Source organism: Schistocerca americana, chromosome 1 (genome assembly GCF_021461395.2).
Source record: "Schistocerca americana isolate TAMUIC-IGC-003095 chromosome 1, iqSchAmer2.1, whole genome shotgun sequence".
Classification (NCBI taxonomy): Eukaryota; Metazoa; Arthropoda; class Insecta; order Orthoptera; family Acrididae; genus Schistocerca; species Schistocerca americana.
The window spans coordinates 187,084,357-187,156,445 of record NC_060119.1 but is presented as its reverse complement, the minus strand read 5'-3'; positions in this window follow the sequence as shown (position 1 = coordinate 187,156,445).

Here is a 72,089-nt window from a genome sequence, read left to right as displayed (position 1 = left end):
TGTGTACGCGCCCGATAAAAACATAAAACCATCAAATATCAATAGGACACGTCGGAGTATATCTGGAGTGGCGTATTTCAGCTATCTGAGCCTGTAATGATACGGTATAGCTTAAGAGCAACAAATGTTTGTTTCTTGCAGTATTCAACTTATCCCAAATCAGATGTTGTTCATGTTATCCAAAAGTTCAATAACTAATACGAGGGTCACTCCAAAAGAAATGCACACTATTTTCTTTAAATACATCCTTTATTCTACATGTTTAAAAGTTTTACAGTGTGTAGATACATCTTTTAGAAAGAATATTTTCATTTCTCCACATAATTTCCATCCCTCTCAACTGCCTTACGCCATCTTTGAACCAGCGCCTGTATACCCGTACGGTAAAATTCTGTACCAACCTGTTGGAACCACTGTTTGGCAGCGTGCACAAGGGAGTCATCATCTTCACACCTTGTTCCACGAAGACGGTCTTTCAGTTTCCCAAAGAGATGATAGTCACACGGAGTCAGGTCAGGACTGTAGGCCGGGTGTTTCAGTGTTGTCCATCCGAGTTTTGTGATCGCTTCCACGGTTTTTTGACTGACATGTGGCCGTGCATTGTCGTGCAACAGCAAAACATCCTGCTTTTGCCGATGTGGTCGAACACGACTCAGTCGAGCTTGACGTTTCTTCATTGTCGTCACACGTGCATCAGAATTTATGGTGGTTCCACTTGGCATGATGTCCGCAAGCAGGAGTCCTTCGGAATCGAAAAACACCGTAGCCATAACTTTGCCAGCAGAAGGTGTGGTTTTGAATTTTTTTTTCTTGGGTGAATTTGCATTATGCCACTCCAGTGATTGCCTCTTCGTCTCTGGTGAAATACGATAGAGCCATGTTTCATCACCTGTCATAGTTCTTCCAAGAAATTCACCATTCTCGTACTGTTCCAAAAGTTCGCTGCACACCGTTTTTCTTGTTTCTTTGCGAGCCACTGTCAACATCGTGGGAACCCACCTGGCACAAACCTTTTTTAACGCCAACGCTTTCAGTATTCTGCAAACACTTCCTTCCCCTATCCCAACGTAGCGTGACAATTCGTTCACTGTGATGCGTCTGTCAGCAGTCACCAATTCGTTAACTCTCTGCACATTGTCTGGAGTGTGTGCAGTACGAGGCCCGCCGCTGCGAGGACAATCCTCAATATTGCCGTGCCCGCTTTCATCACGTAACCTGCTTGCCCACCGACTAACTGTACTACGATCGACAGCAGCATCTCCATACACCTTTTTCAACCTCTTGTGCATGTTTTCCACCGTGTCGTTTTCACAGCACAGGAATTCTATGACAGCACGTTGCTTCTGACGAACGTCAAGTGTAGCAGCCATCTTGAAGACATGCTGTGACGGCGCCACTCCCGGGAAGAGGTTGAACTAAGTTTGAAAACAAGCGGGAAGGATGTATCTACGCACTGTAAAACTTTCACACATGCAGAATGCAAACTGTATTTTTAGGAAAACAGTGTGCATTTCTTTTGGAGTGACCCTCGTAGAAAGAATTTCCTGAAGAGGGGTTTCTTCAATTTAATCGGGTGACCAACATCAGATTTGGCGTGAATTGAGAGAACATTATGTAAATTTATGTTAATTCGAAATGTTAAAACGAGAATTGTCTACTTGCTCCTCCTCTCGGCAGTACTGCGACTGACAGTCGGCTAAGATTACGTGCACCGGCGCAGTCGGGCGGAGTGCCGCCTGGGAGTTGACCCAAGGCGCGCGGCTTTCGCCGCCGGCGCTGTCTCCACCAGAGATCGCAGAACGCATCCGGCTCAGAAGCAAAGTTTTAATATCCGGTCCTCTGTGTACTTTCCTCTCTTTACTAACACGCTGAACTAATCCTGCATAGTTATCAGGGCGGTCTCGCTGGAGTTAAGGAAGCCACCAGTGGGAGATTACAACTTTGCTTTGGCCCGCCGGAGCGCTTGCAGGGAAGCTGCCTCTCTCTCTCTCTCTCTCTCTCTCTCTCTCTCTCTCTCTCTCTGCCTCAACCACGCGAACTAAGCAACCGAAAACTGCGATCCAATACACTTTTTGTTGATAACTAAAAATTTCTTTTAGTTAAGGGTACGAGAGGGAACTTAGCATTAAAAAAATGCACTGACTAGAAAAAAAATTACGCCCATGAAGAATTGCATGTTTCTGAAATAAACCACTTCAAGCTCACAACTTTTACAGGAACGCCGGCCGGAGAGGCCGTGCGGTTCTAGGCGCTACAATCTGGAGCCGAGCGACCGCTACGGTCGCAGGTATTCGAACCTTCCTCGGTCATGGATATGTGTGATGTCCTTAGGTTACTTAGGTTTAATTAGTTCTAAGTTCCAGGCGACTGATGACCTCAGAAGTTAAGTCGCATAGTGCTCAGAGGCATATGAACCTTTATTTTTATTTTTATTTTTTTTTTAATACAGGAACACGACTGGTTTCATGATATCAGATCACATCTTCAGGTATACATCTACAAGACAGAAAAAGTACAATCGACATCATGATAAAAAACAGATACCTATCCTAATAATCTATGTTCTGTGACAATCAATATGAAATATCCCCACGTCAGCAAAACACTTAAGAGCTAATGCGGGATGGATGGGGACTCAACCTTGAAACGTTCCCTTAGAAAAATTAATGAATTACTGTGCTGATAAACCTCTACGTTATTTGATTTTCAAACAGCTGAGCAAAACTGAACGTACTCAGACATTACTCTCTTTACTTATTCTGATCAACACTAAACTGACACACAATATTTTCTAGCGCAACGCAATCTGACTTTCAAAAATCCCTACAAAAGAATGTCCCTGACTAACAATAACCTATACCCTTCATGAATCACTTACCTCACAAAAATCTTCGTTACTCGAACTACTGCAATATAGCGAGCGCCATTAGTGCCAGCCAAATAAAAGATTCTAACTGCTGAAGGCACTAACTACTGATAGGCATAGTTAGCAAATGAAAAATTTTGGTAGAGAACAAACAATGTATTTACCTTAATAATGTTCAAAAGTCATAATATATGTATCAGTTCATGATATACAGTATTACAGATTTACTCCTTTTGGCGGACACACGTCCAGATCGTCAGCTCTTAAAATTCTGCCATCTCCCTCCCCACATCCACCACTGCTGGCGGCTCACCTCCAACTGCGCAACGCTACGCGCTGTTCACATCCAACTGCCCAACACTACAATAGCGAATATTCCAACAATGCAAACCAGCCACAGACTGCACACAGCACAGCCAGTGATTTTCACACAGAGCGCTACGTGACCTTACCAACATAAAAACCTAAACAGCCTACTTACAACCTTTCTTTCTTTTGCTTGCGCCTTTTTTCCCGCGGATACGCAGGGTCGGCATGGTTAATCAGATGTGGCAATGTTAGAGGAAGGGGTGGCCGGATGCCCTTCCTGCCGCCACCCCATACCCCCTGGGATGGAATTAGTGTACCCCAACTGTCTGCAACTAGTGTAATCCATGGAATAGTGCGAAAGTGTTCAGATGTCTGCGAGCCGTGTAACTGAGGGGGCACGTGGGGACCAGCCCGGTATTCACCTAGGGGGATGTGGAAACCGCCTAGAAACCACATCCAGGCTGGCCGGCACACTGGCCTCGTCGTTAATCCGCCGGGCGGATTCGATCTGAGGCCGGCGCCCCTACCCGCAGCGCGTTAGCGCGCTCGGCTAACCTGTCGGGTTAGGAGGAGGGGGGAGGGGGGGGGGGGGAACCAGCCTTATTAAAATAAAATACTGCTAAAACTGATATGTTAAAATCGCGTTTACTATGATGAAAAGAGCAAAATAAGAAAATATGGAAAGGTAACAAGCCCGAGCTAGTAACACTGAAAGCCCATGGTAAAAAAACGCTCCGGGCTGAGTAGCCGAGCGGTCTAGGGCGCCTTGCCACGGTTCGCGCGGCTCCCCCAGTCGAAGGTTCGAGTCCTCCCTCGGCCATGTGTGTGTGTGTGTGTGTGTGTGTTGTCCTTAGCGTAAGTTAATTAGAGTAAGTAGTATGTAAGCCTAGGAACCGATAACCTCAGCAGTTTGGTTCCATAGGAACTTACCACAAATTTCCAAAATTTCCAAGAAAACGCACTTCACACCAGGAAGCTGAGCAGAAAAAGCCTCTAACCGCCTCGCCGTGCAGGGCCGAGGCAAGAAATTAAAAACATAAAAGGTGAAGCCCACAGAATCTTGACGAAAGACTTGTATACAAAGAAAAGGTAGCTCGTGGAGAATACGACGCTACTGGTGTATACTGCATCAGCTACAGTTATCCTATCGTGTATGTGGGACAGACAGGTGGAGAGTTTGGAATTAGGTTCCGAGAGCACCAGAGTTGAGGAATTACATATCTACTTTAAGAAGCCTCTTACGTCTTTCTGACCACACAATAACAGATGCAGCTGATAATTTAAAGACTTACACAGAGAAGTGAAGGGGCACACCTTGAACGTTCTGGAAGATATTAAAATTTTGCGGAGTCTAAAGCTATACCCCTCAAAACACCCTTAACAACTAGATGGAGTTAAGAGATTGCAATGTACTGTCGAACTCTGACTGTCTTTCCAGGACATAATGTAATAGTTGTTCGACTGCTTGATTATTGAGCCTGGCCCTGTTGTTATACGGTATATGCCATTGCGTCTGGTCTATTTGGCCCCGCAGGCGAGGCAGTGGGAGGGTTGCTGTATGCAGCTCCTTGGTATGAAGTGAGTTTTTTTAACCACCGGGTTTTCAACGCTACTAGCCGGGGCTTTTTACCTTTTCTTGCTTTATTATTTTCTTCTTGTCATTCAGACAACGCGCTTTTAAAGAAGTCAGTTTCCAACTGCACTTGGTGCAGGAAGTGGCAACTGACCCTTAACATAGACAAATGTAATGTATTGCGGATACATAGAAAGAAGGATCCTTTATTGTATGATTATATGATAGCGGAACAAACACTGGTAGCAGTTACTTCTGTAAAATATCTGGGAGCATGCGTGCGGAACAATTTGAAGTGGAATGATCATATAAAATTAATTGTTGGTAAGGCGGGTACCAGGTTGAGATTCATTGGGAGAGTGCTTAGAAAATGTAGTCCATCAACAAAGGAGGTGGCTTGCAGAACACTCGTTCGACCTATATTTGAGTATTGCTCATCAGTGTGGGATCCGTCCCAGATCGGTCTGACGGAGGAGATAGAGAAGATCCAAAGAAGAGCGGCGCGTTTCGTCACAGGATTATTTGGTAACCGTGATAGCGTTACGGAGATGTTTAATAAACTCAAGTGGCAGACTCTGCAAGAGAGGCGCTCTGCATCGCGGTGTAGCTTGCTCGCCAGGTTTCGAGAGGGTGCGTTTCTGGATGAGGTATCGAATATATTTCTTCCCCCTACTTATACCTCCCGAGGAGATCACGAATGTAAAATTAGAGAGATTAGAGCGCGCACGGAGGCTTTCAGACAGTCGTTCTTCCCGCGAACCATACGCGACTGGAACAGGAAAGGGAGATAATGACAGTGGCACGTAAAGTGCCCTCCGCCACACACCGTTGGGTGGCTTGCGGAGTATCAATGTAGATGTAGATGTAGAACTGGCCAATTTGAACTATGGCGCATTTCTTTTTGCGGGTAACAGAATTTTGTTTTGAGAAGACTGAGTCCCCTTCCTTCCAGCATCAGGGCTTAAATATTTCACTGTCTCGTTAGTATTTCATTTTTAATTTGCAAAGAGCATTGATTAGTAGGATATGTCTCTGTTCGATTGTGCCTTTCCTGTCTTGTAGATCCACACCTGAAGATGTTATTTGACATAACGAACCAGCCGCGTTCCTGTAAAAGTTCATATAGAGCTGAAAGCGGTTTATTTCAGAAATATGGATTACTTCAGCTGCGGTTACCCCCAACAGGAAACTATTTGTACCTCAAGAAATGATTCTACAGTGCGTACATAGAAAACTTAATACTGGCAGAGCACAGATGGGGATATAATATATCATTTTATTTCGAATAATTTTAAATGTTTCCCATACCTTTGATTATTGTTCTTGTTCGATTCCGGAGAAGTTCCTCGCGAAATTCAAATATCTCTCTAGTCATTTTCGTTCTACTCGATGACCATTAGAAAATAGCAGCTATTTTTTATTAATCTCGATTCTGTGCTAGAGTTTGCCTAGGCCCTACCAGAGTATCAGAGCTTATTGAATTGATTAGATAATGTGTATCTTGAGAATTATTTCAAGACAAAAACTTATCTTTGCGATGTAGCTACGCGGAACGCATTATAGGTTGACTTATGTTCTCCTGTGAATAAAACAACAGATAATTGTTATTAAATATTATTTATTCTCATGACTGAAATATTTCAGACTGTAAAGGTATAGTCTGGAAAAAGTCGAATACACATGAATTTCATGTGCAGTTTCGCAATCTTATCTGGTAGGCAGTTTTTTTCTGTGCCCTGAGGAGATGAAATAACACACGATACTCATTGTACATTTTATATCATCATAATCACAGCGTAATGCATTTACCGACAAATTGTTTTCACCAGTTTTAATATCTTGTGTTGATTTCTTTAGCGCTATGAAATCATCCACAGAGACAATGAGACAAGTCTCGAATATTTTAGGGGTAGTTTTCTGAAAAAGAGTTCGTTTCATTCATTTCATCGCCAACAATTTAGATAGTAAGACTGTTATTTATTTCTAAGCCGTATTAACATCGCTATCCATTTTGTTCAGATAAAAAGCTTTCACCTACGTGAAGTCACTTTGCGGTAAAGTCATCTTTGGCGATTTCCCGTGAGAGAGTCGGCACGCATGGTGCTAGGAATTCGTCTGCTGGGCCTTGACGAGAAGTGTAGATGAACGAGCTTTGATGTCAACAAGGTATGGCGAGTGTGTGGTGGAATACCAAAGTAGTCTTCCCATTTACATGTTTCTGATGGTTCTAGTCACTCCACTGCATTTATTCAGGTTCTTGATGGCTGTAGATTCCAGGGTGAGGCATTTCTAGAATTGCCAAACCATTTCTCGATGATATGGCTCCGAATTACATATAGTTATTTGAAGACACTTTTTAGTACAAACCGCCGAATATTTGTTTCATTTGTTGTTACAGTATATGTCATAATACCACAGTCCTCTAATGCAACAATTAAATAGAATTCTTAGATGCTAGGTACATGGTTCTGTGTGTGGGGTTGACCCTGCTGGGCAGGGCGGGTGCTGAAGGAGCGGGGTGACGCTTAAAAATCAAGGACACCACACATTGTCGCAGCTTCTTCACCCGAAAGGCAGCAGAAATGGACCAGCTCCGAGACGTATCCCGTACTCAACGGAGTGCGCCAAATAAGAACTGAACTCCAGAAGCACATACCATCTTATGTGACAATAGGTGGCTGCCGAGCCATCATTACACAGTGTGTTACAAAAAGGTACGGCCAAACTTCCAGGAAACATCCCTCACACACAAAGAAAGAAAATAAGTTATGTGGACATGTGTCCGGAAACGCTTACTTTCCATGTTAGAGCTCATTTTATTACTTCTCTTCAAATCACATTAATCATGGAATGGAAACACACAGCAACAAAACGAACCAGCGTGACTACAAACACTTCGTTACAGGAAATGTTCAAAATGTCCTCCGTTAGCGAGGATACATGCATCCACCCTCCGTCGCATGGAATCCCTGATGCGCTGATGCAGCCCTGGAGAATGGCGTATTGTATCACAGCCGTCCACAATACGAGCACGAAGAGTCTCTACATTTGGTACATGGGTTGCGTAGACAAGAGCTTTCAAATGCCCCCATAAATGAAAGTCAAGAGGGTTGAGGTCAGGAGAGCGTGGAGTCCATGGAATTAGTCCGCCTCTACCAATGCATCGGTCACCGAATCTGTTGTTGAGAAGCGTACGAACATTTCGACTGAAATGTGCAGGAGCTCCATCGTGCATGAACCACATGTTGTGTCGTACTTGTAAAGGCACATGTTCTAGCAGCACAGGTAGAGTATCCCGTATGAAGTCATGATAACGTGCTCCATTGAGCGTAGGTGGAAGAACATGGGGCCCAATCAAGACATCACCAACAATGCCTGCCCAAACGTTCACAGAAAATCTGTGTTGATGACGTGATTTCACAATCGCGTGCGGATTCTCGTCAGCCCACACATGTTGATTGTGAAAATTTGCAATTTGATCACGTTGGAATGAAGCCTCATCCGTAAAGAGAACATTTGCACTGAAATGAGGATTGACACATTGTTGGATGAACCGTTCGCAGAAGTGTACCCGTGGAGGCCAATCAGCTGCTGATAGTGCCTGCACACGCTGTACATGGTACGGAAACAACTGGTTCTCCTGTATAACTCTCCATACAGTGACGTGGTCAACGTTACCTTGTACAGCAGCAACTTCTCTGACGCTGACATTAGGGTTATCGTCAACTGCACGAAGAATTGCCTCGTCCATTGCAGGTGTCCTCGTCGTTCTAGGTCTTCCCAAGTCGCGAGTCATAGGCTGGAATATTCCGTGCTCCCTAAGACGCCGATCAGTTGCTTCGAACGTCTTCCTGTCGGGACACCTTCGTTCTGGAAATCTGTCTCGATACAAACGTACCGCGCCACGGCTATTACCCCGTGCTAATCCATACATCAAATGGGTATCTGCCAACTCCGCATTTGTAAACATTGCACTGACTTCAAAACCACGTTCGTGATGAACACTAGCCTGTTGATGCTACGTACTGATGTGCTTGATGCTAGTACTGTAGAGCAATGAAACGCATGTCAACACAAGCACCGAAGTCAATATTACCTTCCTTCAATTGGGCCAACTGGCGGTGAATCGAGTAAGTACAGTACATACTGAGCTCTAACATGGAAAGTATGCGTTTCCGGACACATGTCCACATAACATATTTTCTTTCTTTGTGTGCGTCTGCAGCTCGTGGTCGTGCGGTAGCGTTCTCGCTTCCCACGCCCGGGTTCCCGGGTTCGATTCCCGGCGGGGTCAGGGATTTTCTCTGCCTCGTGATGACTGGGTGTTGTGTGCTGTCCTTAGGTTAGGTAGGTTTAAGTAGTTCTAAGTTCGAGGGGACTGATGACCATAGATGTTAAGTCCCATAGTTCTCAGAGCCATTTCTTTGTGTGTGAGGAATGTTTCCTGAAAGTTTGACCGTACCTTTTTGTAACACCCTGTATACGATGGTCAACCGAAAACCTGTTCTGGGCAGGGAGGACGTGTCCGATCTGACTGTCTTCAGCGACGTCTAGTGCAGCTACCTCGGGACACCCAGCAACCGCCACAGCAGACGACGTCGCTGCCTATTACGTACGTGGAAGCGCTACGGAACGTCGTGAGCGACGCGCATGGCAAGCCGTTACCCGTAGACTCTGCGAGTATCGACCCCGATCCCGACAGCACAAATGGCCATTTCACACCAACAGCCAGACTCCCCACAACAGCTGTGGAGCCACGGACCTACCATGCTCCAGTCGAGCCTGTCTTCAGATATGGAAGCGGATCCGCAAGAGGATCGCACTGAACAGCATCCCTCAGCAGACGTGGAAGCTCCACCACGAAAACAGCGGTCGAAGACACAGAAGGAAGAGACGGCTGTCCACAGAAGACTAGCAACACAACCGAGGCGACGAACAATGGGAACCATCAAAATTCGCATCCACCGCCAGGCCAGGACGACGTCACATCCACATCGTCGGTGCTACAAACTGCCACATCAACGAAACGCGACGGATACAGATATGCAACAGGATGAGGTCCCACCTGCAGAAGAACGCCCGTCAAGAGCGAGAGTCCTCACCAACGCATTAGCAGATTGGGCACAAGAAATGGAACAAACTGATGAAATGCAAGAGGACGACGTTCTATCATTGTCTCCCACCGACAACGAGTCGGGAGGGAACCTTGCCCATGACGGTCAATGAGGCCGTGTCGCGTTGTCCCGGTCCAGGAAGAACGCTCCGTCGACGGCCGATCAATAGAAGCGTAAACTCCCAGCAGTACACAACCGCTAAGATGTCACACGTCTACCGTATTGGCACAGTCAAAATCAATGGTATTAGCACCTCAGTAAAGATACAAATGGTGCAAGATATGCTGCGGGTAGCGGACGTCGATATAGTTTTTCTGCAGGAGATACGAAACGATGGCCCAGTTGATTTTTACGGCTATGACGTCCATCGTTTAACAACTTACGACGGTAGTGGTGGCACAGCCATTTTGTTACGAGAAGGAATAGTGGCGGAAGATGTGGAATACTTACCATCGACCCGTGGTGTTGCCCTGACTGTAGGGGATGTACGTTTGGTGAATGTTTACGCACTGTCTGGTTCGACCAAGAGACACGAGCGCACAACCTTTTACACAGAGGAAGTGTCGCCGCTATGTCGAGGACCAACGACCACACTTCGTTCCTTGCCCGGCGCTACAGACGCTGGTTCGGCATCTAGCACTGCATGACACCTGGGAAATGACGCACGGCGACAGCCGCGGACATAAGTACTTTACGAGCCACTCAGCTAGTCCACTCGACAGGGTGTATGTGTCACGTGGGCTACGCAAGGCGACGATTGACGCCGAGGAGTGGCCTATGGCCTTTACAGACCACCAGGCTTACATCTGCACCATCGCTGTGCCACGACGGAAGACATGGCGCAGTAGGGGCCCATGGAAGCTCAACGTTACCCACCTGCGGGCTGAAAACTGTTTACAGGAAGTTGAAGTCACATAGCGACAATGTCAACGGCGTCAACGTTCGTACGATTCAACGCTTAAATGGTGGCTCTGCTGCGGTAACCATGTCCGCAGGAACTTCGAACTGAACTTCGAATACGCGTACCGTTATCACTCCGAGACCGCGAGACCGGCATGATCAACAGAAACCACACCCATGTTCCCGTCGGCGTGGCAAAAGCGGTAACCTTCGGTGGATCGACGGATAACTCCCGGGGACATAGTTTTAACACTTCGCGCGTGAAACGTTCGATTTCGTGTGCTTTTGGTCTTGTGTATTGTGCGTCGAGCGTCAACTTGATAGTCGCCTTCTGGTAAGAAAGAGCCATCGTGTTCTGTAGTAACCAATACACCGATATGCGAAGCCTCACGGATGTAAACAAAGCTCGCGTTAAACGGGGAGCGGACGGTGCGCCACAGAACAACAAGAAAAGAGAAGCGCAACTCCCGTGTTAAAAGAGGGCAACACTGACCGATAGCAGCGCCTCTAGTGGTATGGAGATGAACTAAGAAAGGATAAACATTGCGGGTTGCATCCCTCCTAGCTTATGTACGCTGTTTTTTTTTTTTTTCTTTTAATTTTCTTATCTCAGTTTTCTGGGCGTGCTATGTAATTATTTTGGCTAGCATCACAATAAAATAATTTAAACACAGCTATAGCACACTGCAATACAGCAGTGACAACCTATTATTCACGAATATTTGTAGTCCAATATAGCTGCAACAATTTTATTTAGCTTCAGCTATTTAAGCTACAAGCTTGTTTCGACTTACTGTCAGTTTCAAGTGTTGCGTCTAGTTTTTATGACGCACAAAACATCCTGGAGCTCTTATATGTTGATAGAAATCAATATAAGTGTGTCAGTTTACAAGTCTATTCTTGACATTTGCGTCTGACAGTCGCTGCTTCTATGATCTAAGCTGTGGGGTCAATGGAAGAAAAAGCGATTATTAAGAGAATAAGCGGCAGTTAAAGAGGTTCAATGAAGAAATCTTTGTCACAGTGTTAATGAATGAAGAACTCTAAAATTTGTTACAACTATGTTTCAGAACTGTAATTTCTGAGTAATTGCCCAGGAAAAGTCCACTATGACCATTAATTTCTTAGAAAAGTTCCTACATCTTAGAACTGTAAACACTTCAACACAAAAAAGAAGACATCAATATTAAGGACCAAAAATAGGAAAGGTGGATAAAAACAGTGAAATGAAAACAAAACTTACTTTTTATTTGTTAAGCACACAACAAAAATTTCACTATGAGCAACAGTTTCACCTGATTCACTACTGATATTAACAATTTCACGTGGAACATCTGCCACATGTTTTGGAAACTCACCCCTGTTTAGCCTACGCCTAGTTTTATTCAATCCTTCAAGTAGTTTTGGAAGCCTAGTGAAATGCTTGTTCCTAACTTGCTCCGTTGAACCGACGTAATGTCCAGATGAACAGCCAGGGAATTTACAGGAGTATTTTTACGTCAATTTTTTGTGTTTAATATTCTGAAAAACATAAAATTCTTCATCAAATATAATTACTACTGACATATCAAAGTTATTTAAGTAAGCGAACAGAAATCACACAGCTTCATTCACGACAGAAGAGAATACATTTCATTTATAGGCTACGAGATTATTTACTGAAAATTAAATGTCTTACCTTAGGATTAATTGCGGATACTTTTTCTGCAGGAAATCTCTTAAGTTCCACAGGGAACTTTATGAAAATTAAAGTAATAAACCTGTTTATAATGAAGATGCGTAGTATGTAAATATGAAACATATACAAAGACGACTGTAACGGTGGACTTCAGTACAGAGCAAGGCGATATAATATCAATAACCACCATTGGACAGTTCTCATTGGTCAACTGCAGCTTCCTTTGACCCATAGTGGTCTGGAACGAACTACCTGGCTTGTTGCCTCTTCACCCATATAGCTTTCACCCCCGTGCGGTGCGCTAGGCACGTTCGAGCCGCTGGAACGCCAAAGGCGGACTGTCCATCTGAGCCACCAAGGGCACAGAGGATAGTGTGACTGCAGGGACTTATCTCTGGCACGCTTTCCGTGAGATCCACATTCCCAACTTATTGTCCCACACTGTATTCATTGTAATAGAGAGAATTTTGAAGGGGATAAGGTTGTTTTTAAAGAATTTGAAAATAATATCTTTTGAAAACTAATCCCGATTCTTTTTGGGTACCCCTCCTAGTATGAACGCTGTGCTCTGAAACACTTGTGCGTGCACAATCATTGTGCTGTCTTGGCAGGGATGCCACTTATCACCATCTATCCTAGTTTACAGGGCAGACAAGCCTCCAAATTCCACGTTCTATGAAAAGTCGTGAACGTCCAACCATTTAGCACCCAGTAGTAGTTTCACTGTTCTTCTACATTTTTCCGTGTATGCTCACGACGATAGCAAGTGAACATTCTACCAGGTTCGCCGTTTTCGAGATACTCGTTCACAGGCTCTGCGTAGTAATAATCTACCCTTTGTCAAAGCTGATCTCGATGGATTACCCCATATACAGCCCATACCTTTACTAGGGTCATCCCCCGTCCGTGTCTGCTCCGCTTACAAACTTTAGTTCCCGCAACGCCGCCAGGTGGCATCCAAGGTCGAGGTGGGCACCGGTCATAATAGTTTCGGCTGATCAGTACAGTCATGGGGATAATCGAGGTGTTATTTTGTTTTTGTTTTAATTGAAATATTTTTAGAATGAGGAATAAACTTCATTTATTCAGCATCCATTTTCGTCAAAGACTTGTAGAATAACAGTTCTGTATCTTTTTGAAAACTATTCGGCGTTTTAATTTTTCATCTTTTTAATTTTTTGTCTTCCTTTGCTCAATTTTTTCGCTCTTTGATTTGAAATTAATTTTTTCCGCCCTTTGACGCCCCTAAAATTTTGTCGCCCTAGGAGGCCGCTATAAAGTTACTTTTATCTTAATCATATGACTATTTATATACGTGTTTGGAGAGAGAGAGTGAGATTGATTTTTGATTGAGATTTTTACTTTACGTCGTAACTGCCTGAATTTTGGTTGCTGCTTCCTTGAATGATCAGCTTCTGCACCAGTTGGTGACGTACTACAATTTGGAGGAAGTTATTGTTCTTTAAGGTTTAAAATACGACTCTATTAGTTACTTGGCCGTATTGCGGATAGCTTTGAGCCCAAGTTTTCGTGGCTTTACATACCTAAGGGACCAATGTTGTAAGTAAATAAGATCAAACAGCACTCTGCTTTTCGTGAGAAAAGGAGGTCACTTAGCACACAAACTTCCTTCAAACTACACGTCCTGCTGCATCAAAATTGGTCAGTGGAGTTAGGCTCCATACTATTATACGAGGGCTATCCACAAAGTACATTACGTTTTGGAATTAAAAACAAATAAAGTATTGGAAATTTTGTTTATTATATACAGATAAAATCCACACTTAAATACTACTTTTCTACATAGTTGCCATTTAAATTAAGGCACTTATCGTAGCGATGGACGAGATTGGAAATTCCTTCGTCGTAAAATTCGGCCGCCTGCGCCTTCTACCACGTGGTTACCTCTTCTTGAAGCTGTGCGTCGTCATCAAAACGCTGCATAGTCAACCACTTCTTCATTGCTGGGAATAAGTGGAAGTCGCTCGGTGCCAGGTCGGGACTGTACGGCGGATGAGGAAACAACTCCCACTTAGAAGATTCGAGAATTTCACGAGTGGCATTTGCCGTGTGGGCCCGGGCGTTGTGAATCAGCAAGATCTTTGAGCCCAACTTTCCCCTGCGCTTGTTTTGTATTGCTCTTCTGAGGTTGTGCAGAGTTTGGCAATACCTTTGAGAGTTTATTGTAGTGCCTCTTTCCAGGAAATCCACAAAAATCACACCTTTTCTGTCCCAAAAGAAGAGGTAACCACGTGGTTGAAGGCGCAGGCGGCCGAATTTTACGACGAAGGAATTTCCAAGCTCGTCCATTGCTACGATAAGTGCCTTAATTTAAATGGCAACTATGTAGAAAAGTAGTATTTAAGTGTGGCTTTCATATGTATATAATAAAAAAAATTTCAATTATTTATTTTTAATTCCAAAATGTAATGTACTTTGTGGATAGCCCTCGTACAAGAACATTGTAAGCTACCGCTTCTGTTTTGCTCTTTTCTGCTGATGGTTAAGCCTGAGAGCGGTGCGTATAAGTGAAAAATTTTGCACAACGGATTTTATAACGCTAATATGTCGCCCTGACACTTATACGCTCTCCAGAAGGGTAAGCTTATCCTTTGCTCTATATGTGACGTTAACTAGTGGTATGCAAATCTGATTAGTTTCTAACCATATCCTCAATATACGCTAGAATGTTCAGATGTGCTGACCTACAAACACTGCCTCCACCAGGTGGTTGAAAACATGAAATACACAAATAAGGACATAATAAAATGACAAAGGAAAGTACTAGCTACGAAATGATACACTCAGTTGTGTTAAATACCTTACTCTTCTGCAATTCACTCTATTCAAGATTACACAGTACGAGCAACATTATAGTTCTGCCTATTCACATTTGGTAATCGCTCTGTCTGACACTGTCCTGTGATATATAATCGCGGTCGTTAATTCAAGGGCGAAATACTGACATCAGCTATGGCAACTGCAATTACGAGGTGCATTCAAGTTCTAAGGCCTCCGATTTTTTTTTCTAATTAACTACTCACCCGAAATCGATGAAACTGGCGTTACTTCTCGACGTAATCGCCCTGCAGACGTACACATTTTTCACAACGCTGACGCCATGATTCCATGGCAGCGGCGAAGGCTTCTTTAGAAGTCTGTTTTGACCACTGGAAAATCGCTGAGGCAATAGCAGCACGACTGGTGAATATGCGGCCACGGAGAGTGTCTTTCATTGTTGGAAAAAGCCAAAAGTCACTAGGAGCCAGGTCAGGTGAGTAGGGAGTTGTTATAACGAAGAAACTGTTGCGTAACGTTAGCTCGATGTGCGGGTGCGTTGTCTTGGTGAAACAGCACACGTGCAGCCCTTCCCGGATGTTTTTGTTGCAGTGCAGGAAGGAATTTGTTCTTCAAAACATTTTCGTAGGATGCACCTGTTACCATAGTGCCCTTTGGAACGCAATGGGTAAGGATTACGCCCTCGCTGTCCCAGAACATGGACACCATCATTTTTTCACCACTGGCGGTTACCCGAAATTTTTTTTGTGGCTGTGAATCTGTGTGCTTCCATTGAGCTGACTGGCGCTTTGTTTCTGGATTGAAAAATGGCATCCACGTCTCATCCATTGTCACAACCGACGAAAAGGAAGTCCCATTCATGCTGTTGTTGCGCGTCAACATTGCTTGGCAACGTGCCACACGGGCAGCCAAGTGGTCGTCCGTCAGCATTCGTGGCACCCACCTGGATGACACTTTTCGCATTTTCAGGTCGTCATGCAGGATTGTGTGCACAGAACCCACAGAAATGCCAACTCTGGAGGCGATCTGTTCAACAGTCATTCGGCGATCCCCCAAAACAATTCTCTCCACTTTCTCGATCACGTCGTCAGACCGGCTTGTGCAAGACCGAGGTTATTTCGGTTTGTTGTCACACAATGTTCTTCCTTCATTAAACTGTTGCACCCATGAACGCACTTTCGACACATCCATAACTCCATCACCACATGTCTCCTTCAACTGTCGATGAATTTCAATTTATTTCACACCATGCAAATTCAGAAAACGAATGATTGCACGCTGTTCAAGTAAGGAAAATGTCACCATTTTAAGTACTTAAAACAGTTCTCATTCTCGCCGCTGGCGGTAAAATTCCATCTGCCGTACGGTGCTGCCATCTCTGGGACGTATTGACAATGAACGCGGCCTCATTTTAAAACAATGCGCATGTTTCTATCTCTTTTCAGTCCGGAGAAAAAAAATCGGAGGCCTTAGAACTTGAATGCACCTCGTATATTTAGAACTACACTCGCGACTAGCAACATGAAGCCTCAGCATAGAAATAAAAGACAAGTGATCAGCAATTTACTTTACTTCCCTCGCACGACCACTACAGTGATCTGACGATTATCGCTGCAAAGTTTCTCGGCTCAGCGAGATAACATAAAATCTACTTCACCAAAAGCTTCCGTGGGCACCTCCACGGCTGTCGTGGAACACCAGACGATCCTCAGGCTCTCGCTACAAATAATCTGTCCCAGTGACGAGGTCGCACACCTCGCCAGGACCAACCTCTCTCCTCGACGCTCCAGGAACAAGTGTTTCTCAGTCGCTACGCTTTTTCGTAGCTCCTGTTGTTTTTTCTTCCCCCTTTTAATGTGTGTGGCCAATCATGTTGCTGGAAGGCGTTCGTTTCCGAGCGCCGACCAATCTCATTTTTGCAACCGACAGAAGCTTCTAGAAGCTTCCAGACTGTTCCAGAAGCTTCCGCTCCGGCCGTTGGGAAAACCACCTACACGCCGCCACGCGTTTTGTGAGCGAGCCCCCGTGTCTTCTCCTTGTCCTCGGCCACGTGGCTCCCGTTAAGCCGCGGTCCACCCGCCTGGGGTTTCCAGAGTAGCTTACGGGCGCTGTTGTCTTCAGCTCTCAGGCCTGCCTGCCACGCTTGTGTCTTTCCCGTTCTCCTGCCAGCCTCCCGTCTCCGTCCGCTTCACTATCGCCCAACGTGCAGATATTCTGCTACAAATTAAGATCCCTAGCCGATGTCAGTATCGTTAATGGTTTCCTGTCTCGATGTTTATACTTCCAGAGTGGTAGTTGTAATGTCGCTCAAAATGATGCCACCTTACAACATAATCCAATCACTGCAATTAAGAAATTATGAGAGGTTGTTACGTATTGAATGAAATCTATAGAGAATACATTTCCTTTCCTGTATTTTAGTGGACTTTGTACACTTACAGTTCTGTCGATTGATAGCCGGCGACGGCAATGAAGTTCACCTCCTTTTCCAAAAGCAAGATATTTCTATCCTTCAGTTCCAGAAAACTTGTATACATACATTTTGGCAACTATTAGACATACTTTACTCAGTTTTATCACTGAAACAGCATTTTTCATTAGATGTAACAATACGTTCTGAGCAACGTCCTAGCAACATGTCCTCTTTCAACAAGATGCAGATTAACAGTCCTTTTTTTTTAATAAATGGTCTTTTTTTTTAGAGTCCATACTCAATGATTCACAACTACTATCGTTGCGGGGATTGCGCGCTAAAGAGTTTGTTGCTGTCCAGCTGCTCTTCACTTCACTTCAAGTACTTTTTGAATCAAATTTACATTTACGGTATTTATATACATTACTGAGCTTCTCAGAATAAAATCAGGCACAAATTAGTTAAAAAGAAGGGGCATCGAGACTCACATAACATTACACCACCTTGTGTTGTCCAAGATTAGAAAAGTCCCTGACTGTTTCGAAATATATCACACAAAAAAGCTTACTGAAATGTGGAAAATTTGGAAATTTGTGGTAAGGTATTTTTGGGACCAAACTGCAGTGTTGATTGGTGCTTAAGCTTACACACTAATTAATCTAACTTAAACTATGTTACGCTAAGGACAACACACACACACCCATGCCCATGCCCGAGAAAGGACTCGAACCTCCGATGGGGAGAGCCGCACGCACCGTGACAAGACGCCTTAGACTGCTCGGCTACCCCGCGCGACCTCTGAAATGTGGTTCTTGGTAACGTTATCTAGTTTTAGGAACCCCAATACTAAAGAATTTTCGAAGTACAATTTATTTTAAACTTATTTGTGGGAATGAGTACAGAAGAGCCTGCGACGATAACGACTCAACGTATCACGCGCTGCAGTGTTCAGCGCCTTACCTTCTCCAGCACTACCCTGTGGACCGTCCCGACAGCACAAAGACGCTGGCACTGTTATGACTAAATCAGAAGTGAGAGGTTTAACCTAGAGCAGACACGTGACGCGTAGACATTCTTCTTGATGCAATAATTTAACACAGTCTGTGTCGCCTGGCCACCAAGAGCTGTTGCAGGACGATTTGATTCACGGATCCAGTTATATGGCTCCTTCCGTGTATAGCGATTTTACGACTATGACAAGTGGGGCCTGAAGATGGCAACAATGTAATGCCGAAACTGGTAGCACATAGAAGTTCATAAAAATAAATTTCTATAATACGTACAGGCTGTTGTTAAATTATTGCATCAAGAAGTTCATGCATGTCGTCGTCCCACGATCCATAATGGATCAACGAAGGCGTAGACATTCTGGTCACAACAATTTGCCTCCGATCAGATTTGTTTGTCATCTACCTGGTGTCTTGATTTACAGGGGGCGCACTGACAAGGGAACCTCCCCATCGCACTCCCCTCAGATTTAGTTATAAGTTGGCACAGTGGATAGGCCTTGAAAAACTGAACACAGATCAATCGAGAAAACAGGAAGAAGCTGTGTGGAACTATGATAAAATAAGCAAAATATACAAACTGAGTAGTCCATGTGTAGCATAGACAACATTAAGGATGAACGAAGCTCAGGAGCGCCGTTGTCCCGTGGTTAGCGTGAGCAACTGCGGAGCGAGAGGTCCGTGGTTCAAGTCTCCCCTCGAGCGAAATTTTTTTCTTTATTTTCGCAAAGTTATGATCTGTTCGTTCGTTCATTGACGTCTCTGTTCACTGTAATAAGTTTAGTGTCTGTGTTTTGCGACCGCACCGCAAAACCGTGCGATTAGTAGACGAAAGGACGTGCCTCTCCAATGGGAACCGAAAACATTTGATCGCAAGGTCATAGGTCAACCGATTCCTCCACAGCAAAACACGTCTGATATATTCTATACGACACTGGTGACGGCATGTGAGTCACATGACAGGAATATGTTGTCGACCCACCTAACTTGTACACTTGGCGAATGGGTAAAAACATACTTCTACGTTGCCCGATTTAGGTTTTCTTGTGGATGTGATAATTTCTCCCAAAAAAGTGATGAAAACATAAGAGTTTGTCACATAAACTGCGACAAATGAATGCAACAGTTTCCCTGTGTTCTGTCAATACGTTTTCAAATTTTTCCGTGTGTAGACCGTCAAATCCTGCATATGTCCAAGCAAATCTGAACATGTGCTGGAATTTTGGAGAGCGAAGTGTGGAGAGTGTGTGTGTGCCTCAACTTTGATAATTGTCTGAAAATAAAAAATTAAAATTTTCACTCAAGGGAAGACTTGAACCAAGGACCTTTCGTTCCGCAGCTGCTCACGCTAACCACAGGACCACGGCGCTCAGAGGCTCACACTATCTTTGATGTTGCTGATCTTACACATAGACTACTCACTTTGTATATTTTGCTTATTTTTTCATAGTTCCACACAACTTCTTCCTGTTTTCTCGATTGATCTGTGTTCAGTTTTTCAAGGCCCATCCATTGTGGCAACTTATAACTAAATCTGAGGGGGGTGCGATGGGGAAGTTCCCTTGTGAGTCTTTTGTCACAGTTGGTTTAGCACTTTTACTATCCTCAGGTGCGCTCACTAATGTCGCAAAGTAGCATACTTGAAAGAGAGTAGTATTATGTAGGACATGCGTCGACAAGGCGGGTAAACTCTATCGGTAAACTTTGAGATCTTTGGAACTACTTCTAAACAGCGAAAACCCGACATTACGAGATGGTTCACTGAAAAAGAGGGAGTTCGAACTAAAGGCAACGTTTAAGAAGTATAAAAAAAGGTTGAGTCAACATTTTCTGCAAATATTTTGCTCTCGAGTGTTGCGACAGGCGGGGGGAGCCACACACGGAAGTTTGTGGCCCTCACAAATACGCCGGCTGGCTTGGAAGCCAGCCAGGGACGCCGCGGGGCGTTGATGTTTCACAGATGTGCGTGGCGCGGCGTGAGCAGCGGCTGCTGCTTCTGCTGAAATCACTCAACGCAGGACAAAGACAAAACGAAACACTGCGGGTGCGAAGAGTCGGCGTGGCAAACGGGGTCAATATCGCGCTTGCGTGGGTGTAGTGGAATATTCCCCATCTGAAAGAGAATGTGGGCTGCATATCGCAGTTAACAGCAGAAACTCATACGGGTGAAAATATGCAGTAATGGAAGCGAAAATGTTTCCAGGAAAAATTTCTGCTAACGAGCAATTATTTCACAAACCTCTAGTCTTTGGACCCATGTTAACTGGAACGTTTTTGCTTGTGTGGTTGCGATCCGCCACCGACTTCACTACGAAATGTTTATTTAGCACAAATGTATCTGAAGTGTAACCAAGCCCCCATGTAATTGGGCCTACATTTCACCAATGACCTACATTAAAAAGAAAGACAATACTGCTTCAACAAGTTTTATGCCAAAATTTACTGTGCCTGCGTAGCCTTTAAAGGAGGTGTCCCATGTGTCGTACTTGGATCAATACTGCACTCGTTTCTGCAGATAGGTACGAATTCTTAAAAACATCACCATAAAGCTTGACAAGACTGTAAAATTCGCTGTTCCAATTCTCCAATCGTATCAACGGTAGTGCTGAACAGTTCACTTTTGAGATGACTTCAGGCAGAAAAATGCACTGGACAGAGATAAGATGACCTTGGAGGTCAACTTACAAGCGCCCCACTACTACCCATCTATCACCTTAAACGCGCAGAGGATGTCGTAAGCCCCTACTACACGATGCGCCTAAACGGTAACCCAATGCACCAGCGTCCCAACTCTCTAACTACAGACTGGTTCAAGTCGATCTGTTACACCATCCATGCGGAATTAACTGGCGCACATGCGCAGTAGACGGTAATAACGCGCGAAACGCAAATACAACTTCTGATCTCTTGTAAACTCGTTCGTTCTACCATGTGAAACTCAAGGGAGACCGAGCGATATATGGGAACCTCACTCGTTCAAATTATTTTTGTGAGCTCAAGTTCCTATATAATAAGATTTTTTTTTTCATTTTTTATGTAGTAATTGTTATTCTTTTATGATGGTTACTTCTGTTCTGAGTTACAGATTCAACAGTTAGTTTTATATTACGACACTTGGTTACACAGGTATAAGTATACCTAAATTTACATTTATACAGCAGTTTGTGTTGTGGATTGGCAAGACAGCCAACCCACTATGAGAGGAAGCCGAAAGGCACGCGTTTTAGCTCACGCAGGCTGGCGTGAGGTCTGGAACAGGTCAAGGAAATGAGACTAACAAAAAACGTACGTAGCTGCTGGAATACTTAACTTTAATCCATAATTGGTGAACATCGCTCTTGAGGGTACATGTTTTACAGCATCAATAGTAACTGGTAATGGCGCTTTACTAGGTCGTAGCAAATGACGTAGCTGTAGGCTATGCTAACTATCGTCTCGGCAAATAAGAGCGTATTTTGTCAGTGAACCATCGCTAGCAAAGTCGGCTGTACAACTGGGGCGAGTGCTAGGAAGACTCTCTAGACCTACCGTGTGGCGGCGCTCGGTCTGCAATCAGTGATAGTGGCGACACGCGGGTCCGACGTATACTGACGGACCGCGGCCGATTTAAATGCTACCACCTAGCAAGTGTGGTGTCTGGCGGTGACACCACAGTTTGCACATGGAGGGCCCACTTGTTTCTGGAAGTAATGCTCTGGCGGTGGCAGTAAATCTTCGGATTAGGGCACATCGATGACGAAAACGAAAAGCCACACGTTGTTGAGTTCGACCCCGGCTGAGAAGAAGGAACGAAGGTCGGGGATTATATTCACTGCTTATAAAATAACAGAGGCCCGAAGATCCGCAAGAATTTCGTAAATTTGTGTGGATGGACATGGCCGCCTCGAGAAGCTGCTGTTTATGATAGATGGATTTAGCAAGTGTGACACAGTCATGAGGGACTCTGTCTCACATTCTCTAAAGTAAGAATTAAATAATATGTTTATGCGTTTTGTGAGCATACCAGCGTAGATCACTTATAAAATACCGGTAAACGCCTGTTATGTTGCAGGCTGGTTGTAACATTACGTTTACTGGCGATTGGGGAATCTTTCTTTTAGCCACAGAATAGCACAGCCCACCATTTCAAAAGTTGTTTTGGATGTATGCACTGCAATTTGCAGCACTTTAAAGGACAAATACTTAAAGGTGTACTTGTGTTAATTTTCCAAGGTTTGAATATACCAGGTTTGGAACTTAAATAGTGGCAACTATTTATTCACAAACTATAAAAAAAGAGTTACATATTTGCATCTGTTCCTGCCCTTGAAAGTAGTCACCAGCGTTGTGTAGAACCCTTTGCCAGCGATGTGGAAGGCTTTGTATATCGTTAGCAGAGCCTGTTCTGTTGATGGTGCGAATGAGCGGTCTACTGCCTGTCGAATCTCGAACAGTTCTGAAGCGTACGCCACGAAGTGGTTCCTTCATCTTCAGAATCAAATCAAAGTCACAAGGACTTAAGTCCGGGGAGTATGGCGGATGGCACAGTACTTCCTAGTCCCATTGACCGAACAGAGCAGCACAGCTTGCGCTGTATGCGCCCGCGCAATGTCTGGCAAAATGACGGGTAGGTTGCGCAGAAAGTGTTGCCGATTCTTTCGCAAATGTGGGTCAGGTGACGCTCCAAAAACGAACAGTAATACTTTGCAGTGACGGTCTGCCATGGAGGAACGTAATGCGTTAGGATAACACCATCACAGTCGTACACGAGAATCCTCATAACTTTCACCATAATGGGGCTCTGACGCACTTTCGACTTTCGCGGCGACCCATAATGGCGCCATTCGTTCGATTGGCGTTTCAGTTTTGACTCGTGCGATGTGGCCCGTGTCTCATCCAGTCTCATGATACGGCGTAAGAAAGCCTCTCCTTCGCGCTCATAGCGCTCCAAGTGCGTCTGAGCAGCGTCGTAACGCATCTATTTATGCATTTCCGTCAAATCATGCGGAACGCATCGTGATGCAATTTTTCGCATTCCCAGGCGTTCCTTCAGGATGCGAACCGCAATCGAATGTGCTAATCTGGTTTCGTGAGCGAGCTCACGAATCGTATGGCGTCAATCACTGTCCACTAACGCGGCAACAGCGTGCATTTCTTCTTCAGAGACGCTAGGACGACCTGCCCGATGCATGTCTCCCACAGTTTGCCGACCTTCGTTGAAGGCTTTTACCCAACGTGCCACTGTTCTGTACGGCAATGCCGATTCCCCGCACGCCTCTTGAAGACCTCTGGCACATTCAATCTTCATACAACTCCGTTGTTCCTGTTTCGAAAACATAGTGACATCGTCACGTTAGACCGACTGTGTGCGCGCCGGTGACGTGGGACGGGCGAGTCCATTTGCACGGAGTTGAGGTAGGTATGTCAAAAACGTGTGCTATCAGCGACAATAGTAGATTCCATTGCATACCGTCTCCACAGCAGTGTTGCCACTATTTAAGCTCCAACCTACGAATATATGTGCTACTCAGAGTTTTACAGTCCTCGTCTATCGAACTGGGCGAAGCTGCAGGGACTTTGTCGCCTATCACTGCCAGTTTCTCTTTTCAGGAATGCTGAAATAAACAAGAGATACAATCAAAGCAAACACGAACTTTCATAAGCTAAGGCATTATGATACAAATCGAAAATCACCGTGTGGCGCTATATGCACATTACTTAGAATGAAACGATTGTCGACGTATAGTACTATGTGGAAGCACATTTACTGGAAAAGAACAGAATACGCAACAGCATACACAAAATTTCAGATTTCTTCAATCACGGGAGAGAAGACTGAATGGGCTCTTTCCGATGTTGTTTACTGTTGTAACACCGTAGCGGACAATGAACGAACAGGTGCAGTATCTATTACCGCTAACGTAGCTTCTTCGTCACTGCATATAACTGTATCAATTACTGAGGTTTACATCTAGGTTATTGATGAGTGAGCACAGTCTTTTGGGACGGAGCACAAGCTCGGGTTGGGGAAGAACAGGGATCGAAATAGGCCCTGCCCTTACAAAATAAACTACCCCAAGATTAGCCTTAAGCGACTTACAGAAATCACAGAACACGTAAATTTGGATAGCCGAACGGCGAACTGAAGCCTCGCCCTGTCTAATACGAGTCCTGTATACTGTGACAGCGTCACTTTGCTCGATTTAATATGAGCAGTCAGGCTCCTGGGTGTGAAGCTATACCTCATGCACTAAAGCTACAATGTGCCTGGCGCTATTAAATGTTCTTTACGTGATGCCATCCATGGCGAGAGTCTATGGCCGTATGCTAAAAAAGAGGATAGAAGAAGAAATAACTGAATCTGAAGAACAAAATGAATTCAGATCTGGTCGCTCCTGTACTGGTGGCGTATTTTCCCTCAAAAACCTAGTGGAGAAAAGGACAGCAAGGGGCCTTACGACCCACCTTGTCTTTGTAGACCTCCTGAAAGCTTATGACACAGTTCCACAGAACAAGCTATGGACAAGTCTCATTGATAATGGCGTGTCACCGAGCTATGTGAAAGCTGTCAGACTCCTCTACCAAGGTTGCACGGCAATGGTTAAAGCGAGAAATCAACTATCTCAAGAGTTTGAGGTGACAAAGAGATTACGCCAGGGATGCACACTCGCCCCTGCACTCTTTAAGATCTGCCTAGAGGAGGCACTAAAATCTTGGAAAATGCGGAGGAATGGGTGTCCCCAAAGACGATGAGATCTTGTTCACTTTATTTTTTGCTGACGACCAAGTGTTAGTATATGGAGATGAGGAAGATGCAAATTACGTGTTCCGTAAATTAAAAGAAGAATATGAAAACTGGGGTCTTGTCATAAACGTAACTAAAACAGAATATCTGAAAGTGGGAGAAAATGTTGTTAACGACTTACAACTCGGTGCTGATACTGTTAAAGGGTGTCATAATTTTAAGTACCTGGGAGTGACACTGTCGTCCAATGGTAGAAGTGTGGATGATACAAACAATAAAATTGGCCAGGGCAAGCGAGCCATAAAACAACTAAGTGGTATCCTCTGGAAGAAAACCATAACGTGCAGAACAAAACATACCATCTACCACACAATTATTGAAAGTATTACAACATATGGTGCAGAGTTGCTGGAACGAACTCAGAGGCAGAAAGATCGCCTGCTGGATGTCGAGATGGATTTCTGGAGACGGAGTTGTGGATATTCCAGGCTTGATCATATTAGAAACGATAGAATCAGAGAGGTTATGAATGTCGGTAGCACAATCCTAGACTACATAGACAGGAAGCGTCTACTGTGGTACGGTCACTTACAGCGTATGCAAGACGCAAGATGGCCAAAGCGTGTATGGCAATGGACTCCACATCAAAGAAGAAAGCGCGGCAGATCTTCGAGATGCTGGAAAGATGACGTCAGCACAGCAATGGCGGAGAGAGGTCTTAATGAAGGAGACTGGAATGACCGTGATGCTGGAAAGACGACGTCAACGAAGCAATGGCAGCGAGAAGTCTTAATGAAGAGACTGGAATGACCGTGATGCTGGAAAGACGACGTCAACGAAGCAATGGCAGCGAGAAGTCTTAATGAAGAGACTGGAATGACCGTGATGCTGGAAAGACGACGTCAACGAAGCAATGGCAGCGAGAAGTCTTAATGAAGAGACTGGAATGACCGTGATGCTGGAAAGACGACGTCAACGAAGCAATGGCAGCGAGAAGTCTTAATGAAGAGACTGGAATGACCGTGATGCTGGAAAGACGACGTCAACGAAGCAATGGCAGCGAGAGGTCTTAATGAAGGAGACTGGAATTACCGTGATGCTGGAAAGACGACGTCAACGAAGCAATGGCAGCGAGAAGTCTTAATGAAGAGACTGGAATGACCGTGATGCTGGAAAGACGACGTCAACGAAGCAATGCCAGCGAGAAGTCTTAATGAAGAGACTGGAATGACCGTGATGCTGGAAAGACGACGTCAACGAAGCAATGGCAGCGAGAAGTCTTAATGAAGAGACTGGAATGACCGTGATGCTGGAAAGACGACGTCAACGAAGCAATTGGAGCGAGAAGTCTTAATGAAGAGACTGGAATGACCGTGATGCTGGAAAGACGACGTCAACGAAGCAATGGCAGCGAGAAGTCTTAATGAAGGAGACTGGAATGACCGTGATGCTGGAAAGACGACGTCAACGAAGCAATGGCAGCGAGAAGTCTTAATGAAGGAGACTGGAATGACCGTGATGCTGGAAAGACGACGTCAACGAAGCAATGGCAGCGAGAAGTCTTAATGAAGGAGACTGGAATGACCGTGATGCTGGAAAGACGACGTCAACGAAGCAATGGCAGCGAGAAGTCTTAATGAAGAGACTGGAATGGCCGTGATGCTGGAAAGACGACGTCAACGAAGCAATGGCAGCGAGAAGTCTTAATGAAGAGACTGGAATGACCGTGATGCTGGAAAGACGACGTCAACGAAGCAATGGCAGCGAGAAGTCTTAATGAAGAGACTGGAATGACCGTGATGCTGGAAAGACGACGTCAACGAAGCAATGGTAGCGAGAAGTCTTAATGAAGAGACTGGAATGACCGTGATGCTGGAAAGACGACGTCAACGAAGCAATAGCAGCGAGAGGTCTTAATGAAGAGACTGGAATGACCGTGATGCTGGAAAGACGACGTCAACGAAGCAATGGCAGCGAGAGGTCTTAATGAAGGAGACTGGAATGACCGTGATGCTGGAAAGACGACGTCAACGAAGCAATGGCAGCGAGAAGTCTTAATGAAGAGACTGGAATGACCGTGATGCTGGAAAGACGACGTCAACGAAGCAATGGCAGCGAGAAGGCTTAATGAAGAGACTGGAATGACCATGATGCTGGAAAGACGACGTCAACGAAGCAATGGCAGCGAGAAGTCTTAATGAAGAGACTGGAATGACCATGATGCTGGAAAGACGACGTCAACGAAGCAATGGCAGCGAGAAGTCTTAATGAAGAGACTGGAATGACCGTGATGCTGGAAAGACGACGTCAACGAAGCCATGGCAGCGAGAAGTCTTAATGAAGAGACTGGAATGACCGTGATGCTGGAAAGACGACGTCAACGAAGCAATGGCAGCGAGAAGTCTTAATGAAGGAGACTGGAATGGCCGTGATGCTGGAAAGACGACGTCAACGAAGCAATAGTGACGAGAGGTCAAAATGAAGGGGACTGGAATGACCGTGAACGATGGAGACTGGGATGCGAGAGGCGGCGGCAGCCGTAGAAACGGGATGGTCCATTGATCGTGACCTGGCCAAATACCTCACGAAATAAGCGTCAAACTAAAAAACTACAAAGAACGAAACTTGTCTAGCTTGAAGGGGGAAACCAGATGACACTATGCTTGGCCCACTAGATGGCGCTGCCATAGGTAAAACGGATATCAACTGCGTTTTTTTAAAAAATAGGAACCCCCATTTTTATTACATATTCGTGTAGTACGTAAAGAAATGTGAATGTTTTAGTTGGATCACTTTTTTCGCTTTGTGATAGATGGCGCTGTAATAGTCACAAACATATGGCTCACAATTTTAGACGAACAGTCGGTAACAGGTAGGTTTTTTAAATTAAAATACAGAACGTAGGTACGTTTCAACATTTTATTTCTGTTGTTCCAATGTGATACATGTACCTTTGTGAACTTATCGTTTCTGAGAACGTATGTTGTTACAGCGTGAGCCGGCCGTAGTGGCCGTGCGGTTCTAGGCGCTCCAGTCCGGAGCCGCGCTGCTGCTACGGTCGCAGGTTCGAATCCTGCCTCGGGCATGGGTGTGTGTGATGTCCTTAGGTTAGTTAGGTTTAAGTAGTTCTAAGTTCTAGGGGACTGATGACCACAGCAGTTGAGTCCCATTGTGCTCAGAGCCATTTGAACCATTTTTTTTGTTACAGCGTGATTACCTGTAAATACCACATTAATGCATGGCAATAAGTCTAACGACATTCCTCTCAACAGCGAGTAGTTCGCCTTCCGTAATGTTCGCACATGCATTGACAATGCGCTGACGCATGTTGTCAGGCGTTATCGGTAGATCAAGACAGCAAATATCCTTCAACTATCCCCACAGAAAGAAATCCGGGGACGTCTGATCCGGTGAACGCGTGGGCCATGGTATGGTGCTTCGACGACCAATCCATCTGTCATGAAATATGCTATTCAATACCGCTTCAACCGCACGCGAGATATGTGCCGGACATCCATCATGTTGGAAGTTCATCGTCATTCTGTGATGCAGTGAAAATTTTGTAGTAACATCGGTAGAACATTACGTAGGAAATGAGCATACATTGCACCATTTAGATTGCCATCGATAAAATGGGGGCCAATTATCCCTCCTCCCATAATGCCGCACCATACATTAACCCGCCAAGGTGGCTGATGCCCCACTTGTCGCAGCCATCGTGGATTTTCCGTTGCCCAATACTGCATATTATGCCGGTTTACGTTACCACTGTTGGTTAATGAAGCTTCGCCGCTAAATAGAACGTGTGAAAAAACTGTCATCGTCCCGTAATTTCTGTTGTGCCCAGTGGCACAACTGTACACGACGTTCAAAGTCGTTGCCATGCATTTCCTGGTGCATAGAAATATGGTACGGGTGCAATCGATGTTGATGTAGCATTCTCAACAGCGACGTTTTTGAGATTCCCGATTCTCGCACAATTTGTCTGCTACTGATGTGCAGATTAGTCGCGACAGCAGCTAAAACACCTACTTGAGCACCATCATTTGTTGCAGGTCGTGGTTGACGTTTCACATGTGGCTGAACACTTCCTGTTTCCTTAAATAACGTAACTATCCGGCGAACGGTCCGGACACTTGGATGATGTCGTCCAGGATACCGAGCAGCATACGTAGCACACGCCCGTTGGGCATTTTGATCACAATAGCCATACATCAACACGATATCGACCTTTACCGCAATTGGTAAACGGTCCATTTTAACACGGGTAGTGTATCACGAAGCAAATACCGCCCGCACTGGCGGAATGTTACGTGATACCACGTGCTTATACGTTTGTGACTATTACAGCGCCATCTATCACAAAGCGAAAAAAGTGGTCCAACTAAAACATTCATAATTATTTACGTATTACATGAATATGTAATAAAAATGGGGGTTCCTATTTAAAAAAACGCAGTTGATATCCGTTTGACCGATGGCAGCGCCATTTAGCGGGGCAACCATAGCGCCATCTGGTTTCCCCCTTCAAGTTAGACGAGTTTCGTTCTTTGTAGTTTCTCCGTTTGATGCTTACTTCGTGGCTTGGTCACTATCAGTGGACCACCCTGAAGTTTCAAATCAGAGAATGTGTATCTTTTGCTAATTTTTTCGCGTAGCAGTTGATATGTTTCTGATTATGGTAATTGTACACACTCCAGTATTATATCGACACCATTAAAAGCCCCTATATCTGGTCATTGCTAAATGTATTACAAACACCGTTTGACTTGTCCAACAATAATTGACCTAACAATAATAAACAATTTCCTTACAGAGCACATGTCTTTCAAATACCGTAAATTTTCATTATGTTACCTCACACGTAGTTACTTAGACTTTGCCCTCCGACGGTAATCTTCATCATATCAGTTCCTATGCTGAAGTTCACAGTTTTGGCGGCAGCTGCGTCCGCATAGCTACACTTTCGTCAGATGTCATCGGCGGACACTACATATCACGCGACTCACTGAACTGCTTCAAATGGTTCAAATGGCTCTGAGCACTATGGGACTGAACTTCTGAGGTCATCAGTCCCCTTGAAAGAAATACTTAAACCTAACCAACCTAAGGACATCACACACATCCATGCCCGAGGCAGGATTCGAACCTGCGACCGTAGTGGTCTCGCGGTTCCACACCGTAGCGCCTAGAACCGCTCGGTCATCCCGGCCGGCGAACTGCTTCAGCCTCTCCGAGATGACGAAGTCATATGGCACTGGTGTCGTCGGGAGTAGGATGGTTCAAACACTCGATTAGCTACACACATTTTACACCCCCCCCCCCCTCCCTCAAATGGTAGAGACAAATGTAAAGACGCTCCTATTAAAAAGGGCGCGGACGATTTCCGTTCTCATTCTTACCCAATCCAAGCTTCTGTCCCGTCTCTAATGACCTCGTCTCAGGCCGGAGGTTATGATCTTCCTTCCCTCCTTTCTCTGTTTTCGAACTACTCAAATACCACCTCGAAGCTTCCGATAACACCCATATCCAGAGCAGCGCACAAATTTTGTGACGAACGCCGGAAAAATTAAAGCTGCGTCAGGTGAAATGACACTCTCTCGATAAAGAGTACATTAACGTAAATGACTAACTCTTCGAACCTGCCGATAGCTGCGGAAACGTTAAAGTAGATGTCAGACTGCGTGGCCTCGCGTCTAGGAATAGACGGCCGTTGCTGCCACATCTTACCGCTTGGCGCACACCTCCGGCGGATGCTCGAGGTTCGACACTCTTCCTCGAGTGTTTACCAGCGCTGGCACAAGCTGCTAGACAAAGGTGCGTTGCCGCGTGCGTGGCGCCACCGTCCACTGTGCCTGGTTCGACGACCGCTGTATTAAGAGCGGCGCATGTGTTGACCCGTCCGGTCGATCGCTACGTTACGTGTCAGCAGCGCTTATTGCTACAAGTGCTGTGTACACATCCAGAAATGGGGCACGATGGCCGACTCGAAACGTCACAGCTGGCGGTCAAATGTTCTCTCACACTGCATTTGTTACAGGAAATTTAGTACAAACCGCTCGGCACTTGCAGACCACCTTAAAGACGAATATCGTAGCCGAAGAAGCACAACTGGATATGAACATGAATCAATAACAGACTTTTCAAGAAAACTACCACACACACAAAGCACTAACATACAATAAGCAGCTGCTCAATGACCACATAAATGTTGAAAACGAGACGTAGTTCGAAACCACTGAACAAATCAAGTAATAAACATAAAAGTTACTCTCTAATGGCTCCCCCCCCCCCATTCCCTCCCCAGCTACCTCTCCCTCCCCCTTCCTCTCTCTCCATCCGTTTCAGCCCTACGCCCCCCAACCCCTCGCTCTGCAACCCATTACCAACACACTTTACCTTTTCCTACTTCGCATTCACTGCTGACTACATTGTACTTATCTTTGCCGGCATCCACTCTTACATTTTGATAATTAAATCCTACACAACTTCCACATCCCCATAATATACACTACTGGCCATTAAAATTGCTACACCACGAAGATGACGTGCTACAGACGGTAAATTTAACCGACAGGAAGACGATGCAGTGATAATATACACTACTGGCCATTAAAATTCCTACACCACGAAGATGACGTGCTACAGACGCGAAATTTAACCGATAGGAAGAAGATGCAGTGATGTGCAAATGATTAGCTTTTCAGAGCATTCACGTTTCCGACTTTGATAACGGTTTATCGTATCGCGACATTGCTGCTCGCGTTGGTCGAGATCCAATGACTGTTAGCAGAATATGGAATCGGTGGGGTCAAAAGGGTAATAAGGAACGCCGTGCTGGATCCCAGCAGCCTCGTATCACTAGCAGTCGAGATGACCGGCATCTTATCCGCACGGCTGTAACGGATCGTGCTGCCACGTCCCGATCCCTGAGTCAATAGATGGGGACGTTTGCAAGACAACAACCATCTGCACGAATAGTTCGATGACATTTGCAGCAGCATGGACTATCAGCTCGGAGACCATGGCTGCGGTTACCCTTGACGCTGCATCACAGACAGGAGCCCCTGTGATGGTGTATTCAACGACGAACCTGGGTGCACGAATGGCAAAACGTCATTTTTTCGGATGAATCCAGGTTCTGCTTACAGCATCATGCTGGTCGCATCCGTGTTTGGCGACATCGCCATACTGGCGTATCACCCGGCGTGCTGGTATGGTTACACGTCTCGGTCACCTCTTGTTCGCATTAACGGCACTTTGAACAGTGGACGTTACATTTCGGATGTGTTACGACGCGTCGCTCTATCCTTCATTCGATCCCTGCGAAATCCTACATTTCAGCAGGATATTGCACGACCGCATGTTGCAGGTCCTGTACGGGTCTTTCTGGATACACAAAATGTTCGACTGCTGCCCTGGCCAGCACATTCTCCAGATCTCTCACCAATTGAAAACATCTGGTCAATGGTGGCCGAGCAACTGGCTGGTCACAATACACCAGTCACTACTCTTGATGAACTGTGGTATCGTGTTGAAGCTACATGGGCAGCTGTACCTGTACACGCCCTCCAAGCTCTGTTTGACTCAATGCCCAGGCGTATCAAGGCCGTTATTACGGCCAGAGGTGGTTGTTCTGGGTACTGATTTCTCAGGGTCTATGCACCCAAACTGCGTGAAAATGTAATCACATGTCAGTTCTAGTATAGTATATTTTTCCAATGAGTACCCGTTTATCATCTGCATTTCATCCTGATGTAGCAGTTTTAATGGCCAATAGTGTAGTTAAATATAAGCTGTGATATGGCAATGCACAAATGAAAAGAACTAATTTTTACACACATGAAAGAAACAGACAGTGTTCAGCCTGATGAACGGAAATTAATGTTAGTCGTGCAATATTTTGTCGTACTTTTACTTCAAAGAATGTGTAGTGCTCCAAACGAAAGTTAAATTAGTTAAAAAACATCAATGTCAAATCCTGACGCATTAAATGCGGACGACACTTCCAGGTGTAAAAATTCGGGAGGACGACGATTCAGATCTGCGTCCGGCCATCCAGATATCGTCGACTTAGAACCGTAAACCTCTTATCTCAACAAAAAATGTTGTTATTGCGTCATGTGGTAAAAAGCATCGTATCACAACTCTTGGTAAGCCAATGACCTATGTGCTGCGCTCTAGTGAGGAAAAAAGAAATCAGTTTTATTGCAAGGCAACCCTATTAAGTGAGAAAGCCACGCATAACTTGTGAAGGTTTTCGTTCATGTTTTTAATGATTTGCAGCAGTTTTCAACAGCGGAAGCAGGCGTTTATAATAGTTAAAAACATACAATTCTTTTTATTTTCTTAAGACATTAATCAATATGCCCGATAATATTACCTTTTAAACGCTACAATTAGATTTGAAAACCAAGTACAAAGATCAGGTCAGATAGAATGAAAAACACATGATTCATAATCAGTTTTTCACCTTCTGTAAAATTTTTGTTTTCTGAGATAAGACGTTTTCATTATGAAAAATAAGTACGCACTTCTGGTACTGTAATTTCAAAGACTGATCTGCAATAACTGTAAAGCAGCTACGCATCTTTGCCTATAAAAATAAAGAACTGAAGGACTCTGTACCATCAATATTGAATCACCTGCTGGTATTTATTTCAAGATACCGATTTCAGATTAGAGGACGATTCTCAGAAAATATGTATTATTCTCAAAAATCATACGAGTAACCTCTATTAAGCTAGAAATAAAATACTCTGAGGATTTTCAAGAAAAATAAAACGGCAAGCACCATGCAGCGCGGAGTGGCCGCGCAGTTTAGGATGTCATGTTACGGACTGCGCGGCCCGGAGGTTCGATTCCTCCCTCGGGCATGGGTGTGTGTGTTGTTCTTAGCATAAGTTAGTTTAAGTTAGTTTGAGTAATGTGTAAGTATGGGAACCAATTACCTAAGCAATTTGGTCCTGTAGGAATTCACAAACATTTGAATCTCACCTTAGAACAGTGGGAACAACAGACTGCAGACTGAAAAAATATTGAAAAGAAGGAGAGAAAAAAACGCCACTGGAAATAATAATTCATGAGTAAATATAGTACACGATTTGCAGTTGGCAGGATTAGAGGAAAAGAAAACTAGAATAGTCTGAAGAAAATTTATTAGAAAATTCTTAAGAGTAAACTGTTCTTTACTTCTCTGTGTAATTACCATTCAGATTTAACGAATTGTGAGATCTCTCAACGCTTGTTGAGAGATTATCTTCAAAACTGGTTCAAATGGCTCTGAGCACTATGGGACTTAACATCTGAGGTCATCAGTCCCCTAGACTTAGAATTACTTAAACCTAACTAACCTAAGGACATCACACACATCCATGCCCGATGTAGGATTCGAACCTGCGACCGTAGCAGCAGCGCGGTTCCGGACTGAAGCGCCTATAACCGCTCGGCCACAGCGGCCGGCGACAAATTACCTCTGCAAGACGAGTATACACAAGGATCAGTCGAGGACTTCTGGAGCAGCAAGGAGTACCACCCAATATGGTGACCACAGTTGCTGCTTGGCTTGCCTGGTTCTGCGTAGGTACAGCAGCCAACGGACCTGCGCGTGCGTGGAGGCTGCGAGGAGAACGAACATAGCCAGACGGCGTTCGTCATCGTTATAGGGTCCCAACACCTGTGTTTACAGCATGGTGTGTCGCTGGGAGCACAACACATCACTTCCGGTTCGCCTAGTCGGTAAATTGGACAGAAGCCGTTACATCTCTGTAGTGTTCGTGTTCGTGGCTGCGCATTATCGAAATCTCTGTGATGTTATCTTTCAACAAGACAACGCCAGATCCCATGTTGTCCTGAGCTACCTCAGTACGGTGGGTGTTCGAGTGTTTCCGTGGCCACTCCACTGAAAACAGCTAGTCATGGATTGCCGAGAAACTGATGACTCCTAGCACAGAGTTAAAACAATTGGTATGATGTACCCATAACTGACATTGAAGGTCAGTTCAACTCGATACACAGCAGAGAAACAGCACTGGCAGCTCAATGAACAACACCCTGCACCCTCTATAACCCCAAATTGTCAACAAATTTAATTACATATTCTTGATACTGTAGCGCCCAGGAGTGGATGGCCACTATGGTAGGTGGCGAAACTGAGTTGTTAGTGTCAGGAAGCTGGTAGTACACCATACTGAGCGAGATAGCAATCGAGTGGTGAGTGAATGTCTAGTACCAGTCCAGCATGTCTAGATGAAATAACAGTTTTCGCACACTCGCTTGTTACTCAATAAACTACAGCAGTCATGGTGGTGCTCGGAGAAGTCAGTCCACTCAGGATGTGAGTTGTAGGCAGCCCGCGAAGAGGTGCGACTGTCACCAGTGTTTCTTGATGCAATAATTTACCAACAGTCGTATGATTTGTAGAAGTTTATTTTATTTTATGAACTTCTATGTGCTACCAGTTTCGGCATTACATCGATGCCATCTTCAGGCCCCACTCGTCATAGTCGTAAAATGACGAGTGGGGCCTGAAGATGGCATTACTGTGTAACGTTGTTGCATTAATTTGGTATGAAAGCGGTGCTGATAGACAATAAAAGCGGGTTAAAAGCTGTGAGCTGCGTGGGGAAGTTAACCTTGCATTACTAAGCAACTGTTTCACCAGGTATCCAGTCTAGCTTACCAAACTCCCAACCAGACTAACATTAATTATAATCTTTTAATAGTCATACGACAACCGGTGATATGTATATAAAAAAAGAGAATTTAAATAAAAAGAAATAAATCAGTTTATATTTGGAAATTTATTTTAACATTGATCATTGAAATTTCAGCATATTAAACTCGATTCATAACTAAGCTGGTTCCTTATTTAGGATTGTGAAAATGTGAGATTGTAATCTTACGGAACACAGCAAATATGGAGCCAAGATTGGGAGACTACATACAACACTGCATTCATAAAATAACACACGAAGAACGTTGATACATATGCAAGAGGAAATTAACTACAACCAATCGATTCAATTTTCACCCAACGAAGTTACGTTCGTAGCACAATCCTGTCCGTCATGTAATTACCACACACTGGTATACTAAATTCATACTAACTCCCTGTGAAATCTTCCCGAAAAGAGTAGCTGAGGGCTACTTTGATGATTACACCACATGCTTCACGTGGTAAACTTGGTTTACACAAAGGGTGTAACTCCACAATAATTTTGATAATTAAAATAAATTAGATCGAAAAGCAATTTACAAAAGAAAAACCTCAAACTGGTTACTATCGTCTTACTATTAACCTGATGGGTCAAACCATTGTATGAGCACGTGGTACTGGTCTCACAAAGTACACCCCACGTGGGTTGAACAGAAAGAAAAGTTGCTATATTGAAAAATATTGTCAAGACGAGACGTTATAATCTCACGCACATTCGCATTTAAGATTGATGAACTTAGTTAGAGTTACTGATCAACAGGTGGTTCCACTTTACTCACAAAGTAGTGACAAAGCAACTACCGGAACACTGCGCTGCAATTTAAGATAAAATTAGATATTTTAGAGCTAAACCTGAAATAAAGGTGATTAAATTTTCAGTTTGGCTGAACTAAAGAAATCCATTGTCCTACGACTTAGCAGACACGCGCTTAGCCGGAGATCTTACTACTTCAGACGCTCGCCGCGGACAGACTGCCGTGGTCCCTTCCTGAGGGTGGCTCACAAATACAAACGGAAGTGGCCAGAGGGGCAGCTTCCTATACCAACATAACAAGGAACGGACAGGACCATACTAAGAATAGAAACCTCTCTGCTTTTAGAAAGCGTAGCTACCTGTTCCGACGTTGGTCCTACTGTTCTCTAGCAGACAGGCTTGTCTGCTACCATCCAGCATGCAACTAGAAATACATTTGCTCATTCATCCTCTCACACAGAAGGGAAGGGGGATGACAGTATCTTATCATATACAGTATATAAAAGAAAGCGGATGTAGGTTCTGTATGAGACTGTGTGGCATGAATTGCATATAAACTGTGTTTTAAAGTGTAGTAGTGTGACAGATCGTTCTTGATTATGTGTAAAGGTAATAACACGTTCCACTGCTCACTCTCCTCCCAGATAGTCAGAAACACCACAGTAAATTTAGAAGAGGAATTTATACCGTAAATGACAACATATTTAAGAAATTAACATGAAAGGAATCCAACAGAGACCTTTCAACTGTAATGCCGAAACTGGTAGCACATAGAAGTTCATAAAATAAAATAAACTTCTACAAATCATACTGCTGTTGTTAAATTATTGCATCAAGAAGTTCATGCCAGCTGTCGTCCCACGATCCATAATGGATCAACGAAGATGTCACCAGTGTGGTGTGGATTTGACAATGATCATAGTAGCGACCCTGCACGGATGCTGACCGAGAAGTGAGTGGCAAGCAATTTCCCAACACTGCAAACTAAAGGCTGCCTGGCAGGACTGGAGGAGGCACGCTCAACCTCTTTGAGTCACACCGTGATCCCACTGTGGAAGAGAAAACCCACAGCAGCATCAGTGTCCACATGTGACAAAGGTAGGTAACGAGGATCTTGCTCACACAAACGATGGTGGCTGAGTGGCTGCGTGGCCCTGGGCTTGAACAGTTGACCAACAAGCTTGGCAGCAACTGAAGTAGGCTTCCAGGTGGGTCGTCGGTTGGAGAGCGTTAGATCGACAGCACTGCCTTGGCACAATCCTCAGCGCCGCAGCTAGCGGTGGCACAGCCTGGAGGTGGTGACTTCTAGAGTCGTGGAACCCGTCATGACTGATTGCTGGCAGAGTGCGATACCTTTTTCTAAAAATGACGACAGTTCAAGTGGACTTGTCCCTTCTTTCTTTTGCTACAGCATCGGTTTCTGTCACATAAGCTACAACAAGTGAAACATCCCTGTGAAGTCGTTTCATAAGACGCTTGTCTCGCTGGATTCTGTGCATTCAGTTCTGTCCACCACCTGATTGTGGTTTAATTTATTAACTCTCCCAGAAAGACTGAGCAATCACACTAAAGCTTATTAAATGATATTATATTTGATTTTTTTATGTTCCATAGGAAATCATGACCTTTATTTATTACGTTTTCCCTTCACCCTACCTTATGTGTGCGTGGATGTTACTTAATGAGTGCTTTTACGTGTGGTTTCTGGTTCCTTTTGTGGGGGACGCTGTGTTGGTTGTCGTCTGCTAGGAGCAGGTGATGTTTGCTTCTCGTTTGGAGGGTAGCACAGGATGACGAACTTAGGATCCCAGTACCTGGACAGAGAGGTTTACCCCTTCTAGTCTGAGTTTGGTTTGTCCGTCAGGTTGGTGGCGGAAGCCTACCCCTCTCGTAGCTTCCGTTGCACCGGTAGTTAGGCGAAGCTCGGTGGAGAAAGGACACTCTGCAGCTAGCGGTTGGTGAGTACAGTTCGTAGCTCCTGGTTTCTGCTGATAGGAAGTAGCTCAAATTAGAACTTCCATATGTTATAGAATATTTAAGTACTCCAGCTTAATGCTTTTTCGGAATGTGGCATAATTATTTTGTTAAAAAAATCGGCGATGATGGTAGTTTCAATTAAAAGTGCGGAAGTTGGTTTGTTCCTTTCGGACATTGTGGAATTTCTAGCAATGAATATGTTTAAGAAAAGATAGTCAGTAGAACTTCGGGTGAACGTGAGAATAGTAGTGTTCTCGAGCGAGTGTGATGTATTCTTATTTTCTATGTTTTCGTGGAAGATGCTGATGTCTCTTTGTGTTCATCTTGTACCTCGTATCTGGTAACCAATGATCCTTCTGATGTACTACTGCACTGCAATAGGTTTTCATACTACCAGTTTAATTGTTTCGTGTGTTATAATTTCAGTGAGATATCAGTTTTTCGTGCGAATAGAGGAAATGTTTGTAACGGTTTGTTTCTGAACGGGCCACGTGTAAGTTGAAGCGGTAGGGGGGTTCTGCCTTGCCGAGTTAATTTAATTTCGTGTTGGAAAAATCGTTCTGGTGTTGCACCATTAAAATTTCTTACATTTGTGCTTGGTTTAATGTTTAATTTCTGAACAGTTAACTCGTAATCAAGTTTACCACGTGCTGAAGTTCGGCCCTTCGTAAGCGGCAGGCGCGGTTTCTATGTCGTCTCTACAATACTTTGCGAATCGGATAAACCTATTTCCAAGCTAGTGCATGAGCATAATGGTGGTAGGTATCTCTATGAACTATTTCTGTCGTGGGTATGTAGATGGTGTGATTGAATTATTGTGCTCCACTTCCCTGTAGTGTGTTTTTTCATTTTCAATTGCGCTATTCTACCATTTTGGGCGAATTATTTATTTAATTTTTTTTATTCAGGCACCATTCATGCGTATTCATTGGATGTTCATCATATACAGTCATGAAATAAATGTGCTACGTAAAAGATAAATTCTGCGTCCTTTATCTTTCTCATTGATGCCACTTTTCAAATCAATATTCTATTCCCTGATTTTTTTTAAAGTTAATCTGCTTGCTTGTGATGAACAAAAATGGGAGAAAAAAATCAAAGTGAACGGGTGTACTGTCTCATAATTAAGGAATTCACATTTAATTAAACAAGCTCATTGATGTACGACATACACTGCTGTTCATCTTGTTAGTTTCTTTGAAAAATTTTCATTCTTATAATTAAATTCTTAATTTAATTAAACTGATAATTTCCAGTTCGGTCTTTTCTTAATTGTTAGAAAGGGTTTGGGCTGGTGGCGACCCTGTAATTTTTAAATTTATAATTGCCCTTCTGAGGTGGCTTACAAGGGTTACATCTCCATTATTCTTGGTACGTAACGTATGTCGACCCTTGGCTAGGATCAGTTTACAGTTCTACATACATACTTTGCACAAGCACAGATGAGATGGAGCATCTAGATTGCCCAAGCTGCGGTGGCTCTACCTTTCTGCCACATCAACGCTGTTACACCTTTGATGCCTCTACCTGGTCGCAGCATGTGGTAATCGAGCTAGTATTTTAAGTATCAGCTGGTAGGCCCTATTGTAACTAAGTCTGGCTGTCTCCAGTTTGCCCCCTTCCATGATCTATTGCATTAGCTGCAGCAGCAGCATTTACTCAGCCATGCCCAAAGGTGGTAGTGGTGCTACATACTATACTGCACAGTCCTGTCACATCAACGTGACCACTACCTATGCTCAAGGTCAACGTGCAATAACCACTCACAGACAGCAGGTGGTTGGAGAAGCTGAGAAGGGCATACGTGTATAAATCATAACGAGGGTACACAGAAACAGTGCAATCCTTGTCGAAATGCGGAAACGAATGATTTATCTGACGTTCGAAAAGGCATGATGACTGGCTATTGGCCAAAGGGTGAAACCACTTCCGAATAGCGGAGCTCGTAAACTGTTTGAGTGCCACCATGGTTAAATTATACCATCATCATCATCATTTAAGACTGATTATGCCTTTCAGCATTCAGTCTGGAGCATAGTCCCCCGTATAAAATTCCTCCATGACCCCTTTTCAGTGCTAACATTGGTGCCTCTTCTGATGTTAAGCCTATTACTTCAAAATCATTCTTAACCGAATCCAGGTACCTTCTCCTTGGTCTACCCCGACTCCTACCCTCTACTGCTGAACCCATGAGTCTCTTGGGTAACCTTGCTTCTCCCATGCGTATAACATGACCCCACCATCTAAGCCTGTTCGCCCTGACTGCTGCATCTATACAGTTCATTCCCAATTTTTCTTTGATTTCCTCATTGTGGACACACTCCTGCCATTGTTCCCATCTATATCTACATCTACATGATTACTCTGCAATTCACATTTAAATGCTTGGCAGAGGGTTCATCGAACCACAATCATCTACTAGTACCTGCAATCATCCTAGCTACTTTCTTATCCGTAACCTCAACCTCATTGATAAGGTAACCTGAATCCACCCAGCTTTCGCTCCCATACAATAAAGTTGGTCGAAAGATTGAACGGTGCACAGATAACTTAGTCTTGGTACTGACTTCCTTCTTGCAGAAGAGAGTAGATCGTAGCTGAGCGATTACTGCATTAACTTTGCTACACCACGCTTCGAGTTCTTTCACTGTGTTGCCATCTTGTGAGAATATGCATCCTAAGTACTTGAAACAGTCCGCCTGTTCTAACTTTGTTCCTCCTATATGGCACTCAATCCGTTTATATCTCTTTCCCACTGACATTACTTTCGTTTTGGAGATGCTAACCTGCACACCATAGTCCTTACATTTCTGATCTAGCTCTGAAATATTACTTTGCAAACGTTCAATCGAATCTGCCATCACAACTAAGTCATCTGCATATGCGAAACTGCTTATTTTGTGTTCACATATCTTAATCTCACCCAGCCAGTCTATTGTTTTCAACATATGATCCATAAATAACAATGGAGACAGGTTGCAGCCTTGTCTTACCCCTGAAACTACTCTGAACCATGAACTCAATTTACCGTCAACTCTAACTGCTGCCTGACTATCTATGTAAAGACCTTTAATTGCTTGCAAAAGTTTGCCTCCTATTCCATAATCTCGAAGAGCAGACAATAACTTCCTCCTAGGAACCCGGTCATTTGCCTTTTCTAGATCTATAAAACATAGACACAGTTCCCTGTTACACTCGTTGCACTTCTTCATTATTCGCCATAAGCTAAAGATCTGGTCCTGACAACTTCTAAGAGGCCTAAACCCACACTGATTTTCATCCAATTTAAAATATACCACGCATGGCAAAATGGCGGTAACCAAAACGTGCACTGAGGCCACTGTGATGCACCAGGGGGCATAGATGACGGGGATGAACAACAGCTGCGGAGATGTTTATGGATGAATAATCGCGCAACTGTTGAGCTACTGACCGGTCAAATGAACAAAGGGGCTACCAACAGAGCCTCCTCAATATTGCTGCGCATGTACCCCTGCAGGTGCTTAGGTCATGCACATAAGCTGCCTGCTGTTCATTGGCGATGAAGGCTGGAATTTGTACGCCAGTACCACTACTGGAGGTCCACTGAGTAGCGACAAGTGGCCTTTCCAGATGACTCACGTTTTATCCTCCATCAGACAGATGGCCTTTGGCGTGTACGGAGTGAAATATTCGAAAGGAAACACCCTTCAACCCTGAGTGAGAGTTATGGTCTGGGTGATGTTTTCGTGGCATTCTTGGGTGATCTCGGCGTTCTTGAAGGCACCATGGATCAACGCAAAAATGCATCTCTCCTTCGGTACAATGTCCACACCCGTCCGGTTGTCCGTGTGGTCTAACGCATGGGTTTCTGGACTGAAAAGGAGCGCCGGTCCCCGGCACGATACCGCCTGGCGGATTTGTGTCAAGGTCCAGTGCGCCGGTCAGTCTGTGGATGGTTTTTAGGCGGTTTTCCATCAGCCTCGGCGAATGAGGGCTGGTTCCCCTTATTCCGCCTCAGCTACTCTATGTCGGCGATTGCTGCGCAGACAAGTTATCCACGTACACGTACACCACCACTACTCTACCACACAAACATAATGGTTACACTCGTCTGGTATGAGATGTTCCCTGGAAGGGCCACCGAGGGCCGAACCGCACAATAACTCTGGGTTCGGGGTGGGGCGGCGGAGGGGTGAAGTGGACTATGGTAGTCGTCGTGGGGTTGCGGACCACTGCGGCTGCATCTGGGATGGAGCCTCTCCATCGTTTCTAGGTCCCCAGTTAACATAACATAACATAACATAACACCACCATTACTCTACCACGCAAACATAGGGTTACACTCGTCTGGTGTGAGACGTTCCCTGGGGGGGTCCACTGGGGGCCGAACTTCACAATAACCCTGGGTTCGGTGTGGGGCGGCGGAGGGGTGAAGCGGACTGCGTTAGTCGTCATGGGGTTGTGGACCACCGCGGCTACGGCGTGGACGGAGCCTCTCCGTCGTTTCTAGGTCCCCGGTTAACATAACATAACACCACCATTACACTACCACGCAAACATAGGTGTTACACTTGTCTGGTCTGAGACGTTCCCTGGGGGGTCCACCTGGGGCCGAACCGCACAATAACACTGGGTTCGGTGTGGGGCGGCGGAGGGGTGAAGCGGACTTCGTTAGATGTCATGGGGTTGTGGACCACTGCGGCTACGGCGGGGACGGAGCCTCTCCATCGTTTCTAGGTCCCCCGTTAACATAACATAACACCACCATTACACTACCACGCAAACATAGGTGTTACAGTCGTCTGGTGTGAGACGTTCGCTGGGGGGTCCACCGGGGGCCAAACCGCACAATAACCCTGGGTTCGGTGTGGGGCGGCGGAGGGGTGAAGTGGACTGCGTTAGTCGACGTGGGGTTGCGGACCACTGCGGCTGCGGCGGGGACGGAGCCTCTCCGTCGTTTCCAGGTCCCCGGTTAACATAACATAACGTAACTATGTCCACACCTACATGGAGTTTGCTTTTCCTCGATACGATGGCATCTACTAGCAGAACGACGCAGCGTATCACACAGCTCGCGTCGTACGTGCATTGTTCGAAGGGTACCAGGATGAGTTGGCCCTGATCTCCTGGCCTCCAAACTTTACCCATTGAGTCCGCAGCTCGTGGTCGTGCGGTAGCGCTCTCGCTTCCCGCGCCCGGGTTCCCGGGTTCGATTCCCGGCGGCGTCAGGGATTTTCTCTGCCTCGTGGTGACTGTGTGTTGTGTGATGTCCTTAGGTTAGTTAGGTTTAAGTAGTTCTAAGTTCTAGGGGACTGATGACCATAGATGTTAAGTCCCATAGTGCTCAGAGCCATTTGAACCATTTGAATCCACCCATTTAAACACAATCAAGAACCTGTGCGACGATCTAGGTGGCGATTTTCGTGCCATGGATCCTCATCCGAGAACCAAAGCGCAGCTAGCCATGGCAGTGGAGTCAGCCTGGCTCCATATCCCTGTCGGTGTCTTTCAGAATCTCACTTTGCAAAAGCTGGCTATTCAGCCTTTCGGCAGGTGGTGACATTAATGTGATTGAGCAGTGACTTTTCACACAAGAAAGTATAAATTCGTTATTGGCTGTCTCCTCTGGTGTTGCAGTTTTGATGTCCGTCAGTGTATGTGGCAGCCACTGGGAATAATGCCGAGTTATTAGTGGGACCCAGCGCCCGCTCGGTGCTGGTATCCGCCCAGCAGCTGCCGTTGCGGCCAAACACGCCACGCCCTGCGTTATCGGAGCCGGCAATTCGCTAATGGCCCTGGCGCGCTCTGCAGTGGCTCAGCCAGCACACAGCACATTCACTCGACAAGCGCCGTTTCCCCGGTTGTCGGCCGGCTCGGCCCTGCACACTCGCCGCTATAACAGGGCGAGTGGAGTGTGGATTGTGGCTGTCGAGATCCGATTTGGTGGTTTCTCTGAGCCCTGCATCTAACAAGCTCTCGTCTGGGAGCACTGCGCGCAATTCTGTTCTCCTTCTCGCTGGAGATCCCCGATAATGACCTCATTACTTCTGTCGCATTACTGATGCACAACGCGGATGGCGGTTCCGCTAGGCTTGTGGACCAGAAATGATATTCTGAACTAGAGTGGCGAGCAAACGAGAAGGTGGAGGGCGTGCATTAACAAGAGGCAGTGTACCACGTGATACACCAACCAATAGTGTTGCTCCGCCACGCCTCTATACCGTGTGCTCTCTGGGAACCACGCTAAACATTTAGCCCTCAGTTTCCTGTTGTGCACATGCAGGCTGTAAAAAGTAATCGTGGGTTCCAAATTTTATAGATGATTTTGGATCCCATACTGATTTGTTCTTTGATGTTCCCCGTCACCTAGATAATTTTAGTTGGCATTACGTCCAGAGTCTGGTAGCAACGGTTTAGAGTTACCGAGTGTTACTGTGCCTTGTTTTCAGGAACTTGTTTTCAGTTCATTCCGCTGCATTAGAGAGACCACAGCAAAGCGACTGATGCAGAAGGAAATACGCGAGTCGGAGCAGCTGAAGCCTCAACCACCCAACAGTCCACAATTACAAACTTCGTAACCACACAGTCGATAATAGAAAAACCGTTATTTATTTTCAAAGAATATACTTAAGAATTTATTTTATTTACTAGCGATTCATCAAAAACATTAACACATTGAATCACACTATGTAAGCATGGAAGTAATTGCCAGGGAGTAACTGATGAAATTATAACCCAATTCCTTTTAACAAATGGGAATTTTATTCACTTTAATAGTGCCTAAAAGCGTTTTTTTTTAAAGAAACAGATTTAAAATTATAATCAGAAAGCACCCTCTAAATATCAAAGTTAAAATTTATTCAGAGGCAGAAAGAAACAAGTTTTCACTGTATGAGCTTTCAGGCAGAGAACCTTGCCGCATCCTTTTGACACGGCCTTAGTTACGACCGCTCACAACAGCCTCTGAAAGACTACACTGGTGCAAACCTGCAACACACCAAATTACTTTAAACTAAGAGTTTTAACAATTTACACAAGCACACGAACTATGCACTCCCCGCTTCCCGTAGGAGGGATGGAAATGGTACAAAACACTAACAATTAAAATACTAATTTTGCCACCGAAGGTGCAACTTGATTTTAACTTCTAAGAAAAGTCTTACGGTGAAAGGGTGGCAACTTTATATACTAAAATTATCATTTAAATAAAAGCCCATGAAATGGAATCTTATATAAAATTCTACAAGGTTGACCAAACAAGTGAAGATGCTCTACAGTACACAGATACCGGCTCTCAAGATCATAGGCAAGATCAAAACACATTTCAGGAATTAGGCCGTTGCACTCCAAGCAATAAATTCGTTAACACACCAAAACCGACAAACATGACGGAGGCAGCTCCTAACGCACGGTAGATTGATAGGGAGACTACCGAACAACCCGAACCGCAGGTTGCTCTAACCCGCCCCTATTCCACAAGGCAAAAACGGACCACCCAATTTATAAACAACCACCTTCCCGCGTGTGGGCAAAGGGAGGAGAATGTTGGGACGACCCCAAAGCAAAACGGCTGGTGACCTCACCAAGAAAACAAGTAGAATTTAACAAGAGTGAATGAAACAACATATCACCAATCACTTCTAATAAAATGCGGTTTCTCGAGAAGACCTGGCGCAGCACCCCAAAATCGCTCTCCCGAACCGTCCGCTACCAGCCGCTTCAACGGACGCAGGAAGGCGCGCCGATCTCCCGTCTCACGGCGTCGCAGCTCGCACCGGCCAGACCGATGTCGTGGGTTGACTCTTGTTGCTCTCGTGTCGACCGTGAAGCCACTACCCCTCGCTATACGCCGCGGCCCGCTGGACTCATGTGGTGACCTCACATGCGCCGACGCTCAAGTCGGACAAGTCATCTTGTGTCTCAGTGTGCGACCGACCAACCTATCGATCCAACCGACAATGACCATTGCCTCAGCAAACTCGAGCAGACTGGCGGCCTAACGCGCAGACTCAGATGCAGGAACTAAGCCCCGAACAAGCGACCACTCGCTGAGTTCTCTTACTGGCGGAGTGGAAAGACTCTCATTTTCCCGGCTCTAAAGACTGATCCGAACGACAGACATACTAGCACTCCGAACGTCACACAGACACTAACTGCCTAACAAATGCGGACGAGAGACAGACTAGCAAGCTGGGGACGAGAGACAGACCCAGACTGACCCCCTGACGAGCTTATAGCGCCCCTTAAATGCACGTAAACAGGCAACCTTTCCCCCTTCCCACCAGAGGGAGACACCAAAGCTGCGAGTGCCACAGCGGCGCCACCGCCTGAAACGGAGGGCGACTGCTTCACACTACGCACTGTGGCGCGCTCTTCAAAACAGCAATTTTTACCACGGCTCAGTAGAGATTGAAAATATCGATTGTCAGGTTTTTTATTTTCAAATGCTTAGACCACGAGTGGTTTCGGCGTATTACATGCCCCTTATCAGGTGCGATACTGAAAATAGACAAGAGACCGAAGCTAACAGTATTTTTCACATGCTCTAGTACACATGAGATAACAAAATCAGACATCATAAAACATTTTTGTAGAAAACATCGGTAAAACGGTAGTCAATGCCAAAGAGAAACAAGACAGCAACAAGACTGGGTGAACAAGCATGGAATGAACAGCTGGATACTCACCTTCTGGGCAGCGACCCCCAGCGTTGCGATGGAGAGTTTAGGACGCGATATACCACCAGCGAGCGCAGATCACGGGGTACCGTAAACGAAAGAGGAAGCCAATTGGTAAACTAGACTGGCAGTAGTACTGCCGCCTGTTGACTAGAAGAATAACGCGGGACCAACTAGTCCGGCCGTTCTCAATTTGAATTAGTGGTTTACACACACTCACTCAAACACATAAACCATTGCATTCTTTTGCATGTAAATCACTAATTCAAACTGCGAACGGCAGGCCTTCTCGGTCCCGAGTTATTCTTACAGTCAACAGATGGCATGGCAATCTGGTTTACCTGTTCTTCTTCCTTCGTGTAGACTACTCTGTGCCCTGCGTTCGCTGGCGGCACACCGCGTCCTAAACTCTCCATCGCTGCGCTCGGATAGTGCCAGCACATAACGTGTACCCTGCTGTTCATTCCACACTTCTTTACCCAGGCAGTCGTTCGGTGTATTGTGTGGTGTCGCTCAGACATTGACTTACGTTTTACCGCACCTAGCCAGACCGCTGTTTTCTAAAATCTTCGTTTTTACAATGAGATTTCCACTCTGCAGCGGAGTGTGCGCTGATATGAAACTTTCCTGTCAGATTAAAACTGTGTGCCGGACCGAGACTCGAACTCAGGACCTTTGCCTTTCGCGGGCAAGTGCTCTACCGGCTGAGCTACCCAAGCACGACTCACGACCCGTCCTCATAGCTTTAGTTCTGCCAGTACCTCGTCTCCTACCTTCCAAACTTTACAGAAGCTCTCCTGCGAAACTTGCAGAACTAGCACTCCTGGAGGAAATTGCGGAGACATGGCTTAACCACAGCCTAGGGACGTTACCTGAGCACTTGCCCACGAAAGACAAAGGTCCCGAGTTCGAATCTCGGTCCGGCCCACAGTTTTAATCTGCCAGGAAAGTTTCATATCAGCGTACACTCCACTGCCCGGTGAAAATCTCATTCTGGAAGCATCCCCCAGGTTGCGGCTAAGCCATGTCTCCGCAATATCCTTTCTTCCAGGAGTGCTAGTTCCACAAGGTTCGCAGGAGAGCTTCTGTGAAGTTTGGAAGGTAGGAGACGAGGTACTGGCAGAATTGAAGCTGTGAGGGGGATTTGTGAGTCGTGCTTGGGTAGCTCAGTTGGTAGAGCACTTGCCCGCGAAAGGCAAAGATCCCGAGTTCGAGTCTCGGTCCGGCATAAAGTTTTAATCTGCCAGGAAAGTTACATCTTCGTTTTTGTTTTCTCGGTTGTACTAGCGCGTGTAAGAATTATTGTTACTTCAGGCTCTTGTTTATTTTCAGTACCACACCTCATGATAGGCATTCATTAACCCGAAGCCAGTGGTGGTGTTCTAAGCATTAAAAAATTTAAAAAAACCTTACAACTGATGCGGTATTCTCAATTCCACAATAATGCTCAGTTGCGAATATTACATCGGCAGGCTTCTTTGCAGTCTCACATTCGACGGTTTAACATGATGTAGACTAAAAAGCGAGAATAGTTTATCGGTGATATTGAAACGAGTGAGCATGGGAGTTCGCGTCACATTCCAGTGCACACTTTCCAGCTCGAAATTCCAAGTAAATATAATTTAAAAATCATCTTTAAAGTCCGAACCACACACGCGGTAGATGTTGCGACGCCCCCAGAAACTACGCCCTACGCGCCGTGACAGGATTCAAGAAGATGGCACATAGGTTTACAGGCTGACTCAAGACGAACAGCAACTACATGGGGAGAGCACTGGAGCGAAGTTTTAGAAGTACAGCGGATTAACAGATGCGGTCAACGAACGCGACCCGACGGCTAAATCGGGGTTTTCCTACTGGTGCAGTAACTCCCCATTCTTTAGAGACTGCAGTGCGCTTTCAAATAAACTTCACAAACCTTGAGGTCTTGTAATGAAGACTGAACAAGAATCATTGTTAATATTCAGGAGCAGAACGTTTCCTTGTTACAGTAACAAATGTAAACATGTGATCAAAAGTATCCGGACACCCCCAAAAACATACGCTTTTCATATTAGGTGTATTGTGCTGCCGCCTACTGCCAGGTACTCCATACCAGCGACCCCACTGGTTATTAGACATTGTGCCACCTAAACGAGCCATCAGAGGACCAGATGGCCTCCTCTATGACGAACTCGCCCAGGCGGAGCTCTATGCTACGACTTCACTATTGGTGTATTTCTTGACATCGAAAAACCTTATGATAAGGTGTGGCGGCCCAACCTTATCGTCAAACTGCATCGCACTACCCCTATTGCGGATTGTTACATTGGACTCATAGTCAGCTTTCTGCAGGACAGGAAACTGAATGTCCGAGTCGCCGGTAAAAACTCCGAAATGAAACTGATCTTCGCAGGAATTCCGCAGGGCTTTGTCATTTCGCCTTATATATAAATGACATCCCAACAGTCCCCCTTGTTACGGCGAGTTTTTATGCGGACGATACGGCCTTTCTGACAACTGGACGACACTTGGACCAGCTAATCGCTAGGATGCAACGGCAACTTGCTGTAATGGAACGCCGGGCGCTGCAAAATAAGATAACGATCAACCGGACGGAGACGGCAGCCGTTATTTTCTGCCGGCCGGGGTGGCCGAGCGGTTCTAGGCGCTACAATCTGGAACTGCGTGACCGCTACGGTCGTAGGTTCGAATCCTGCCTCGGGCATGGATGTGTGTGATGTCCTTAGGTTAGTTAGGTTTAGGTAGTTCTAAGTTCTAGGGGACTGATGACCTTAGAAGTTAAGTCCCATAGTGCTCAGAACCATTTGAACCGTTATTTTCACACGGAGGAAACCAGTTCTGAACGACAAACTACAAATAGCTAATCAATTTATCCCATGGTCGCCGGGAGTGAAGTACCTCGGTGTCTACCTTCACAAAAAATTACTCTTTACGCAGCATATTGACGACAAGAAGACGGCAGCCCAGAAGATGGCCAGATCATTGATTCCGTTCCTGAAGAGTATGGATCTCAACCCTAAGACTAAATTCCAATTGTATAAGGCAAAGGTGGAATCCACAATGTTATATGGCTCCACCTCGTGGGGGACTACGTGCGTCTCCAACTACAACAAACTCCAAGCGCTGCAAAACATTTGCTACCGATGGATCACATGAGCTCCATGGTGGCCAAGAAACGTCGACATCCACTCCGCACTCCACGACACCACTATACAAGAGAAGGTCCATGACAAGGCTCTACGAGTTTTTGACAACATCGATGCCCTTAGGACAAAATTCGACAATTAGAACCGATAGGAACGGTAAACCCAGCAAGATGACACAAGTATCGAGTACCGACGTCAGTAACGTTTCACCCCCATAAGCAATCTGTCATAACACGAGAAAGCAGTCGCACATAACAGCCTCGACACATCTCACCCTCCACAGAAAGCTAACGGAATGTGCAATAAATAAAGTGTTTTCCTTTTATCCTTACATTTCATCCTAGAAGAATAAATCCTCAAGGATGATCTCTTCAGCCCACACTACGCAGAAAAAAAAAGAAAAAAATAGACATCGTGTGAGAGCAGAATGGTGCGCTCCTCGGAACTCACGGACTTTGAACGTGGTCAAGTGATTGGGTATTACTTGTGTCATGCGTCTACACGCGAGATTTCCACGCTCCTAACCATCTCTAGGTCCACTGTTTGCGATGTGATAGTAAAATGGAAACGTGAAGGGACACGTATAGCACAAAAGCGTACAGGGCCACCTCGTCTGTTGACTGTCAGAGACTGCCTACAGTTGAAACGAGTCGTGATGTGTAATTGGCAGACATCTATTCAGACCATCAGACAGGAATTCCATACCGCATCAGGATCCACTGCAATTACTATGACAGTTAGGCGATAGGTGAGAAAACTTGGATTTCATGGTCGAGCGGCTGTTCATAAGCCACATATAACGCCGGTAAATGCCAAACGACGCCCCGCTTGGTGTAAGTAGCGTAAACATTGGACGATTGAACAGCGGAAAAATGTTGTATGGAGTGACGAATCACGACACAATGTGGCGATCCGATGGCAGGGCGTGTGTATGGCGAATGTGCGGTGAACGTCATCTGTCAGCATGTGTAGTGTGAACATTAAAACTCGGAGGCGGTAGTATTATGGTGCAGTCGTGTTTTTCATGGAAGGGGCTTGCACTGCTTGTTGTTTTGCGTGATACTACCACAGCACAGGCCTACATTGATGTTATAAGCACATTCTTGCTGCCCACTGTTGAAGAGCAATCCGGGGATGGCGATTGCATCTTTCAACACGAGCGAGCACTTGTTTATAAAGCACGGCCAGTGGCGGAGTGGTTACACCACAATAACATCGCTATAATCAACTGGTCTGCATAGAATCCTGACCTGAAACCTATAGAACACCTTTCGGATGCCTACTTTGTGCCAGGCCTCACCGAGCGACATCGATACTTCTCCTCAGTGCAGCACTCCGTGAAGAATGGGCTGCCATTCCTCAAGGAACCTTCCGGCACCTGGCTGAAAGTGTGCCTGTGAGAATGGAAACTGTCATCAAGGAAAGTGTGGGCCAACATCATACTGAATTCTAGCATTACCGATGGAGGGCGGCATGAACTTGTAAGTCATTTTCAGCCAGGTGTCCGGATACTTTTGATCACATAGTGTATAAAATAGTGGATTTCACTCTGCCGTATCACCCAGGTGAAAACGAAGTCGTATGGCACTGTTTCCTGGGAGACTGTGGGTAACTGTTGTGTAATAACGAGAAAATAGGGAAGGTGAACCCCGGTGCTAATAACCGAGCGAGGTGGCGCAGTGGTTAGACACTGGACTCGCATTCGGGAGGACGACGGCTCAATCCCGCGTCCGGCCATCCTGATTTAAGTTTTCCGTGATTTCCCTAACTCGCTCCAGGCAAATGCCGTGATGGTTCCTTTCAAAGGGCACGGCCGACTTCCTTCCCCGTCCTTCCCTAATCTGATGAGACCGATGACCTCGCTGTCTGGTCTCCTTCCCCCAACAAACCAACCAACCAACCGGTGCTAATAGCACCGCGGGGGCCACAGAGCTTAACGTTGCCATATAAATGAATGACAATCAGTGGCGGCTCTTGCAAAATTTTACTGTTGTGCTACATTATTACAAAAATAAACACATCGTGTTTCACTATCTTATCATGATAGGCACCACTTAATATTGTTGCGACATTGGCTTTACTTGATGCATTAAGATCAACTATGTTTTTTATACGTTTATGATTTCTGCTACCATTTTTGTTAATATATTGACATGTCTAAGATCTTTCAGTTCCCCAGTACGCCACTCGTCTCTGTTTCTGAGCATCAAACATGAAAAGGAAAAAAGTGCATCATGACCATCACACATGCAGATCCAATTCTTTTCATAAGCTTTCATACTACGTTTCCTAGTATAATTACTTTTTTTACCAGCACCTAAGAGCAGTAATCGTAACCAAACTTACTATATTAATTTTACATATATAAACTGAACTGTTTAAATACGTTTAAATTTTATAATTAATCGTTTAGCACTGTGAAGAATAAATTAAAGTGAAAGAAAAACGAAAAAAACCGGTGGTAGCAGTGGAAATTGAACCCAACCCAACAAATTGGCTGCCGCTGCGCTTGACCACTTTTTTAAGCACCAAATAAGATTCTATGTCTACACTATACAGAGCAACACTCTTCTTTCGTATTCCCGGGGTATGTCTGTCCTTTGTTTGTTCGCTTCTGTGATGTTCTTGTTCAGATGGAGGCGCTCAGCTCGCGGCGATCGCTCGATTTCAGCGACGGTGGCCACGAGAGGGCGCGCGATCGGCAGTACGGTGGACGGACGGAGTGATCGATGCAAGGCACTCGTCTAGAGCGGCCCTGGTCGGACGGAAGGGGCAGCTTGATTCAGGATGCGACCGCCAGAACGGACATGAGGAGGCTCTTTGGTTTTGCGTTCGAAGTAAGGGGATCGTCAACCGCCTGGTCGTTTTCCATCTACTTAGTAACCTTCTTTAACTTCTGTTATTCGGTGGAGTGGCTGTAATGGTGTGATCCCGGACACCAATGTTGATCCTTGTTACAAAATTCTGACAGAGGACTTAGTTGTACGCTAACGTTAATTTCCGGATGGTGTCGCCTTGGTGGCTGTTGTTTCATATTTATTCAATTAATCTGAAGTACCCCCTCCACTCTACTCCATTGTTCTATTCTAGATATCTCTTGGCATCTTCAGGGTAATGGGTGTGTATCATTAAATCACACACTCTGAACTGTGCTGGTTACTGTCTTCTCCGGAGTTGACTTAAGTTCGGTGGCTGTCCGGTTTAACCTTTGGGTCTGGTGGCCATCTCTTAAGCTGTTCCGGGTCTGCGTAAAGTCTCTCTTGTGTTTTGGTTCGATACGGCCGCGTGGGGCTTGCGGGCCTTGGTTCCTGCCCACTGACTTTTAAGCCCCTGGTAGCTTCCATATTGACAGTAGTTTCACAAAACCACTGTACTATTTCGCACCGGACCTAGGTTCTCCTCCTATATGTGTTTATTTGCCTGCAGAAGGCGACGCCTTGTCTGTCGGGATGGAAGGACGTCCAGACCTGCGACAACTGAAGGACGAGAGCTCTGCAAACGGCTCACCGAAGCAAGAGTTGCGCAAAGCAGTTGTACATAATTAGAAGCTTAGCTTGAAAGCACATTTTTGCGAGTCTCTTAAATCGTTGTTTTTCTTCAGTGGTTAATACTTCAAGAATTTGCCTGTAGTTTGTTTAATTGAAAGAAATTGTAAGATTTTATTAAATATGATGGAATCGCTGACACATTAATATTCTGAAGCAATTATACATAGTTGGAAGCTTGACTTGAAAGTACATTTTGGGGGTGTCTCTTAAATGATTGTTTTCTTAAATGGCTAAACTATTCTTTTTAAAAAATCTGTTGCTTCTTTAATTGATAGAAAAATGTAAGATTTTGGTAAATATTCTGGACTCATTGGTAGTTAAATACCTTTAAGGATTTGATACATATCTGCTAAGCCGAGTTAAAAGCACATTTTTGGGGGAGTCTTTTGAATTTGTTTTTTTTTTCCTCTTAAATAGTTAACACTTCTTTAAGTACTCGACAGCTGTAAACCTTTTGAGAAAGCTTGAGTAGGCCTGTAGTCTACGCTACGTGTTTTATTATTTAAATACTTTAAAGTTTGTTATTATATTTCTTAAAACACCAGGAATATTTTCTTATTGAAAAATTATGGATGTTGTATAAATTAAGTGCGTAAACTAAAAGGTGAAAGACGTTTTCCCTGAACCTTTCCTAGCCGTTCCACATTCTCTTAGTCTTGTTTCTAAATCTGTTATCACGTTTCGAATAGCCGTGTCAATTACCTCTTGCTGCAAGTGATGTGTGTAAAAGTTCAAGAAATGTTTATAGCACTTCGGCGACGGACAAATATCTTTTGTGTATTGTTCTTTTATAGACTCACAGGAAAAATAAATATACCCATGGCCCTGTAGCAGACTACCCTTTGACTTTTTACTACCGTAGAAGTGAAATAAACAACTAGCAACTTGGGTGACCTATGGCTTAACGTACTTGTGCCATCGTGGGGCAGCTTGGAATTTTTAAATTTTTCACATTCATAAATTGCTGCCAGAGGTGAAGCTGACAAAATCTCACATTGTTGAAAGGAGTCGCAGAAGACATCTACCAAACTATTCTGATAACTGATGTCACAACAACAGAAGAATTTATGAGGTGGGGCCAGCGAACCGAGGAAATGCTACAGAAAAAAAGTCAGACAAAAGTGGGATGGTCGATACTTCATTGTGGTCTCCGTGGCAGGTGTGGAAGATCACCATGACCTCGATTTTCTCACACGCGTGGCTGAAAGAGAAGAAATATAGTATATTGTGGCAGCTAAAACTGTCGGATCGAGTAAACAAGGGGTAGCAGCCATGAATGTCGATACCATACGTCAGGAGGTAATACAGATGAGTCTTTGGAAACAAATCCCCACCACCAGTCGAACTCTCAGAGAGGAACGTACTCGGCCAACTTGGATTTACGTCAACGCTGTCAGACGATTATCCAGCATCTGACCAACGCAGGTACAGCCAACTCCTCTACCAAATAAAACGCTCCGCCTGCAGACGAACAGACATTTAGCGGACGGAGGACAACACGCCAGTCTGTTTTCACTGTGGACGCTCTGGACACGCTGTATTCTACTGCAGAGAAAGGAGACGAATGTTCGACTACTTTTACGCAGAAAGACGTTACCCAACACAACAGTCTTATTCGTCAGTCAACTACAGAAGATTATAGTCTAGCTGTGAGCTGAAACCCATTACCGTACCCTGGGTAGCCATTTCCCACCGCTGTACAAAGATATCAGCCACTCGCTTAACCGCCGAATTCTAGAAAACTAAGCGAGGCAACTGTCTTTGGAGGTGGAGCCACCACTGATAAAGATCCTGCTTGGAGGACAGTTACCAAGATGTTTGGCAATATATCATCAACAGTCAAACTGTCTGGGTGCTAGTTGATTCAGGGGCTTCTTTTTCTGTAATGTCGCATGCTAATCGACAGCAGGTAGAGAAGACTCTGGCCAATTGTGCGAAAGTGATTGTGCAGAAGTCTGCAAAAGGGAGAAATCCTCACCTGACAGGAACATGTATTGCAAGAATAACTATCAGTGGCAGAACACAGCCTTTCATATTTGCCACTTTAACAGAATCTAGTTATGATATTATCCTCGCACGAGACTTCTTGTAGGCTTCAGAAAGAATCATAGACTGTGGAAGATCTGAGATCCAGACTGACATATCTATTACAAGTACAGACAGCAAAGACTGCTTTGAGCATTGTTATCCTGCCACCATCAATGAGAAGTTTCAAGCCCTCAATCAATACTTACAATTAAACTGTGAAGCTTTTTCCAACTGCCAAAGGTAACTCACACACGCAAAAGAAATCTATATATCAGTGACGATTATGAGTATTGTGGGTGGACAATGAGAACTTTGGATTACTAATTATCATAAGCAACTGCAACTCATCCTTAAAGGTATGTGCATAGGAACAGCCAAATCAGTAGACAAATTTGGGCGTCCGGATTTTACGGACCTTACACGAGCTAGATCCATAACGAGAGTATGATATAGTATAAGATTCTCAGAAAATAATTATTATATTATATCAACAAAAGACAATTTCAGTAATCTCATGTACCGAAAACTAACAAAACAATATCTACCAATGTATGGACTGGGGCATGAATAAACAAGTTAAAGTGAAACGCATTTTGCAGACGAACCAAGCAGATGGTTAATGGTATCAGAAAACCCCACTTAACAAGAGAACAACGAGCTTCTGTGCAGAAAGGGATAAGGCCAGAAAACAGCGAGGGCATTGAGAGCTTTGATTCCTGCGAAGTGTAGACGATATGCTTCACATACCGTGGAGACAGATAGCAAAGAGGAAGTTAATTATTCGTGTGGGATTCTTTGTGGCAAAGAAATTGTGCACATTGCTCCAACCCTTACGAGTGTGCAATAGCCATTATTTTGACTAGGGAAAAATAAATGTTCTATCGAATGCAGGAAAGTTGAGACTGAGTGAATTCAGTCAAGGCCAGAGTACAGAATTAGCATTTCAGATCCAGCATAGAGATAATGCTGTTGCAGATACTGCTTGGTAAAGTACCATCATGCATTAGGCCACAGTAAATGTTGGGTCGAGATTTTGCTCTCTCCAACTTGGGTATGCTTTGACCATTGAATATCAAAAGCTTGGATACTAACCTATCCTCACATTGAGCACATGAGAGTTTTTTCATTGGTTCAAAAAGTAAATTTATTCTCCACCAACTCAGTGCATTGACCAGCTATTACAACATAGATGTAAATGAGATGATGAAGATTTTTAATCATTCTTTCCTGTGATAAAAATTTTTCATATGTAGAAATAACGATTTTAATAATCGTCAATTCAGTATGTCCAAGAGTTAAATATTTTATGATTGAGTGTTAAAAGTAATTGAACATGATTGTTGTGTATCAGTTGAACCCTGAAAGCACAGTTGATAAATTATATGTCGAATAAAAAATGGCATAGCTGTTCTGTCTTTCTAGAATAGATCCCAAACTTTCACTTTTATTAATTCATGCATTCTAGTTAAGTGACAGCAGTGGTTCGATGAACCCTCTGCCAGGCACTTAAATGTGATTTGCAGAGTATCCATGCAGATGAAGATGTAGTATTTCTAATAATTTTTGTTATGATCCGCACATGATATTAGCGGACTTACAGGGCCAGGTTCATATTTAAATAGAATGTCTGTTTAACATCCTGGGCTTGAGAAGACAGTTCAGATGTTTTATCCATTTGCGCACTAAGTGGTATGCTAAGTTTGCACACATTTCTCCACTCACTGTGCAGATACGAAGTGCAGACAGTCTCACACAACTAAGTGTCATTGCCAAAGAATGATGATTCATTACCACTACAGGCAGCCAGAGGAGGAAGCTACTATCTAACCGCCAATCGGATTTGGCCTCACTAAGGAATAACATCAGTAAATAACAGATACTCTATGTCAATTTTCAGATGCTTTCAAATCCAGAGTGGAGAACAGACAGACCAAGTGGCATCTGGTAAAACGCTGTATCAACAATGGAGACCTTCCACCAACAAGTCAGCGCTGATGCAGAATGTGATCAGGTGAATGATGGATTATCCAGGAGGAAGTGGAGAAGATTCTGCAAGATGCCATCAGTGAACTTTCAGAGAGTCCTTAGTCCTCCACAGTGATTCTTGTGGACAGCACATGGCGTTTCTGAATCGACTGTCTGTGACTGAGCAAAACCATGAAGAAAGATGTGTACTGCACTGCCTGAAAGAAGCAGAGTATTTCTCAACTATGGACATGAGCCAGGCTACTGGCAAATCGAATTTGATGAGGATGACTGGGGAAAGACTGCCTTCGTAACTCCTGATGGCCTCTCTGAGTTCAAAGTTATGCTGTTTGGAGTGTGCAATGCTCCAGCGGCCTTTCAACATATGATGGGCAACTTGTTTTAAATGGACGACATGTCTTTGATACCTAGATGCCATTTTCGTTTTTTCAAAGATATTTGAAGAACAACTGAGCCACCTTCATCTGTCTTAAAGTACAGATTATAGATCTCCACATGAATTAAAAAAAAGTGTCTCTTTGTCATCTAAGAGATAATATATTGGGGCAAATAGTGAAAGGCGATGGAGTTCGTCCTGATCCACGGAAATTAAGAGCAGTCACAGATTTTCCCATTATTCAGTAATTTCGTGTTGTGAGAAGTTTTCTCAGGATACGTTGATACAACCCGCTACCTGTAAAGGACTTCCGTACTACGGGATATCCCATGCAAAAACTACTACAGGGACAGGCCGAATATGCTGTCGATGTACATTGATGTCAAACAGGTTAGGATACAGTACTTCCCTTCGTGGCATTCATATACAGTACAGCAAAGCAAGGCACTTCGAGCTTCACACCATTCATTTTTCTTCACAGTCTTGAGGCTGAAACGACAATGGACACTATTCCCATTTCAACCAGATGATACTCGGGATAACTATGTGAAATACGTCCCTGGGAGGCTTTGTTTGGATTTTTACAACTGGCTGGAAAGGGGGATTATAGGAAAAGTTACTGAAGTGCTACTTTAGGCCGTATGTTATCCTTCATCACTTGCCAGACGTCCCATATGAAATCGAGGATTATGACCCTTCATCAAGGGGACAAAAGTACAGAGACAGGGTTTATGTCCTTTTTGAATCTCGACTACAGACCAGAGGGACAAATCGATGATAGGAGATTCAAGGAAACCGAAGACCTACCCGACGATTATGAAGCTACCTTTGATGCTCATCATAGTCAAGAGGATGCAACAACACAACCAGAATTCCTTTGAAGAAGACTAAAATTAACTAATACGCGGAATAATTAAATAGTAAAAGTAGCTAATTAAATACTGAATGATGCAAATATAATAGCTTAATAATGTAGTGTTCACTATTTGACCGCAATCAGCACCTACTGCGTCACTGTAACTAATCCTCCAAGAACCCAAAAAATGTGTTGCTAACCATAGCCCTGCCACTTAATTTGGGTGAAAACATGGACAATGTTATTTCAAGGACGCACACATACCAGGGAACATAAAAACAGCATTTGTTTCCTTTTAGTGTTGCAAACTCAGAAATAAAAAAAAAACTGTCCTGGAACTTTTCTGATGAAGGGAATACATCTGTAGGTCTGACTGCCTTTGTATTCAATGATGTGCATGGGGCACACGCTTCTGTGGAGTGAGTATGTTGTTGACATTTGTTGCATGTATACTTAAACATAAATGGATTAACATCTGCTGAATGGAAAGGCCATATACAGAAATTTCTAACTGATAAGGCCTTGACACACAACCTTTAGTTACGCCAGACGCTATCGCTTCAGCATTAATTCCAGAAACTTCAATTGTCTTACACTTTTGTTTGTATGGCATAGGAACAGCACCAGTATGGCCATCGCCTCTGTTCTAAATAATGCTTGTTCCGTCCTCCCTCCCACTCCTTCCCCGCTACAACACTTAAATATGTGCAAAGTGGGTTTGAAAGCACATTTTCCAACAATACAAGGTATTCCACAAGCGGCGCCCACTGCCTGGCAGTGAATTTGCGATACTATCTCGCTTATGATCCATAATTAACGAACGGAGGACAAAAAATTAGTTGGTTGTTTTCATCTACGCTTTTTATAAATTATTTTCCTCTCGTATTGGTTTCAGATACAATACAGCTCGAACGCGCATACATTTTCCAGAAACAGCGTTGGAAACCTTTTCCAAGAATGGCACTGTGCTACTTTACAAAATACCTGCTTCTTCGAGTTTCTTTGGAAGTGATTGATGTATTTAATTAGTACTGCCTCTGATATGTAATGAAGATACGACACAGCAACAGTGTCTCCTTATTTATAAGATGGAGAACAAGTTACTGTTAACCAAACCGAAGACAAGCTACTGATTCGTTATAGACCAATTACCAAATTGCTCACAATAAATAATACAACTTTTTGGTATCAATAGCTACAAAAGTCATTCCTTATCTGCATCTAAACTTATACTCTGGAAACAAAGTGAAGTGCGTGGCAGAAGATCCATAGAATGGTACCACACGTGGGGGTTACTGCCCATTCCAATCGTGTGTACAGGTCAGAAGAATGACTGATTAATAGCTCTGTGTATACTGCAATTAGTTTAGTCTTATCTTCGAGCACCCTGAGGGGGGTGACAGAGAGCTGAATAATAACTCTAGATTTTTCACTAAAACTACACTGCTGGCCACCGTAAATGCAACACCCTGAAATCAAGTGAAATTTACACCATGAGTTTGCAGCGATGAGATATGCAACTGATTAGAATTTCAGCGCAGACGCACATCACGCGCGCCTGTGGCGCCACCTCATAGCGCCATTTAAGGCTTGGCGATTTCGACGAGTGTACGTTCGGCACGTGTGTTTACCTTGTGGTTGTTTCACAAGACGATCAGTTATGCCTCGTAGACAACAGCGAACATCTTTTGATCAAGTATCTGAGTTCGACAGAGGAAGGATAGTGGCTTACCGAGATTGTGGATTATCATACAGAGAAATCGCTAGTCGTGTTGGACGAAACCAAACAACTGTAATGCGGATATGTGACCGTTGGATGCAGGAGGGTACGACGGACCGACATGGTCGATCGCATTCACCTCGGTGCACCACTGCACGTGCTGATAGGCAAATTGTGCGCTTGGCAGTGACGGATCGCTCAGTGACATCCCGAACCATAGCACAGCACATTGCGTCTGTAACGCATCATCCAGCGTCCGCGCGTACCATTCGACGCCGTTTACAGCAGAGTGGTCTGTCCGCAAGACGTCCATTGCTTCGTCTACCATTGACGCAGAACCACAGACGTCTCCGTCGCCAATGGTGTGATGACAGACGGATGTGGACGGCAGAATGGAATGACGTTGTCTTTTACTGACGAGGCACGCTTCTGTCTGCAGCACCACGATGGTCGGATTCGAGTGTGGAGACAACGTGGAGAGAGGATGCTGGACAGCTGCATTGTGCACCGCCACACTGGTCTTGCACCGGGTATTATGGTATGGGGCGGTATTGGATATTACTCTCGCACGCCTCTAGTACGCATTGCCGGTACTTTAAATAGCCGGCGCTACATATCCGAGGTGCTGGAGCCAGTTGTCCTTCCTTACCTTCAGGGCTCGGCCACAGCCATATTTCAACAGGATAATGCGCGACCACACGTGGCACGCATTGTCCAAAGGTTCTTCGTCAATAACCAGATAGAATTGCTTCCCTGGCCGCCTCGCTCTCCGGATCTTTCGCCGATAAAAAACATGTGGTCCATGGCTCAACGAGTGACCCAGATTACATCCCCACCTGCCACACCAGATGATCTTTGGCAACGTGTGGAAGCTGCTTGGGCTGCTGTACTCCAGGAACACATCCAACGTCTCTTTGACTCAATGCCGAGACGTGTGGCAGCGGTGATCTCCAACAATGGCGGCTACTCTGGCTACTGATTCTGGCAGGAACCACATGTCACAGACGTCTGTAAACGTAATCATTTGATACTTGGTCAACATGTTATCTACAAAATAAATTTTGTTGTGCTACCTCTTGTCTTTCTTGGTGTTGCATTTACGGTGGCCAGCAGTGTAGTTCTTAAAGCTTTTTTATACGTTCGATATCACCTACTATTACGATCTGACAGGGCTCACACACACTTGAGCAATATTCTAGGATGGTTCACACTAAAGTACTGTAAGCTACCTCTTTTGTAGACAAATTGCAGTTCCCCGTTATCCTGCCACTGGACTGAAGTCTACCACCTACCTTCTCCACCACTGAGCTACAAATGATCTTATCAAGATATTTGTAGAGTTGACTGACTCCAGTTGTGACTCAGTGATGCCGTAGTCATAGCACACTACGTTTCTGCAATTTATGAAGTACACAGTTTTACAATTCCGTACATTTAAGACAACCTGCCATCATTCAACAACTCTGAAATCTTATCAAGATCTGACTATATATTTGTGAGCTTCCTTTTAGAGAATACTTCGTTATACACTGCCTGACAAAAAAATATGAAGCAGCCGGAAGACACGGTAGGAGTCAATGTAACTTGGTACACATACATACTATCGGCGGGAGTGTAAATGATTAAAAGTTCCAATTCTCACTGACAGGTGGGATGGCCACCAGAGTGCATTATTGTTGTTCGTGTTTCGTGTTGTTGCCAGGTCTGGTATTGGGCATGGACAGCGTCTGATGTTGAATGATCACCGCGAAGAACACAGAGATGATACGTTTTCACGGAGATGATACGTACACAGTTTGAAGGTGGCTTCATTGTTGGTCTCCATTTGGTGGCCGGTCGAATCGTGCAATATACAGATTTTTGAGGCATTAAGATATGACATTCGCCTGATGCTGTACTGAATGGGACCATGAGAGCAGGCATGTTCGTCTTCAAGTTTCTAGTCGACCATTCCTGACCATCAAAATAATGAGCATCAAGCATATCATAAAGCCTTCACATTTGCACCTGCCATCCTAGAAGAAGTAATCGACTCCCTGTAACATTCTGCATCATCCCACACCATTGATCAGAGACTAGCAGCAGCTGCATTAGAGAATTACTGTCCCTTTTGTAATATGGCGTTGACACCAGAACACACATGGCTACGTTTGCAGTGAGAACGTGACCAGGAAACATGGACAGCTGATGAATAGCGTCGAACTGTGTCCAACCAAGGATCGCGGTTTGCACTGTCCCGGATGACCATCGCGACCTAGTACAGCAGCTGTAACGTAGCAAGATTTTACGAGATAACATTCGTTGCAGTAAGGCACGCAGCCATATAACACGGTGGCTTCAGGATGGCTACGTTTTCTCTTCGCTGTGACTTACGGCGCAGCTGACGGTACCGACGGTGTGAAAAGCCTCAAGTAACATTCAGGCGGTACACAAATCCATACCCCCTGCGAATCTAAATAAACAATAGTTGTCTTATCATCTAATTTTGTTCAAATTTGGTACGCGATCATTTGTGATTAAGGAAGGGATCCTGTCAAAGTTTCAGATTTTTATTTATTATAGTTACGAAGATTGAGAAAATTAACTAAATGTCCTAAAACTGACACTTATATTTTAAAACTCAGTTAGGAACAAGAACAGATTGTCTTTTATTAGCATCTGAAGTCATAACAGTTTTCGGTGTATAAAATCGCTCAATTAGAATTTTCTTTTCAAAACTTTAATTACTCTGCGTTGTATCAAAATCATTCAACATTATTATTTGTTTCTTATTTTGTTGTGTAAATACATGGGAATGAATGACTGAGTGTATGCGGGACATATGTTAAAACTTAGTCATTTTATGTTAAACCTTATAAAATTCAACTGTGGGAAAATTGTGTTGCAACCACGATGCTAATGACGTATGTCGACGTATGCTTGTTTTTGCAAGAGAGCAACCAGAATAAAAGTCTGAAGTGGAAAAAGTTTCTATATTAATTTAAAGAATATTTTGCATTTTGTTCTATTTTATTAAACCATATGTTGGAAACTGAAATTGTAATGACGTAAATGACTATCTGATTAGTGGTTGACTAAGACAAGTTTTGCCACGAGAATGATCTGGAAGGATCATTCTGATTGGTCATTCAGACCATTAGCCAATCAGAAGTAAGCGGTTCCTGTGCAGACAGACAGAGAGGAGAGGAGCATCGAGATAGTCGCTCGGTGACCTACTTCCGGGTAACACCATGCTAGATGTCTCGGTGAAAATATTATGTGCAATGAAGTACTAGGGAGTTCATTGTGTTTAGAGCGTGTTGTGACTAAAACGGCTTAAGTTACGAACATTAACTAATTAGTTGAAGTTTTATGAGTGTGTGAAGTTTTCGGTCATAGTGACAGTTCTGCGTGACATATTCCGTGATCTTTATGAAATACATTGGCGAACACTTATAACATAGAAGACCGCTGAAACGACCGAGTGTTCAACTCGCTAAAAGTGGTGGGTCAGTGACTGTTAGATCGCAAGATTAACCGCGGCGGACTTGCAAGAATTCTGGCTGCTTTTACGTGTTAAATATGTTGGATAAACAGTGAACTTGGAATGGTAGAGCATTTGCATTATTAAATACGGACTTGACAGCCATTTCATGTGCTTCTTTATGAATAAAAAAGACTTTAATAGACTTTTCAAATGATTACTGCAATTAAACTGCATTCTCCTACCGCCCGAAATCTGTGAAAATGAACTTACAGGAACTGATTTGCAACTTGACTTACGCGTCCTCTGTGTGGTAAGGTATTAGGTAGTGATTTCATCACCGCTGCTTTACAGTGCGTAGCGTGTATCTACTACTGCAGAGTGAAGGGACAAAAAAATGGTTCAAATGGCTCTGAGCACTATGGGACTTAACTTCTAAGGTCATCAGTCCCCTAGAACTTAGAACTACTTAAACCTAAGGACATCACACACATCCATGCCCGAGGCAGGATTCGAACCTGCGACCGTAGCGGCCGCGCGGTTCCAGACTGTAGCGCCTTTAACCGCTTGGCCACCACGGCCGGCAGTGAAGGGACATCGGAAGGAAAAAATGTTGAGGTAGGCAGACTGTTCGATGAAAGTGACTGAGAGAGAGTAAGGAGACGAATGAACGACAGACCGACTCCGCCCAGCCGCACAGGGACCCCATTTTTTCCAATGTTTTGGACTGGCACAGCGGGTCATGACTTCGGGTATGACTTCGGGAATGACTTCATGTCACGGGTGGTGGTGATTGAGAGAACCCTGACGGCAAAACGGTACTTCTTGGGTATTCTGTTTCCCTATATGACGCCCCTCATGCGGCAGTATAGTGGTGGCATTTTTCAACAGCACAGTCCTCGTCCACACATAAAAAGTATCTCTATGAACTGACTGCGTGATGCTGACGTACTCTTGTGGCCAGCAATATCCCTATATCTATCCCCTATAGAACATGTGTGGTATCATCTCGGACGTCAAATACGTCCCAGTGCCCGTATTCAGGATATCAAAGACCAGTTACAATGGTGGTGGGTCAGATTGTGTCATAATACGGTACAACGGATTTATGACACCCTTTCCAACCGAATCATTGTATGCATTTAGACCAGAATGGATGCAACGCCATACTGATGAGTGGGATCATATTGTCAAGTTCTTTGTAAATTTGACTAGACTTTTTAACCACCGAAATAACATCACACACTCTCTCAACCTGTGAGGGTTCATTTCGTTTCCTCCTCTCTTTCCACTTGCCTCACTTTTTTGTCAGGCAGTGCAGACTGCATCATCTGCAAAAAGTCTGATGTAATTGTTAATACTGTATGAAAAGTCATTATTACACTATATTAGCAACAAGGTTGCAACACTTGTGTTGATGACTGTCCAAGAATAAATGTTGTGTACTTCCTACCAATAAATCACCGCTTCCGTCAAAAATGTTATTCGATGTGCCAATATAATCGTACTTTTGCTATTAAACGTTTGATTTGGTATTAAGGCAAATGATTTTCGCAAGTTATGGAATACTACATTTATCTCATTGCCTTAATTACTCGCTTTCAGGTAGTTGGAGAAAAGTGCAATTCAGTTACACATGATCGATGTTTTCGGAATCCAAGCTGGTTATCATGGAGGACATCATTCTTTTCGAGCTACCTCATGATATTTCAGCTATAACGTTACGTTTGAGTTCAGTATACGTTCTACGATTCTACTAAGGACGGACGTGGATGATATTGGACGGTAGTGCGGGTACCTGTCCTTTCTTTCAAACACTAGACCCTTAATTACAACTGAAGAGTAAGTGAACCAACCAGGGAAGATTGTAATGCCAATACCTGATGGTCCCGCCGTCAGTCGCTAATATCCATAAGGTAATAAATCATCTGTATTGAAAACTTTGTAGGGAACAAAAGTGGATGGACTGCTGACAATTCCGCTGAAAAAAACCGGGTAGTGGAGGACTGAATTACCGTAAACTACACTCATGCTTATAATTAAGGATAATGATGATACATGGTGAAACAACGCTTTGGTGGGCGGTTTGCGGGTTTAAATCACCTCGGGGTATGACCGTGCGGTGCATCTGACTTACGGTCGTAGCACGGTGGCGCTGGCAGCAGTCCACATACGCAGAGGTGTGTTGCTGCATGTCAGAGTACGGTGCAGCGAGTAAGTGTGCAGACGTTTACAGAGGTGCTAAAGGTGACTGTGTGTCGAAAATGGTTCGAAGAACATATATTGACGACGTATGAGGTGTAGAATACCAGGGTGACTGGCGGCTGGTTAAACACAGCAGGTCGTGGCACAGGCCCTCCGTGTGCCACAAAGTGTGATCTCAAGATTATGGCAACGATTCCAGCAGACAGGAAACGTGTACAGGCGCTACAGTACCGGACGTCCACAGTGTACAACACCAGAAGAAGACCGATATCTCACCATCAGTACACGCAAACGGCCACGGAGTACTGCAGGTAGCCTTGCTGGGGACCTTACCGCAGCCACTGGAACAGTTGTCTCCAGACACACAGACGACTGAACAGACATGGTTTATTCGCCCGGAGATCTTCAAGGTGCATTCCACTGACCCCTGGTCACAGGAGAGCCCGTAAAGCTTGGTATCCAGAACACAGTACATGATCATTGGAACAGTGGTCCCAGGTTATGTTCACGGACGAGCCCAGGTATAGTTTGAACAGTGATTCTCGCCGGGTTTTCATCTGGCGTGAACCAGGAACCAGATACCAACCTCTTAATGTCCTTGAAAGGGACCTGTATGGAGGTCGTAGTTTGATTGTGTGGGGTGGGATTATGATTGGTGCACGTACACCCCTGCATGTCTTTGACAGAGGAACTGTAACAGGTCAGGTGTATCGGGACGTCATTTTAACCAGTAAGTCCGCCTTTTCAGGGGTTGTGGATGTCACCTTCTTCCCCATGGATGATAACGCACGGCCCCACCGAGCTGCCATCGTGGAGGAGTACCTTGAAACAGAAGTTATCAGGCGAATGGAGCGGCCTGCCTGTTCTCCAGACCTAAGGCCCATCGAGCACGTCTGGGATGCTCTCGGTCGACGTATCGCTGCACGTCTTCAAAACCCTAGGACACTTCAGAAGCTCCGACAGGCACCGGTGCAAGAATGGGAGGCTATACCCCAGCAGCTGCTCGACCACTTGATCCAGAGTATGCCAACCATTTATGTGGCCTGTGTAAGTGTGCATCGTGATCATTTCCCATATTAATGTCGGGGTACATGAGCAGGAAACAGTGGCGTTTTGTAGCACATGTGTTTCGGGACGGTTTTCTCAACTGATCAGCAATGCCGTGGACTTACAGATCTGTGTCGTGTGTGTTCCCTATGTGCCTATGATATTAGCGCCAGTTTTGTGTAGTGCCACATTGTGTGGCACCACATTCTGCAATTATCCTTAATTTATGAGCATGAGTGTACAATATTAACACGAGATGATAGCTGGTTCGTGATCAGCTTGCAAACTGGTATTTTGAACTACTTTGGATTGGGCTAAGACTGATGTAAGAATAGCTCTACCGGGGTTTATCACTATTCACAAGTCTCTCAAACAGTGCACGTTAATGGACTCATTTCATCATAGCACATCTCTCTAAAAGGTACCCAAAATGAGAAAGTCCAGATCTCAGAAAACAGAGGATATCCTAAACGAATGGATCACACTCATTCTTCGTCTGAGAAGAACTATTTAAAAAAAAGAAGAAAGATAAAATTGTCGACAACTCGAAGATTGGTATGAACAATACAGTAATTTACTAAGTGTGGTTCCACTGAAGATCGTATGCTTTTAAACTCCTCTGACCTTCGAACTGACTTACTTTCACAGCTATAGGGCGACCTGCAGCTTAACGTGGATACTGAACTACGGTGCGTATCGGCGTTTATCACGTTAACAAACATTGCCAGTGGTGACATAGGTGATAAGCAGCGAATAAAAATCTTAAGACTAACCAAAGATCGATCGCCAGACCTTTCAGTATGGTAGATGACATCTATCCACTGAGCAATAAGATCCTCACATTGTCTAAAGACTCGTCTATTGCGTCTTCACTCACACTGATATACCCACATTTTCCGATGTTTTGCACCAAATAGGCTCTGGTAGTTTGCACATGTACCGTCTTGTATTCGTCACTGAGAAACTCAGGTACGAACTGGCCACTGCGCCGGAATGATTTTGATCTGAAGTGAGTGTAGGCCTACTTGTATCCCTTTTGTGAAGTCCTTGTGTGCACAAAAGTGGAAACAAAATGTTCCAAAACAGATCTGAAACTATCGAAAGAAGTCATTAGTAGACTTCAGTGCCTGAGAAAAAACAATGGATTTACAGTAAATGAATTTGTTTTCTCATCACAGGCAAGCTTATTCACTTCTGAGCGTTTCCACAGTAAAACGGCACTCAATGCCCAGAAACAAGTCACCTAACCGCATTATACTACTCCATAAGAGAGATTAATGTAGTCGTATTATAGGTGGCAAGAAATTAGTACAAACGCTTTGTACTCCCAATCATTGACTACAGTGATATTATCCTACAAGGTCTCTCTCAGGAAAATTCACGACGTCTGGAACTGGCCATGAATTCCTGCGTCCGATATATCTGTGACGGTAGACTTTTTGATCACATTTAGCCAGCATATGCACAACTGTCCAGTCTGCATGCAGACTAACGTAGAGATTTCCATACACTCTGTCTCATCTACTGTCATAAATGTACACTGTCCCTCATATCTCTCCTCGTCCTTAACGCTCATGTCTGAACAACATGACAGAAACACACGTTCCCATCATGATAAAATCCTCTCTGTTCCACTACATCGCTCAGTCACCTTCTCGAAGTCCTTTACAGTAGCAGAAACCCGACTCTGGAATAACCTCTCTCGTTATATTAGAGAACTTAAAAACATCTCCGGCATCAAAGCAACAGTAATGCCCTCCTCTGTACATGAATGCACTTCACCCCATTACTTCCTTCTTTCCTACTAGATCTTCCTCAGTTCCCAGTTTTTTTTCTTAACTGATGCGGTCTCCTTAAATTTCCCTTCCCCAAAACTCGCTATACCAGTAAACATCTACTTTATACACTAATATATTAATGTATATCTGCACATATCTTCATTCGAATTGCAAATTTTTCTCATTTTTACCGTTACTATTTCAATTTTCTTTTACTGCTATTATTATTTGCTTTTATCATAATGTTATGTATAGCAGCTGTTGTAAAAATACTGCCAGTATTTACTTTATTAGGTCTTAGTCATTACTCTTTATTCATATTGTCACTAGATTAATCTATTTTTCTTATTTCAAACTACTGTCATGATGTAACTATGGTGTGGAAAATGCTGCATGTGTGGAACACTGGTTCGATGTAAGAGAGGCCCTGATAGCCCTAATCTGATCAGGTTAAATAAATAAATAAATAATAAATACTGTTTTTCTGATCTCAGGGATTGAAAACTTTTTATCAAGGTGATCAGTTTTTCGGCTCGTTTTATGCTGTCCTCAACCATCCCATATCTTGTGCTGTTCATTTCACTTACGCAGAACAGGTACACACAGTATCCATTGCAATATGTTTTGCTTATTCCAGTCTTTATCTGCCCCCCACTATTTCCCACTTTACTGTACCTACCAGCGCCAAGTTCACTATTATTTCGCACCTTTGGAGCTGTTACAGTAACCGGTCCATTCTTCTGATAAGTGTCTTCAAGCGATTTCTTTCCTACCACATTCTTCTTAGTACTTTTCCATGTGGTGCGTCATCTGTCCCCTTAACTTGTAACATTCGTAGGTAACAAGGCACTTCAAATGCCTATACTCTGTTCTTTGTGTTTCCGATGGTCGAAGCTTTCATTTTCACACAATTCTGCGCTTCAGATGTGCACTTCCAGGAACTGCTTCCACAGTTCCGTATCAATACCTGATAACAGTAGATATCTTTGTTTGAAGAAACCTTTCTCCGCCTGTGCCAATCTTCTTCATATGTCTTCAACGCCCAGGCCGACCTGTATCTTCCTTGCTAGTGCGATTGTAAGAATCGTGTGAAGCTTTTAAGAATTGAAATTGCTTCACTGTGTTGTTCGTACAGATTTCGTAACTTGCGGATTCCAGGGGACCGAAACCTGCTTTGTAACGCACAAGCCCCTCCGCCACACACCGTCAGGTGGCTTGCGGAGTATGGATGTAGATGTAGAAGCTCAACTGTAACCAACTTATACCCTCACCTCTATGTCCCAACGGATGCACTCAAAACTTCGCATGCAGCACGAGCAACAACATGAGTAGGAACTAATAATACGTCAAAAACTCCACGAGTGTACTGCCGGTCCATGGTGTCCAACGGACGCAATATTTCGGCGATCAGACATGTCGCCATCGTCAGGTGCGCTGACGAACTGAGCTCCTAAGAGCGAGCGGCCGTCTTTAATCCCCTCCCCTGCGAGCCGTTCTCTCCGCGGTCCACGCCCGCGCGTCAGCGGTCGGTGAGACGCTGGTATCGGCGTCTGTGGTGGCGTCGGTGTAATCGACTCGTCTGCCCTAGTCGCCCGTTCGTTTCCTTTGCAGAGCGTCTTTTTAATTAGACTCAATGCTGGTTCCCATGCCCTGCTGAGGTTGTAGCCGCAATCTCGGTTGATGAGTCCGTCCCTGGTACGATTTTCGATAGCCCCTCTAACGACCTGTCCCAGTATTTAGATGTCTGTTCCAAGACCCTGGTATGTTGGTAGTCCGTTTGGTGATTTTCGGACAAACAGTTCTCTGCTACCGCCGACTTGTTTTGGTATCCAATTCGAGTGTCGTCTGATGTTCTCGGGAACGACCTTCGATGGTGCGCACTGTCTGTCCAATGTAAGTCTTACAACATTGACACGGAATCCGGTATATGCCTGCCTTCCGCAAACTGAGATCGTCCTAGACAGTTCCCAATAATGCTCACGTTTTATTTGGTGGGCAAAAGACAGTTCATACTCGGTGTTTCATCAATATTCGTCCTATTTTGTCCGATAGTGCGCCAGTAACGGTATATAGGCAGTGACTATATGTTTCTCCGCGACTTTTTCCGTCTCCACAGGTTGTGCTGTGGTGGTGGGACGGAGAGCGCGTCTGATCTGCCATTCCGAGTACCCGTTTTTCCGGAATACGGTTTTGAGGTGTTCCAGCTCTTGGGGCAGACTCTTTGCGTCAGAGATGGTGCGCGCCATGTGCACCAGTGTTTTTAGCACCCCACTCCTCAGCGCAGGGTGGTGGCAGCTGTCCGATTGCAAATACAGGTCGGTGTGAGTTTTCTTCCCGTCTACCCCGCGGTCCAGGTTGCCACCCGCTCTACTTTTGACCATAACGTCTTCCTTCTGCTTAGTTCTCCATAGGAAATGTCCTTGGCGCACCAAATAAAACGCG